The following is a 72,089-nucleotide window of genomic DNA, read 5'->3' as shown; positions in this document are numbered from 1 at the left end:
AAGAACTACAATGCTGATGCCAAGCACCAGATGCAGATCGCCCATGATGATTTGTTTTAGTTTGCATTTTGTTTATTAAGTTTCAATAAATATTACTTTAGACAATTTGTCTTTTACTTATGTAATCATGCCACTTTCTTGATAAACTCAAACCCATCGCACACCCTCCTGCCATCGAAAAAGAGAAAAGGAAAAAAAAAAAAAATACTTGTCGCTGACGGTTGTAACAGAACTGAACTGAATAAGTTTTTATCTAGGGAACTGATTGAAGATTAATATATTTTTGTAAAATACCAAATGATCCCTACATATATAGAGATTACAAACATAATAATAACGGTATTCAAAAATGCTCTCGCACGGAAACTTCAACACATCCAAAAGTGGATTCTCACTGTACAGAAGTAATTCTATTTTTTTAAATGCAGTGCTGCGGTAAATGCTGAAAATAAAAATCTGTAGTTACAAAAGCGGTCTGTGAGACCGCTTTTGTACACTCTGTGAGAAAGTTTTTGTAACACTTTGTGAGAAAGTTTTCTGATTTATCGGGAAAAGCGTAGCAAAAAAGCGACTACTCTGTTGTTGGCTATCTGCGAGTATTATAATAAAAGTGTAACCGTTGAACAAACTCTTGCGCAATTTTATGTTACTTCTCAAGAATTCGGAAGTTTTGCCAAGCTTAAAGCTTGCAATAAATCCACTATGAAATGCACTGACACAAGAACTTTTGCAAACTTTTTAAGGGTTTTACTTAAGAAATGAACATCTCTTGTTAATTGTTTAGTACAAAAATTAAGGCTGCTTGTTTTATCATCTCAATGATCCGCTTATTTAGCAGTTAACTGATCATTTCGCAAAGAGACATGAGAAAGTAAATCTAACAAATAAGCCAGTTGTACATATGGCTTTGCGCAGTGTGATCAATTTCAAAATCGGGAATGAAGCGAAATTATCTACACTTAGTCATAAAAGTAAGTATGCAGAGTGTATGTGATGATGTCCTATGAAAAAAACAGACGTGCAATATTAGAGTTTTCAAATTAACGATTTATTTCGACTACAGCAAAATCGAGCTTAATAAAAAAATGAAAAGTAATTAAAAAATACAAATATTTAATTAGCAAGATGAGCTTAACTTAAAATAGGATGTAATTTACATCATAAAAGTAAGTATGCAAACAAAAATAAAGACATTAATATTGCAAATTTTACAATTTTTCAAAAACAAATTAGTAATTTGTTGGATAGCCTTTGACCTTTATAACACCTCTCAATCTAGATGGCATTGATTTTACTAAATTTTGAGTGACAGAAGATGGTATTTTCTGCCACTCCTCCATAAGAGCTTTTTTTAGATCATTCTTAGTTTTGATCTCTTGCTTTCTAACTTGGCGATCGAGATAATCCCAGAAGTGTTCAATGGGATTAAGATCAGGTGACTGCGGTGGGGTTTTTAGCTGTTTTCGCACGTGATATAGCAGCCATTCCCGAACAACCCGAGCAGTATGTTTGGGATCATTATCTTGTTGGAAAGTGAAGGATCCATCGAGTCCCAATTTAGAAGCACTTTGGCTTAGATTATTCTTTAAAATATTCAAGCAGCTATATTGATTCATTATTCCGTCGATTATAACTAAATTTCCTACTCCAGTTCCTGCCATGCAACCCCAAACCATAATCGAACCACCACCGTGTTTTACAGTTCCTCTCATGTTCTTTGGTTCTAGAGCTGCATTTGCTTTCCTCCAAACTTTTTGGTGTCCATCTGACCCGTGGATATTGAATTTACTTTCATCCGAAAAAATCACGGAATTCCAAAAATTTGTGTCCTGCTTTACATCTTCTTTTGCAAAATCTATTCTCTTTTTGCGATTCACTTTGCTAACAAATGGTTTTCTTCGCATATTTCGACCATGGTATCCTGCCTTCCGTAACACACGGCGAATTGTTTCAGGATTGCATGACTTCGAAAAATTGTTTTTCACATCAGTTGTCAATTTTGGTGCGCTAATCGTCGGATTTTTTTTCACATTTCCAACAATAATTCGCCTTTCTCGATCCGTCAAAATGGGCGGTCATTCTGTTCTTGGCTTGTTTAGAGTATTTCCCTCAGCCTGGAACTTTTCAATGATTTTTTGCACTGTTGCAGGACTTTTGCCTATGATTTGTCTTTGGGACTTGTTTTCCTTATAGAGCTTTGTTATTGCATCCTTTAGATCTTTTGATAATTCTTTTCCGCGTGGAGCCATTGGTGAATTGTTGATGTACTTAAAGCTCAAACTTACAAGCTTTGTAGCAGAACTTCTAAACTTATCACTGAAATACGAAAAATCACTCGAGAAGTTTCATTCAGCCTATTTAAAAGTCAAAAATTCAGACTGCATATATACTTTTCTGATTTAAATTTCTACTGGTAGTTAACAAATTACTCTTAAAAGTTTTTAAAATATAATGATTTGGTTTATTTCTCATTACTTTATGACTTGAATCAGAAGCTATGAACAACACTCTCCAAAATAATATTTTTCTTATATTTATTGGAGAACTAGAGCTTTTTTCACTTAAGGTATGAGTTGCATACTTACTTTTGTGACTAAGTGCACATTTATATTCAATACCTATGACAAACGAAAAAAACCGAAATGTATTCTGATAGTCTGATGTAAAATGAGAACTTCCCGTATGTCTGATGCTGGAACTCGGAATAAGCAGAAATAATAATAAAAGTTATACTCTGATATTCCGTTAACGACGAGGCCGCCAGCTGCCGCCCGGTAAAGTCGCTGAGCACTGGTAGTTCGGTCCGGGGTTCGAGTGGCGACGAACTGGCTTCCATAATTTGAATCCAGGAGCACGGGCTTGGCTGCATGGTAATTTTCGTGCTTTTACCTATGTGTAACGTGTATACGAGCCAGTTTCCCTAAGAAAGTCCTCCACGAAGGCAACCCTCCTTTCAGGCAGATAGCCTTTGAGTGCTTTGTCATAATCAAATAAATCAAACCATTAACGACATGACGTCAACATAAGAAAGGTTGAGAACCTCTCTAATCTAATTTCTAATCTTTTAATCTTTCTTGACGACAAATGATACTATTTTGCAGAAAAGAAGATATTTTCAAAAATATTTCATTTTATATTAAGATCTAAAAATCGTCGTAAAAAAATGTCACAGAGTTAATAGTCGAACATCCTCAAAAGAGCCTTGGAATGCAGAGAGTCAATACAGGTATAAAAGAAGTAAAAGCAATCTTTTTTATGTCATCTTTCATCATTTCGTCCCATTAACCACACCCAATCTCTCGAACTAGAGAACTTGGCACTACGCCGGCGGCACGTATTATGTTAACTCACTCATTTCATCATTGGTTCTCTAAGTGATATAGTCGCATTATTAACTTTAATAAAAGCTTTACAAATCAAAATTTTTAAATATAGCTATAACTCTGCTTTGTGTAAATCAAGCATTTCCAGAGACTAATGAATTGAAAATCTTTCTGTTCCTAAATTTGAACAGATTGTTATGATAAAATCAGAAAAGTTGTAATTTGTGTTTGATATGTGGTTATGCAGTGTTGTTAATTTAAAAAGCTCTGCATAATTGCTGCAAAAATGTAAAAGTAATTGCTTTGTTCTGAATCAAATATGATTTATCAGGGTGCACATAATTTAATCACTTTATGAGAGTCCATGAGAGTCCCTCCTATGTCTAATCTACAATTGTCATAAAACAAAATTATTCTATAACTGCATGCATAATAGCAGAACTCTGTATAATTACTTTATTATACGTTATACATATTTGCATTATTTTTTATTTTAGTAAATTTTATTGCTTATTTTCTTTGAAATTACATGTACCACTTTTTCAGTGTTAATGTACGAATTATCTACATTATATTTTACATTTCATTAATACTTTAGAACATAATTTCTGAAACTGTGGGTTGCCAAACTTTTAGCTGTTTTGAAATTTCTTTAACTTGTTATAATAATTTTACAATTACCAAATATTTTTACACAATACATCTGAAAATTGATAAAGATAAGACAATACAGACAAAGAAGAAAACGAAAACGTTTCGACGCATTCTTTTCATAATATAAACGTTCAGTTTCTTTGCTTTGCACGTGACGCTGTCATTTCGTCTGTTACTTATTTAAAATTTTCACATTGTTCTATGTCTTAAAATTAGAAATTAAAGTTAATGACCTAAAACTGCAATAGTATATTACAGTACAAGGGAAAATTTTGACAGTTTCGCTTCCATGTGTGTCGGATTTGCACTATGCTTATGGGGGTCCCACAAAATTTTCGTAAATAGTTTGGTTCCGGGGGTCGCAAAAAAAGCTCAGTGATAAAAAGGGTTCGCGAATGAAAAAAGTTTAAGAAGCCCTGCTTTAGAAGATCGTCCCCACCAGTGACCGAGTAGTTGAAATCGTTGAATGCTGGTATTTCTGCTCGGTTTTGGATCAGGCTGTCTGTACAGTTGGTTTTCGTGATTTTCCCCATGTTTAACGTGAGTACAAGCCAGTTTCAATAAGAGATTTCTTCAGAAGGCATCCTTTCATTTAAATAGATACCTTTCGTGTGCTTTGCCATTTTAAACTGAACTAACTTTTGGAAGATCTGGATACATTGGGACTCAATATTCTGTGCTATTATCTGCAAACTTTCGATTTATAACGCAGCATTGCCAAATTTAATAACTTTTTCGAAGTTTCAGTACCTCTTAGCATTACTTGGTGAATGAGGACAGAAATACGCGAAATTTTGAAAACTTCCTCTACCTTATCAGTTTTTAATAAAGGAAACTTAGTATTAGTTAATGCTTAGTTAGTTAAGTTTGGGGTTAAGTTTCTGCTTTAATGAGTATACGGTTATTTTATAGGGGGAGGAGAGCTACTTCATTCCTGAGGTGATTTTAGTGTTACTTTTTTCGAAGAAAGCTGGCTAATTTTCAATCTGTATTTTTGAACGCCTTCGTGGTCCGAATTCTTTACATAAACAGAATATATTTTATAAAAGAAGTTAGAATTTCTTGGTCTTTTAATAAAATTTTTTCCGGGATATCAATATTTAACAATACAGGATTGTTATCTATTAAGCACATCATTTCTACTTACAATTATTCTATTATTTTCCTTTGACTGTCTATCGTTTTAAAGCTATAAATAAAAGTATCTGCATTTCGTGCAACTCAATAACATTTACAAAATGTATGGAAATTATATATCTTTTATACACTATCTCATCATGTTAGAAATTTTTGTCATCATTTTATTCTATTTTTTTCATAAATTTCTATGCATGTTGCTGTCTAATTATGGAAATCTATATGGACAAAACTAACTTCTTTTCAAAGAAAAATATCATTCTTTTAGGAAGTTAAAATGTAATTTCTGCATTGCTTTATTTTTATGAGATTGACTTTCGTATATTTTCGGCTCTAAGGCAATATTCGGAATAATAAGTAGAAATGAAGTGCTTTCAGTTATAAGCGCCTTAGATACACAATCGTTATAGATGTAACACGGATATCCCAGAAGGACTTCATACAATAACGCTATTCTAAAATTATCAGTTCAGACACGTAAGAAAAGAAATTAATGCAATCATGATAAATTCCATAGCATACGAATGAAAAGCAGAGGAAGACAATGCAAAAGGAATGGTACATTTAATCTAATAAGAACTGGAATTTGCAAATATATTGCTTTTGAGGCTTAAAGCGTTAAACGCCGCATCGATCCCTAGGAACTGTCCTTAGAATGAACAAAATAGGCTTCGCGTTTAAGGTGCTAAAAGATAGGCTGACTTTTAACAGTGCAGTTACCTATGTTCAAATTTTTAACTTTACACAAGAATAAAAAGAACTGAAGTGCAGCTTGTGCCGTATTACATTTAGATTACAAAAAGATTACATTTATTTATATTACACGAAAAGTTAAATCAAATAGCTTTATACAATTTTTAATATTAGAATTGTCTTTTAGGTGCCGAATAAAACAATGCTGTTAAGCCTGATCGTAACAGCTATATTACAGTTTTATTAAGAATTAAAAATACTAAGAAGAAAAGTTTTAATAAATATTGCTGTAAAATACTGATCAGAAAACAAACAGAATCGTAAAAGAGATTCTTTAATTTAGCTTACTTTAGAAGAAATGCAAAATATCGATTTTAATATCGATTTCAGAGATTAAAAATAATCATCATCGCACTTTGCTATCTTTCTTTCAATACAGCGTGAAAGAAATGTCGATCGATAGTAAAGAATTGCCAAAGTTCATGTTTGTAGTTCATGAAACTGTTTAAAGAAATAAGAAGTTTTAAATATTCTATAGCTTTATGATTTTGTCGCCAAATTCCTGTTTTTCAGAAATTATATAAATTTTAAATTGAAAAGTTTAGAGAAATCTAATATCGTTTAATAAATTACTGAGGTGGAACTCTACGCAAGGAACAATCCTATTTAATCTTTATTAACATAGGTAAATTATATTCTGTTCTTAGAATCTATGAAGTAAGAGTATTGAAAGAGTAATTAATTTATTATAAATAAAATTAAAATAAAAAGGACATGATATTACTGTTCGTAAGAACAGTAACAGCTACTTAGGAGTTCGAACAATTTCCGAATAATATATCAGCCAGTATAGAAATGTTGTCCAAAGAAAAATTTAATAGCAGTTCTAAGCGATAACAAATCTATGAAACTGTTCACAAAAAATGTTATACTATATTTTAGATTGAACTTATAAAAGGAGAAATATCATAATGCACTAAAACACATATTTAAAATGAAATTCATAGTTTTACTAGATAAAGACGTTTTAGTTTTTTTAATTAGTAGATTTTCCCTGTTCTCATGGTAAAAACAGGATGGAATGGTCATCATTTTTAATTAAAGGCGCTAATCCTTTGAAATATTTCGGTCTAAAATAACTGGAGTTTAGTGACATTTATCCCAATTTCATAATAACATAAAAATAAAAATGTAAAATTTGAATTCAATTAATAATTGAAATCTTAATGAGAAATGGTATCAAAGCGAAGGGTTATCCCTCTAGAAAGAAATTTGAGAATTCAGTTGGATTTCTATAGAGACCTTTCTTTTTCTTTTCTGATACTTTCTTAAGTGATGAATGGCCGCCTTTTTCGTAAATTGTTAATATCTAATTTGATGTCTTATTACGTAGCACCCAGCTGGTGTAGTGGTTAGTGATGCTGACTGCTGTACCGATCATGGAGGTAGGAAAGGGAGGAGGGGCCAACCCGCGCTAAAAGTGAAGCACTGCTTTGAAGCTTGGGTCACCAGATGGGGTGTTCTTTGTTTACATTCAGAAGCTCGCTTGACAAGATTCTGATAGTATTTCGACACACGACAGTTCCATAGAAATCGAAAAAGGGACACTTTCGCATGAAAGAAACATTCATAGTGTGATGGATAATAGCAATGTGTATAGTTTAGTGACATTTACGTAAAATTCACATCTTGGTTATTTTTCGATAACTAACAACAGCGATTTTGATTATGAATTTGTTTTATAAAATTATAAGCTGTTGCACTACAAAAATATAGATTTTAAGAAAAATGTTATGCTTAAAGAATGAAAAATACCTTAAGGTACATTTAAAATTGTATACGTCTTTCGATACCCTTGATAGAGTATTCGCTACTTTTATTTTATTTTCCAAAATGGACTTCCATTATGGGACTTCCCTCCAAACCCGTGTATAATGGCTTTGTCGCCATCCGTCATTATCAATTCCTTTCCTTCTTTGCGAAGCATTTTAGGAATACAGATAAATTTTATTTTTAATTCAGGGTATACAAATTTTAAGCGACAATCATACAGAAGACAATCAATCGAGATATATTAAGCTTGCTTTAATATTTATTTATTTTTATTTTATTTATTTATTTTACAAATGTCAAACAGTATCGTTTAAGCCATTAGTTCACAGGCTCTCCAGTACTTTTTAACAATGTCCTCATAACTTTCTTCAATATTAAAGAAAGCAAACTGCCAATAATTTCAAAATATTGAGTGCAGTTTCTAAATCCAACCTCGTACCCTGAATTGAAGATTAAATAATACTACTGGTATTTTTGAGTGAATTTTAAGAATATTAACAATAGTTTCATTTCTATAGATGATTACAATTACGAAAATTTATGAAGATCGTTTATTTCTCTAAGCAAGCCTAGGTTCACAACCACCATAATTTTGATTTTAAATTTAGCTGTCTGAAAGTTCATCTCAAAGTTCTCAACACGTAAGTGGGGAAATAATTCCATTATAGTTTAGATTTCTTTTCAGTAGTACCCCAATTTTTTTCTTGTGCTAGTCATGGGCATTACAAAATAATAGCTGTTATTTAATAATAAAATAAATAATCTCAGGAAATAAATCTCAGGCTCGGGCTCCTTAGAATCATCTCATTCATCTTATGGCGCATCTTATAAGCAAAAAGACTAGATATTTTTTCGTCTCTTACATTTCGGAATGACTGACGGATCGTAATTTCAAATATTTCTGATTTCATTATGAAATGAGACATCGTTTCTAGCAAGAAACTATGTGTTTTCTTCAAAATGAGGTTATCGACCGATTCTATTTTAATATCACCAGTATAGATTTGTAAATTTCTCAAAAACCACGGCATTTCCTTGATACTTGTGGAATTACTTTCCTTAATACTTTATACTTGTATTAAATTGCAACCATTAAAAGTATCCAAAAAAGATTATATCCCATAATCTTTTTTTGGATACTTCGATATTCAAAAAAAAAAAAAAAAAAATTATATCCTTAAAATCCGATTTTCTAAAACCTACAATTTCTTTCGAAGAGTTCCCTCTGTCTTTGCCTATGTAGGTGTTGCATATATTACATTTGGACTTACAGCAAATGAAGAAATCATTTTGCTTCAATACAGATATTAAATTGTTAGATTATCTCCTCATGTTAATCCTCATTTTCCTTATCATGTCAGAGTGTAAATACTCATAAAAGCTTGTAGAGACATTAGGTTATTTTAAAGCAGGAAATGTGAAAAATTAGCAGTGCCCTCGCCGGGACTCGAACCACGGACCTCTCGAATACGCGCCGAGCGTGCTAACTACTACATCACGAAGGCATGCTCACGCTCGTATAACGTCTGACTTTTTATACAAAATTTCAAAGCAAATTTCAAGATGCAGAATATAAAGGGTCATTCGATCTTGAAGTTCGATAATTTATAACCCCAGAAAGCCCCCAAAAAAATTCTCGATAGATTAAACATGATTTGAGAAGAGAAAAAAAAATTAATGAAAGTACCAGTTATTGAATACTTTAGAGGTCATATTCTAAATTCTTTCATACTACACATCTCCGTTATCTAGTTGTTTTTCTTCATAATGGGTAAAAATCACGTGTAATCAGCAATAATTTTAACAGTTATTTTTAAACACGTTATTCGAAAATGATTTTACTATTTATATTATTATGCACACACACAAACACGTGCGTGAAATGCACAGAAACTGAAGCACTAGATATCTTTGTGAGGAGATTATACAAGTCAATATTGCTCTAAATTATTGTAAATCTGTGAGTTAATTTGATTGCAATGTTGTTTTTGCGTATTATATTAATGTCATGCTTCGTTTATGTTTACTTATTTGTTCGTTTGTTTTAGTTTAGATAATAATTTTAGAGTATATTTCTGTGTAACTGAACTTAAGGCTATGTATTTTGTATATATAATTGCCTATTTATAGTGTAGAATTGTAGATCTTGTAGAGCTAAAAATTCCTTTTTATAATAAAACTAAATGGAATTTCTTTCTGATCTTGAAGCATAACCCCTCCCTCCTCTTTGCAAAAATAATTATGTACGAAATAAAAAGTAGATTCTAATTAATCGAATATAAGTAAATTATTGTAATTATGAAAACAAAATAAATCTTAATAGTATGAAGTATATCAACTTCAGTAGTATTTTTTTATGTGGCAATGCTCAGTGGCTGATTTGCTCAGTGAGATGAGATCTCACCTTCCTGGATGTTTTATTTACTAACAGAAACGTGTGCTACTCATCTGGTGGGATACGGAATTGAGATTCGTGCACATAAAGCTATTTATCCGAATAATTTTCCCAAAGCATAAGAGTAGTAACACTACTTATATTTTTTAATTATTTAATGTGCTATTAATGCTCCGGAAATGAATGATTTTTACTACCACAAACCCTTGAAATACTACATTGTAATGATAATATAAAAACTGCATTTCTTCCTTTTTTAGTAGCGTATCTGAAGTTAATTAACTAGTTATTATGATTTTTATCTTTACTATATCTTCTCTTTTCGGTATTCCTCTCCGGAACGCAAAATAGCTTTGCATTTGAGCTGAGGGTTTTGAATCTTTCAGAGAGAGCTTCTGGTAGTCGCATCTTGCTGTAAATATTCCTTGCCAGCTCTGCTTTAAAGTGATTTTCCGAATTTAACATCCTCGCTAGCTGAAGAGTTAAACTGCGCACCTGTAATATACATCTTGAATTAGTTTATCGTCTATGTCATCAACTTTTAATAGTCAGTGATTATTAAGTTAAAACACAAATGATAGTTTCGTCTCTACCACAAGATATTCAATTTAAGAGTAAAATGCGGGAAAAAGGGGGTTATTTTGAAACTTTTTCAGTACTTTGTGAGTATTTAAGACGTAATGATAATTCACTGTCTAATAGGGTCTTCGAGACTTTAGTTTGCAGTTACAATAGCAACCCTACAACTTATGCTTTGCGGTTATAGCTTTAATGTTAAAACCCTTTATTTTTATAATACGAGAAATAGAAGGTATATATAACTAAAACTGCATGTTGTATTAATATCCTGTTCCATATAGTGATCTCCATTATGCACAGTAAGTTTTGGAACTTTTTACCTTTGGATAGGGTGGCATTACTGTATGTTGAAACTTCACGCTCAGCAACATATAGTGTTCATAATTGAGGGTTTTTGAATTCTCAGATAGCCTTAAGAAATTAAAATGAGTTTTAAATGTGTACAGCTGATTAAAGTTGATCCATTGAACAATTCATATCATCTGTTTGTTTGTTCTAAGTCTATTTGTGATAATGTAGCACCTTTCCTTTATACTCATAAGACACGCCCTTTCTCTGTCACATTCACACCCACGAACTTTATGAAAGAACAGTTCATCTGATCAGCAAGATAGTTGCTTAGCGACAGACAGTAAAAAGTATTTCGACTTTTATGGAAGGTAAATGAATGTGCACTGAGAGGAAATACTCATATAGGTCTATTAACTCAAAATTAGATTTATTGACTTTATTCACTTAATAGGTTTTATTAAGTCAAAATTTTGAATGCGTTCAGAATTATTTTAGAAAGCCACCATAATGAGTTCTCTATTGTTATTCTTATTTATCTTGAAATAGCAAAGCATTCCGTAATGGTAAAATAATAATTATGTGCAATAATCACATTTTGTAGTCAATGTCTTGAATTAATTTACAAGATTACATCATCTCTCATCTTATAAAAGTTTGTCTATTTCCTCACATTAGAAAATATAAGCATTCTATTAAAAAAAAAGCAACCAATCCGTCGTTAAAGCCCTACAAAGGTCGAAGAATTAACATCGAGTCATTGCTATTTTGCGCAGAGTTTTACTCCATGTCTTTAACGAGATGGTTGCGTGATATTTTCGTGGTTTATCTCATGCATAGCGTCACTATGGACCAGTTTTTCAAGTCTTCCAAAAAAGTGATATAAGGGAAAAAGCAAAATATTTTTCCTAGGTATACTTCTCCACAAGCAGATAATCCTCATCGTGCTTTGCCAAAATTCAGTAATCCAACCCAATCAAGCTCGTCTTGATTATATATAATAACGTTACTCACATCAAATAGGTATTTTACTTAATAATTTTAATTTCTACGAACTTTATGATCAGATTGGTACATCAAAATGTTAACATTTTTGAAATTCTTTTTCACAGCCTTACAGAAAAATCAGAACTTTAAAAGAACTTAGAACATTAAACAACGTTCTTATCTTATCTATAAATGAAAGAATCTAAATGAACATTTTATTTAGTTAAGTTTTTGAGCTAAATGAATAAAAGAGTTAACCGATGAATATTTCATAAAAAGTTTATTGATATAAATTTGCTACCTTGAAAATGGTGAGAACCTCATATTGATTGACTATTTAAAAAAATAAAACACACTTATGCACATTCATTTCAGTTAAAAAACAGTAAAAAAATTCACACATTCACTGAAAAATCAGTAACAAAATATTACCTAAATATCTGGTATAACAGGCAGCAGAAATTTTGTGAATCACGAAATAATTATGCTTTTTGGAACATTCCCTCCTCGGTTTTTATTTCTCTTATAAGTCTCTATGCTTCACTTCAAATTCTTATTATTGTCACTCTTTTTGTGGAAGAACAAAAGAAATTCCAGTTATTCAAGCTTCACTTAAAATTGATGTTATTGCTATTGCTTTCGTTGGGAGAACAAAAGAAATTCTTCCAAAATCATTTTGGAAAGTAAGCACAGTTTTAACCACTGCTATTTTCAGAAAATTGCAGTTTTGTGTTTTTAACGGATAAACAATTGCAAAAATGACGTTCTTGATGCTTCTGCGAAAAAAAAAAAGTTGATGCTGTCAAAGTATGCTTAGAAAATTTATTAATAAAAAATACAGCAAAAGTTTCCTAAGAACACTCGTGGTTGTGAAATATTTTGGCTTTCTGAGAGATGGTCATACAAAACATGAATACCACTGATGTTTAATAGTAAATTATTACAAGATCGTAGCTTCTCAAATGCTGGCAGTGATCTGACAGAGATGTGTTTTGGAGAGAAAGAGAAATGTTAATCCATTAAATGAGAATTTGGTTCTCAAAGAAAAATACGAATTCTGAAGTTTCCGTTTAATAACAAAGTTACATTTATCTAAATGCAATAAATGATTCATTAATTCTTGCAATTACAAGCTTCCGGAGATCTCACCAGGCGACATATGCCCAAGAGAATGCATGTTTTTGTTAGTATATTTAGTATACAGGTTTTTCAAACTTGCGCATATTAAACATGTAACATTAGTTTACTGAAATATGTAACATACATGGATAATCGAAAGTGATTAACCTGAAGGGTAAGTAATAAATATTTCCAAAATGTGCAATGTATTAACAGCAATATTGAAATAAAATTACTTGGGCCCATGAGCACTACAATTAACATTTACACCGCTGGCCATTAAAATTGCAACACCATGAAGGAAAGCAAATACAAAAAAGATATTTATTGCACGTAAACAATATGGCATGAAGACAAAATGATTAAATTCGGAAGCATTTTGGAAGTTTACAGTGATGCGAAATTAGTGGAAACAGCTGCCACCTTTGGAAGCTAAAACGGATCTTACCCCATTAGGCATGGAGTCAAACTGGGCTTGGATGACAGAAATAGGCAACTCATTCCGAGCTGCTTCAAGTCTATGTCACAATTCATCAACCGTATTAGTTGAAGACGAGTGGCGGGCCAGTCTCTCACCAACCTATAACCAGGTGTTTTCAATGTGTGACAGATCTGGAGACCATGCAGGCCAGGGCAGCAAGCGAATACCCTGTGTATCGAGGAAGGTCAGAATACGACGTGCAATATGTGGTCTTGCATTATCTTGTTGGAACATGGTGTTTGGGGGCCTCGAAGATAAGGCACAACCACTGGCCAAGTGAAAACCAAAAATTACGTTATTTTAAATTCCTTATGCACAAGTGTTAAAAAATGCTAATCAAGAGGAAATTAGGCGTATTTTTCTTGAATGTATTGTAATAACATCCAAGTTAAGATATTAGGCCCACCAGAGGACGAGCAGTAAAAGCCGTTTAGCACTGATAGTTCGGGCCGGGTTTCGAGTCCCGGCGAACGGACTGGCTGCGTGAGCGTTTTCATTGTTTTCCTCGTGTGGAACGTGGATGCGAGCCAATGTCCCTTAAGAAGTCCTCGCTTTCCGCGTAGTGCCAAATGGCGGAGCACGTAACAAATAAAAAAAACTTTCAAATAATTGTATCTAATATTATAGCATAAAACTATTAAAGCCCTGTGGGTTTCTCACTTGCTAATGAAATGTAGATCCATCGAAAAAACTGAATAAACTTTAATACAGTGATACCTTGGTATACAGTCGCTTTGAAATATGCCCAACTTGGTATACGTTCTGTTTGGACATGAAAATATTTGCTTGGTACACTGCGTAGGGAAAAAAAAAAAAAAAAAAGAGTGCAGTTCTAGTATATCTCCCGTTTTACTGGGCCGATTGATGAAATTCAACTTGCGTTTTTCATGTCTCGAAAGCGCGACTTAGAATATGTATTAGATTTATATTTAGAATTGTTCTAATATAGTTATTTTGACACAAAATCGGACTTTTTCTGAAATAACATACCAATTTTTTTTCCATGTTTCAATTCTATGATTCAAATTACGCCAAACTACCTTTTTTTGTAAAAAGCGCACAAGTAGTTTTTAAAAAATTAGCTCTCAAAATATTAGCTCCTCAATGTTAATTCAATTTGGTATATATTTATTAATATTACTTTTTTTTTGTTAAATTTATTTGATTCTTCCTTTCACATTTCGAAATTTAGATTATAAAGTTCGCCCATTTTTTATGATTTATTTTAAAAATTTGTATTTTAAAGTAATTTTATAAATTTTATGAAAAAAATTTAAATTCTAATCTATAACATTTTTACCATCATCTTAAAGTAGACATACCTGCACTAACCTAAGCAAACCTGCAAAAATTACAATTTTTTATTCAAAATTTCCGAAGATATATCTGAATTTATATATTGACACGTTTTGAAATTTGGCATATTTGTTGAAAGCGATAATAGCATCAAATGTAGTTTAGGCACTTTGTTAAAATTATTTGAAAGGAGGAACGATGTGATTTTTTTCCACTCATGCACAATGTAAAAAGATAGGCACGAGGTGCCTTTTTTTCCGTTCTAGCATAATGGAAGGGAAAGGAAAACTGATTGCCATTAATTAAGAAGTTCGCCAATTGAATTATTCTTGGCGCAAACTGAAAAAATTCTGCCAGGATAGATTTCTGAATTTTTCCATAAATTTCTCACCAGATTGTACAAATTTAATAGTTAGGCATAATTTGAGTCACAGAATCGAACTATGGGAAAAAAAAAAAAAAAAATGGAATGTTATTTCAGAAAAAGTCTGATTCTGTGTAAAAATACCTATGTTAGAGCAATGCTATACATAAATCTAATACTTATCCTAAGTCGCGCTTTCGAGACATAAAAAACGCAATTTGAATTTTGTCAGGCGGCGCCCAGTAGAACGGGAGATATAGAACCGCCCCCCGCCTTTTTTTTTTGGCACAGTGTACATGATAGTTGTTTAGAATACAACTCGAGTTCGATGAGTCATAACTGCAGGCGCTACACTTACAGTGGGTAAAAAAGCTATAGGCAATGGCCTATAATTGATTATATTAGCTAACAAAGGAACTGCTTGACAATTTTAGCTGGACATAACGAAGACAAGAGGTAATTAACGCACAAATCTAACGAAACTTTCATTATAATATGCCATTTACACAAATATACAACGAAAACATAAATTTGCATGTGAAAAAAGTATTGACAAAGTTCTAACTGCTATGAAAATTGTGTTATGTTGAGGTCACGTGTTTAGACTGATAAGAAATCCTGTTATAAAGTCTACAGTGCTCTTTTAATACGTTATTTTGCTAATACTTTTTTTTTTACTTTTACACTGCTAAGGAGGACTACTGACCGGGAACAAGCCCTTGCAGTATGATATCCGCCCTGCAGACATTTATTAAGTCTAAATTTAAAAAAAAAAAAAAAAAAAAAAAAAGATTACAGAGTCACATCTAGATAGGGTGTAACGTTGCGCGCCTCCAACTTGCACGCAACCAAGGGGTGACTGTGAAAACTGTATAAAAGATAGAGTCTTGTGAAGGGTTTAAGTCACTTTTTATTCAACGTAATAAATTATAATTGCGTGCTCTTGACGCTCACAGACTGTGCCAACTCGGCAGTCAAATAAAAATAATAACCTGAAAAGAAACTCAAGACAAGACTCTAACTACGAGGCTCTCTAAAATAACTAACTCACCGCGTTTTACAATACCGCTGCTAATTCAGCGGACTTGAAGCTCACTTGAACGATTAACACTATTTCCCGCCAAGCACATAGGCCGAAACGCGGGGTTCTTCAATTTCTCGCTAACTACCTCCGCACTCGTGAAGTAAGAATAACACACACCGAACTTGTTTCCTTTCTATTTAACTCAAAATACTTCCGCTGATAATTTGAATCCTTGCGCATTCTACTAAAATTTACATATTCTGGCATTGGCAGTTCCAGGGGAAAGTAAGGCTTGACAGGAAAGATAGTTTAAACTTAAAATAAATGTTAGTTAAAATAAATATAAACCCTACATTTGCCGCTGCCAGAATTTGGAAACCTTGGAAGCAGGTCCTACAACGACCTGTTCTAAGTTTCTCTAATTCTGAACTAACTGGCGAGAACCTCGTTTACACAAAAAAATCTTATGTAACAATTTGTATACTAAAATTCTGTTGATCGTTATAAAGCTCTCTTCTTACAGCAACTTTTCCTGGACTTCATCAATCAATCTTGGTCTTTCCTTCCAGCATCTGGAAGGAATAAGTATCAGTATCTTTCTACATACATTATAATTTACACTTTCTTGACCCAATAAATTTTTGTTTTTAAACGATTCGTTTTTCTTAGTTATTGCTTACTTCACATTCATTCAATTTTTCAAGCATTAATTTAACTTTACCCTGGCTCTCCACCGTGTGTGGTGTCAAACGGGAATATTCGTGTTTTAGTCTTGCAACACTTCCCCTAACCACCATGATTTGTTAGAATTCAACGACCAAATAGACACACCTTACTCGAAATTCTACAACTCAATGAGCTACTTTAATATTCTTAAAAATTCAAATGGAGGTGGAGAACCCTACAAAACACATTCATTCTAACTTCCCCCTCATTCATCTTTAAACATGCAGGCTTTCGCTCTAAAGCATGACTTTACAGTTTAATACTTAAATTTTGACTTCATTGCTTTTAAGCATTCACTTTTAGCATCTATAATTTTATGCTTCTAGACTAAATTCTACTTTTACATAACATTCAAGTATTTACGTACATTTACAAAATTTTAATACATATGATTTTTACAATTTACCATAAAATGAATAAGAGAAAATACATTTTTACTTTACTCATTCTTCGCCAAGCTGGCGGCACTGAAACTAAAATTCTTATTAGTACAAGAATACGAAGTTATTTTTATCTTCGGCCAAATTTTGGCTTTAACATAACAGAATTAGTCTTTCGACCAACAGAAAATGCTTGTTTTTAGCTTTTACACTTAAAGAAAATAATACTTTTGCCTTAGCTAAATAAAGTAAAACAAAACTAAGTCTCAACCGAGACATATTGACTTTCGTCAAAACATAGAACTTCGTACTTATGCATAACATTTCGGAACAAAAGAGAAAAAAAATTTATAGAAGGTTTTAACTTATCTTTGAGTTTTCGATGCTTGAAACTCCGTCATTCGTTTTTGGCAGAATTGGTCCCAAGTTAGAGGTTTCATGGATGTCAATCTTCTCCTTATTGCCCTCCGAGTATCGTCCACACTTTTTCTTTTGCGTCCTCTACATGCTGGCCTCTTGGCGGAGTAATCGTCTGGTTGTTGGCATTTCCGTTTTTCCCTGGGACGGCTGGTCTTGACGTCCTCCGGTCTGGAGTCCTTCTTGAATTTCTTCTGTTCCTCGTATTTTTGTGCCTCCTGTTGGCGTTTCAGTTTCCGGAACGGCGGCCTTGCTGGCACCTGACTCTGTGGCCGTGTGCGCGTTCTACTTGATGTGAAATTTCTCCTGCCATCCTTTGTAGGTGGTGTTTTTCTCTTTACCACGGTTTCTTTACCCGGTGCATCTGTATTTTTGTTTTTCTTAAACGCTGGAGTTTGAAAATTATTTTTTCTTTTTGATACCGACGTCCGGGTTGTAGAAGGGCTAGGTCTCTCTTCAGTTCTCTGTTTCTTGGGTGGTGGAATAGTTATTGTTGTCGCTGGACCTTCTACTTCGTTTAGACTTGAGTCCTGCAAGAAACTTTTAAGGATTTCAAAATCATTTGGATTATAGTATTTTTTCACCTGGTCGGGACTTGCTTTACAGATTTCCCCTCTCTCGTTCTTAAGATATAAGACTACTCCTTTGATTTCCTGAATTACATAGGGGCCTTCAAACTTTGGAGCTAGCTTTGCCGTAAAATTGTCTGGGGCACTTGATAAAGAAAATTTCCGCTTCAATACTTTATCCCCAACTTTAAAATCTGCTTCACGGCGTTTTCTATCATAATATATTTTCTGCCTATTTCGTGCCGTATCCGAGGTTTTAAGCACCTGATCAATCAACTTTTGCACATCTTTTTGTTTAAACTCCTGCTCTCTTTGTTGCACAAAGAATAATTTATCTAAAGGCGTAATTAATTTTCGGCCTAAGAATAATTCTGCTGGAGTTTTTCCCGTAGTATCATGATGTGCCGTTCTCAAAGCATAAGCTAATTCATTTATGTAGCCATCCCAGCGCTTGTGATGTGTGCTCACGTAACTGCGAATTATTTTTACTATGTTTTTATTAACTCTTTCTGCTATGTTAGCCTGTGGTCTATACGGAACCATTTTGATATGGCGTATGCCAAGTCCATTGCATATGTTTTCAAATATTTGACTAATGAATTGTTTTCCGTTATCGCTAATGACTTTTATCGGTGCACCGTATTTTAAAATGTATCTGTGTAAGAATGCATCTGCGACTGTTTTGGCTGACGCGCGTTTAAGTGGAACAATTTCTGTCCATTTTGAAAAATGATCTACTATCACTAAAAGAAAACGATTTTTATTTAACTCGCTCTGGGGGAAGGGACCAAGAAGATCTACGCCTAAAATTTCATTCGGAAATGTAGCGCGAATGCTATTTAAGTACCCGGCCGGGCTGTAATTAATATCATTTATTAACTGACATTGATTGCAGGACCTGACATACGCCGTTACTATTTTGTATAATTGCGGGAAATATACCGCCTCGCGTACCATTTTTAAAGTCTTTCTGACACCTAGGTGGCCCGCTGTTTTTGCTTCGTGCAACTCCTTCAAAATGCTTAATCGAAGCGAGGCTGGGATGACTGGCTTATACTCAAGATTTTCGTTTGTTGTTTTCGTATAGAATAATAAATTATCTATTATTTCATAGTTTTTTGCTCTATTTTATCGCATCGATATCTGTATGCTCAAAGCTTTCGGGATCTTTCAAATAAGCATAGATATTTCCAAATTCAGGATCAGCTTTCAGTTCAGTAATAACCGTATCTCTAGAATCTAAAATTTTTGAAGTCAACACAGCGCATTTAAGTTCATTTCCTTCATCGTCCAGTTTTATACGAGAAAGTGCGTCAGCTACATTGTTTTCCTTACCCGGTTTATATTTTATTGTGATATTATATTCTTGGAGTTTTAAAGCCCATCTTATTAACCTGGGCGTTAGGTTTTTCCCCGAGTAAAGTCTACCAACAGCCGCATGATCCGAAAAGACTGTTACTGGCGATTTGCCGAAATAAACTCGAAATTTGTGTACAGCCATTAATACGGCTAATGTTTCTCTTTCTGTAGCTGTATAATTCCTTTGTGTCTGATTCAACGTTTTACTAAAAAATGCCAGCGGATGGTTATTTTGCATAAGAACCGCCCCACCGCATAGTCTGACGCATCTGCTGCAATTTCCAGGTTTTCGTCCCCCTCCGGGAATTTTAAAACAGGGGCATTAATAAGCGCTTCTTTTAATCTTTCAAAAGCTGTGTTAGCTTCCGCTGTCCACGTAAATTTAGCCCTTTTTCTTTTGATTACTAAGAGTGGTTCAACAATATTAGCGAAATCTTTTATGAAAGATCGATAGTAAGAACATAATCCAAGGAAAGAAGAAAGTTTCTTGGCGGTGTTGGGCGGTGGGAAATTCTTAATAGCTTTTATTTTTGAATCTTGCGTTTCTATACCCTTTTGCGAAATTTTATAACCGAGATATTTAAGTTCTTTAGTTGCGAACTTGCATTTTGAGGCGTTAATTGTAAGACCGGCCTCTTTTAATAATTTTAAAACTTTTTTTAGATCATTAATGTGTTGTTCCAACGTACTACTCGTTATAATTATATCATCTAGATAAATTAAAGTTGATTTTCCTAGGACAGGCTTTAGAACAATGTCCATAGCTCTCTGGAATGTTGATGGGGCCCCACACAACCCAAAAGGCATGCGTAAAAATGCATAAGTGCCCGATTTTGTTATAAATGCAGTTTTATGTATATCTTCGGGTCTAATAGCTATTTGATAGTAGCCAGACGTTAAGTCCAAAGTAGACATATATCTTGTCGATTTGATCTGTCTAATGATCTCGTCTATAACCGGCAAAGGGTAAACTGGAAATTTGGTAATACTATTTAGTTTTCTGTAATCAATAGCAAACCTCCAAGCCCTTTTATCCGAAGGAGGAAACTCGTTCTTTTTCCTACATAGTACGACTGGACTCGCGTACTCACTATTTATGGGCGTTATTATTTTATTCTTTAACATCTCCTGAATATGTTCTTCGATGATTAAGTCTTTTTGTTTGTCATAACGGTATGGCTTAGTCCTACAAGGTTTTTCGGCATTTAATTGAATCTTGTGCGTCACTATTTGGCAGTTTCCTGGTTTTTCTGAAAACAAATGAGAAAAATTACTCACCACTTGCTGTATTGCTTTCCTTTCATGGTCATTCAGATGGCTAAGGTTAATTGCGGTGTCTCCACAGGTTCCACCACCCTCTGGTCCATCTCCAACACCACGGAACTATCTTGAAAATTTAATTTGGCCCTTGCGGCCCTTAAAAACTCCATACCTAAAATAAGAGAATGTTGCAGATCTTTCACCACAAAAATTAATACTTTGAGACTTTCCTCTTTTACCTGTAAGTTTAATGATAATTTCCCGATGCAGTGACATGTTTTTCCTTGCGCCGCTCTAATTTCCGTATTTTTGGTTTTAAATAATCGTACCCTATAAAAATTCTTTTTGAAGAAATTTTCACTCATAAAATTTCCTTCTGCTCCTGTATCGATGAGGGCTTCTACTGGTACATCGCCAACCAGGACTTGTATAATTGGTAGCTGTGAGTTTTTTACGATGACCGTATTTAAATGTCTATTTGAGGCTTTTTTTAAAACTTCCGGGGTCTGGACCCTCCCTTTCACAGGCCCCTCTACTCGTTTAAAGCTTTCCTTTCAATCTGTGTCTTCTGGGTACGCGGATGTTTATTTTCAAATTTTCTTTTTGGGCCTTGACCTTCGAGTTTCGATGCGTTAGCTTGATAGCTTTTTCCCCCATAAGAGCGATTTCCATTTCTGGTTTCCTCCTTTGAAGATTTCCTTCGGGTACTTTGAGAATATGTTTCCCCTCTCGCTTTTTCCGCTATTCTGCGATTTTGAAACTTCACCGCCAATTCGAAGAGTTCCTGCAATGTGCTTGGGTTTCTAATTTCAACGTAGTCTTGAACAGCGGGTAACAATCTTGGTAATATTATTTCAATTATCTCCGCATCGGGTTTCTTTCCATACAGCATATCCGTTAGCTTGATTTTTCGTAGAATAAAGTCCGTCAATTCTGCTGTATCCCGTTGATAGAAACTATATAGCTCGGCTTCCAGCCGTGCGCGATCTTTCACTATTGGGAAGGCCTTTACTAACGATTTTTTGAAATTTTCAAATGTATATGTCTGGCTTCCAAATTCCCCTAATAAAAATTTCCCTATGTTTTTCCACCATAGCGCGGCCTGTCCTCTTAGTGCTGATGTGGCGATGGCAACTTTTTGTCTTTCGGGAACAGGGTAGAGCTGAAAGTTGTTTTCTAGACCTTCTAGAAATACCGCCACCGAATTTTTTCCGTCGAAATGGACATTTGGCTTGATTGACGCTCTCAAAGTCTGGACCAGGTATCCAAATCCTTCCAACTGACTTGTCATTTCTTGATGTTGCCCAGCGGCTTCCATCCAATTTTCGGCCATTTCAGTTCGATAAGTGTTCGGGCGCCAATGTAACGTTGCGCGCCTCCAACTTGCACGCAACCAAGAGGTGACTGTGAAAACTGTATAAAAGATAGAGTCTTGTGAAGGGTTTAAGTCCCTTTTTATTCAACGTAATAAATTACAATTGCGTGCTCTTGACGCTCACAGACTGTGCCAACTCGGCAGTCAAATAAAAATAATAACCTGAAAAGAAACTAAAGACAAGACTCTAACTATGAGGCTCTCTAAAATAACTAACTCACCGCGTTTTACAATACCGCTGCTAATTCAGCAGACTTGAAGCTCACTTGAACGATTAACACTACTTCCCGCCAAGCACATAGGCCGAAACGCGGGGTTCTTCAATTTCTCGCTAACTACCTCCGCGCTCGTGAAGTAAGAATAACACACACCGAACTTGTTTCCTTTCTATTTAACTCAAAATACTTCCGCTGATAATTTTAATCCTTGCGCGTTCTACTAAAATTTACATATTCTGGCATTGGCAGTTCCAGGGGAAAGTAAGGCTTGACAGGAAAGATAGTTTAAACTTAAAATAAATGTTAGTTAAAATAAATATAAACCCTACAAGGGAATACAAAGGACTACCTTAAATACATATGACATTCCTGATAGCATATATTAAAAAAAAATACTTAGAAGTACAAAGCTGCATTGATACAAAACTGGTAAAAGTAAAACAAAAACAGTAAAATTTAAGACTATTTATATATATATATATATATATATATATTATGCAATATATTACTATAATACTGGACAACACACTAACATAGTAAAACTGATACTACAAATAAAACACAACATATACACTGCTCGTATCAGAAAAGTAGAGAATTCTGTACATGATGCTGTACTGTAACGCTAAAACTAATCAAAAGAACACTAAACAATAACCTTTGAAAACAGTCACAGTGAAATTACGAATATAATATATTAAAGCAGAGTTAGAATACGATTCATTTCAAAACATTAAATCCAGCAAAATATTTCAATACATATTTACAAAGTTCTACAACCAAGAAAGTCTGGTTCAATACTACTATTATACATCACACTTACTTATCATTATACGACCCTAAACTTATACTCCACATCAATAGAAAAAAATTATACAAGATACTTAATGGAATACTGTACATACAGTGAAACAAAATGGCGAATACTACAAAATAACAATCAATATACAATGTGCTCATCAGAAAGTTGGTTCTGCGGCCACGAATATTTGTTAGAAACTGTTGCATTTTGCACAATACTAGAAACTGTTACAAAACATTTGCACACAATATTTTATGGTACTAGCCGAGAGCCCTATATATGTATTTACTATTATACCGCAAACTTAATTTGAAAACATAACACAACGCACTTACTACTTAACAGGTCAATACACTAAGACAATATGTAAATTGAAATACACAGAATACAATACAAAAATTAAGTAAACACAATAAAATTTAAAGATTAATAATGGATAGGAGCGACACTGAAGTACAAATAGACAGACATTGATTGTGGTAATCTGCATCTAGGAGGTAACATGTTCCAGCAAAGTTATTCATGTACTGCACTAAACATGGCTGTCATGCATATACGTAACATAGGTACAATGGCATGCCATTAGTCTCTGAAATTGTCCTAATTTCAGTATTTGAATATTATCGTATATAGTAAGATACCATATTTGTAAGGTAAGAATTATGAAAGTTGTTGGTATAGAATTGCCTGCTGTAGCTGCTGTTGACATCGCTTCTGTTCAACAGAATTCACGAGCACAAATGTCCATTACTCGATGAATCTAATTAAATGCAAGGTTACTTCTCTTGAGGGTGTCTGACCACCCAGACCAGTGTGCTTCAGAGGGTTTTTTTTAAATGAAATGGTATCGTGAGAGAGCATTCGAAAGCAAAGTGATCCGGATCACCTAGTGTTCCACATCTACAACTGTCTGAAGTAGCTAATCTGAAGCGCCGTAAATAGCTTGGAAATGGTCCGTGTCCAGTAAAGAAATGTGTAAGATGAGCACTACTAGTGACCAGATTCAGACCAACTTTGGGGAAGAAACGAAAGGTTCTGCGACCTGTGGTGGAGTTGTTCCATCTCTGTTGCCAAATTTCTAACATTTTTAGTTCGGTAATCTTTTTTTAAATAGGAAACTGGTGCTTTTAGGGGTATTACAGGCATATTCAAGTCGTTAGCTGCTAGCTTAGCAAGCCTATCGGCCTCTTCGTTTCCAGCAATGCCTACATGCGCTGGAACCCAGCTCAAGTACGGTCGTTGGGACTCGGGAATCTGAAGTAGAGCATCCCTAATAATGTGGACAGAATCCGCTTTGCTGTTGAGTTCTTTAATGGCCAGTAGGCTCGATGCTGAATCACTCAGTATTCTGACTGGTCCTGTTAGATTTTGATAATATAATCTAATGCTGCCTTAATTGCTAGAAGTTCCGCCTATTGTAATCTGATGCCTCTGTAACTATTGTAATCTGACAGCCTCTGTGACCAAGTGTAGCAGATAGTATTGCCTCGCATGACGCAGAAGCCGCTACCTGTGCCAAGCTCCGTTTTGGAACCATCCGTATAAAGACAAATTTCGTGCCTAGCCGGAATTAAAGGCTCCATGGTGACTTTGTCATCATAATTTATGTCCGCCGGATGTCCCAGAGAACGAGGGGAATGTTCCTCGTAATCACGAGCGCGGTAATGGGTACCCCACAAGATAAAATCTTCCTTTATGCGTAGGATCCGTGCTTGTCCAGCCTCCCTCTCCACGACGAGATCCAATGGTGGTAACCCAGCGAGCACCTGCAATGAATCTGTCGAAGTGGTCCTATAAGCTTTAGTAATCATGAGGAGTTGGAGACGCTGAATAGAATTGAGTTTCCTCCTCAGGTTTCCATTGAGATGAATACCCCATGCTGAAGACCCGTACAAAATCACCCTCGCTGTTATTGTGCGATACCAGATCTTCAACATGTCTGGTCTAATGCCCCGATACATGCCAGTAGTTCGTCTCATGTTATCGGTAAGAGATACTACTTTCTGGTGTATATGATGCAAATGTGGAATCCAGTTGAGGCGGTTGTCTATGATGACACCTAGATATTTCAACTGGGAAACAGTCCTAACTGGATGACCTAACTGGATTTGCTAATACTGTGGTAATGACTTTGAAGTCGAAGGAGTTGGATGTAAATGTTAAAAATATGATTATTCGGCTCCAGAAATGAGAGTTTAACTTATGCTGTAGGAGTAAAACTGAATATAAGTTTAATTACTGTCAGAAGAGCAAGTGTTGTAGAAAAGTTCAACGAGACAGAATGAACGGAAAATAAGATTAGAAGTGGACGGCTGCGAATATTTTCTGCAAGGAAAAACGTAGCATTATCAAAGAGGTTAAGAAAAACCGTAAGTAAGTGCAACCCCAGTTATCCAAAGATGTTGCTGATACTTCGCATAAAACTTCTAATGTAGAGACTATATGGAATATTTTACATAAAGGAAGCTATTATGGAAGGGCAGCTAGGAGGAAAAATAAAAATTCATTTCAAAAACAATCAGGAGAAAGAGATCAGATTTTGCAAAATCTCATGTTAATTTATCAGACGAATTTTGGAACACAATTATTTTCTCCCACGAATCCAAATTAAGATTTTCGGAAGTGTTGGGCGACAATATGTGGGGAAAAAAACCAACCAAACACCTAACTGGAAAGACAGCATTTAACACCGACTGTGAAACATGTTCGAGAGAGTGTCATGGTTTGGGGCTGTATGGCAGCCCCCTCACACATACACCACACACACCAAACGGTACTGGTAACCTGTGCTTCATTGATGGTATTATGGCAGTACGTACGTACATTGACATATTGCGCCATAACTTGAAATTCAGTGCCCAAAATCTTAGTTTAGAAACATCATTCGTGTTTCAACAGGGCAATGACCCTAATCAACTCCTGGGTGGTTAGGTACAGCGAGCCTCAGCTAGGAGTGGTTACTCTATAAGGCTCCTCGCCAGTTTAAGACACCGCCTAAATTGTCTGACATAAATTCAATTGAAAATTTATGTTACAAATTGAACCTAGAAGTCAAAAAATATATAATTTATTATATAGATAAATTAAAGCTTACACTCCTGCAAGAATGGCACAAAATTCCCAATAGTACAACCAAGACTTCTCTATGAAAAACAGATTACAGGTTTTCTCTATGAAAAACAGATTACAAGGTGTTATAAATATAAAAAAGTATGAATACGAAGTATTAAATTTTGTTATCACATTTTGCTGTATGATCTTCCCAATACTTTTTTGACATGCAAATTTAAGCTTTTGATGTATATTTTATGTAAAAGGCATGTTTAAATGAAAGTTTCATTAGATTTGTATGTTTATTATCTCCTGCTTTCATTATGTATAGCTAAAATCGTCAAGCATTTCCTTTGTTAGCTAATATGATCAATTATAGACAATTACCAATACTATTTTGACCCACTGTATTTACTTCTTTCAAGATAATGCCACAACTTACCAAACAATAGTACGCCTGCTGTTATTATTTAGTAAAGAACTCGTGTGTATCTCTAAATTTTCAAGTTATTTATTTATTTATTTATTTATTTGGGGGGTGTAGAAACTGTATTGCACCAGATGGCGCTGTGTGCGCTTGAATTCTTCGGACTAGTTCAGAACCTTGACGATTGTGAAAGATGTAACACCAACGCGAAACATTAACCAAAGTTTATATGTGCTTCTCTTTGTTGTAAATGTATTTAATTGTGTCGTCAATGAAATATAGAGAAAATGATAAAAAAGGTGAATGCGTCTAACAAGTAAGTGAGATTTCTTTATATATTGAATTGAATTGAGTTTTAGCGACAAAGAATGTATATGCATATTTACAGGGGGTAAAACTTTTGTAAATTAATTCTTTAACAATACATTTTAGGAAATTTAATGAGAAGAGTCAAGCAGAGAAAAAATTTAATAGGATCACCATGGAGGATTGTTGAAAAATATGAAAATGACATGCATAGCATATCCGGGACTTGGCTACATCATATCTTATGCCAAGTACGATGGCGTTTACGTTTTTGAGAAACCAAGACATTGTTAAATCGGCTAACGCTGCAAAGGAAGGGAAATCAATTACCAAACAAAGATAGAGCATGTTAAGAAATTTCTTTTCATCTGAATAGCGGAAAAAATTTACGCACAGTATCATTTGCAGTACTTCATTTACATACAGTATATATTTCCCTCACTGCATTTGTTTTTAGTATTAAACAGGGTAATTATAATAACATTTGGGTTTTTTTTTAGAAGAAAGGATTAATTATTTTTCCTTTATTTCTTATTGGTAAAGTTTGTTTGATGGCAGTCAAAGATCTGGAACGTACGACGTATAACGAGGTACAATTGTATATTAGACGGGAATAGTTAAAGTAATTATGTTACACGGTAATAAAAGTAAAATATGGACATCACTCAGACTTATTGGCCTGAACCACATTGGATAAAATTATGAGTGTCTCATTCAATAAGTTTTGTAAGCGATAACTAGAAACAATAACAATACAATTATTTTTCAGTCATTATTTTTGCATTGTTCGAAAGAATACTGTTTGAAGAAGATACAGTGAAAACTCGGTTTATGAATTTAATTCGTTCCTGGATTTTCGTCAATTAAAACAATTTTTCCCATGGTAATTAATAGAAAAAGGGATTAATTCGTTTTTGAACCACAGATAATTGCTTATTTAAATTTTGCACCAGTACTTTCTGTACAAATTCATAGTGGAAAATCTCTAAAAATCATTATATATAAAACAAAAAAGATAAACGCACTATTAAACAGATAAAATAGACGAAAACTTAATTTAATTTTACTGTACCTGTACGAAGGAGAGGAGATGGCATAAATGGAAAATGACGAGAATCGTGTTATTGTTTGAATGTAAAAATGCCTTCCACAAAAATACCAGGCAACTAACTGGCTTTAGAAACACCTTTATGTTTTCTTTGTTTCTAACCGCCATTCAACTTTGCTTGAGACTCACTGGGCCTCTATTGCACTATTTTGCTCAGTGCGACTTGTTGTTGCCTACGTTTTAAAATGTTTCGTGGCATCGTTTAGTAAAAAAATTCTTATGTTGCATCTTGCTACTTTTTTTATGAGGATTATATACTTGCATGAAAGCTTTACATCATCCCATTTTGCGCAAATTTCGAGGATCAAAAATCTAGGACCACATTTTTTGTATTCTTCTTCTGAAGAAATTTCTCCCATAATCGTATTTTGTTGTTGCTTCTAAAGTTGTTGCAATTCTCTCTTGTTAAGGTAATTTGTATGGTTCTCTAGTAACTTCTCCACATCTTCATTGTTGACTTCCTAGGCCACTTTTATAGATTAAAAAAAAAAAAAAATCCTAAGTGTCAAAGCGCTTAAAATCTCTGCCTGCAGTCAAATCTGAGCATAATTTTTTCCAGGCCGAATTCGTTTTCCTGCAAATCTCTTGTTACCAGACTTTTGTTAATGAGAGTTATGCAATTGTTCGTGATCCGAGGTTTCTCTGCATATTGAATTGAACAGATGTGTTAAAATTAGCAATGATTCAAATTAGTTTTTATTCCGCTATTACTACTTAAATGGAATGAAAAGCAATTCTTAGTCCGACTTCGTACAGTACTTTCAAGTTGTACTGATCGAGTTGCATCGTTTAGTAAAAAATGCCACTGAGAAAATTATGCATTTTCTTTTAATCTCTGCTCTTCTAAAACATCGGATTTAAATTTACTCATTACTACAACGTGTTACAGTATTTAAATTAAAACATTGTTAAAATGTTTTTCAAAGACTGGAGGATTTGGAGCAGCATAAGCGGCATTATTATATCCCTTACAACGTTCTCTTGAAAACGCAAAGATTCTCATGGCCCAGTATATACATTAATCTAATTCAAACTCAGAAGCTTGCAGCTTATAATTCAAACAGTACTAATTAATAGTGTCAATATTTTTAATTTCTACTTTCAATACTACACTAGTTTTCTAATAGCTTGAATTTCTTCATTTTTACTTATGAATGAAAAATCAAAAAAAGGGAGCTGCAGAGAATCTTCCTTTTTTTTTCTAATTACAAAATATTTTACATCCGAAGCAACATTTCAAAAATAAAAATCTCATAACAGACGACATCTATGTATTTAATGTGAAAATTCTAAAAATACCGTAACTCAAGTATAATTCTAATTCTTTGCCTGTGCTTTCTGTTGCTCAACGTCATGTCGGATTATGAGGCCTATGAATACAGTCATAGGTGGGCCAGAAGATGTCAAGCCTTAACTGTCAGAGAAAAAATTCAATTCAACAGCAATATCACAAAATAATTTAAAAAGAGCATATCTTTAAAATTTCCGATACACGGTCTCGCACGCTGGAGATACCTTTTCCCTCCTACAGTGTTGCCATTGCTGGCTTTGAAATCGTTGAGTTTCTTTATCAAAAACTCATAAATGCTTCACAAAATATGAAATAAATAATAAAACAAATTCTTAATTCCAAATTTGAGCTTTCGGATGCCCATATTCGGGTGGAGACGTACTTTATTCAAAATAGGATGGCTCTAGGTACCGTTGTTTTATTACAATGCGAGAAACGTACATACATTTACGCAGATTCTTCATTATTTAATTTCTTTACATATAATACAGGGCGATAATATTTGGTGGCAAGAATTTGAAAAATGAAGCGCCGTTTATAGAGAAACGCCACAAATTGCCAAAACGAAATTAATAGTCCATCTGAGCTAAAACGTTTGGTTATATAATTTCGGCCATTAAAAAATATTCGTTGCAGTTCATCAGGAAATACCGAGTACAACTCGAGGAAACAAAAATAGCCTTGTGACAAAAGGAAACAAAATGCTTTTTCCTTTAATGTTTTTATCACTAAGGTATGCAAATTTATGAAATGAAACAGAAAGAATAGAATGAACGAAAAAATAAAATGACTGCAGTGACGCAAGCTGACCTTTCCGATGTTTTTTTAAGTTTCTGCCTGGTTCGCCTGCAACCTCGAACTTATACGAATGTAGAAACTCATGCATTTGTGTTCTTTTTCAGAATGAACCGGTTCTCTTCAGAAAGCGAAAGTTCCTGCTCGAGGGTTCCTTATGCGCTCGACGGCCACATAAACTTTCGTAACCCTCGTACATAACCTTGAAATACAGATACGGACGCTTGCGCATATATTGAGTTTGGTAAAAAGAAGAGCAGATTCTGAATTGAGAACTACTCTTAAAATAAGAACATCGCTTGATTTATTACCCGTTTTAAAGTATGATAACTAAAATGCCAGTAAACTTTGAGCTTCGTAAACAAAATCTTTTGAACTTCTGTTTTTGCCTTTATTTTTTCTGTCTGTTATCCTTCACTTCGAGTAAACAGAATGTGTAGAACTTCACTTTTTGCCCTTGTTAGCGTCTTTCTTAAAACACTCAGAACTTTGTTTATATCAAGTGTAACACTTTAAAATAACAAATCAGGATCTACAGTTTCACAATTTTTATACAAAATGTGCATGCACGTACGCTTTCGGCTACCGAGAGACTCAGCTCTCAACATTGCAGAGAAAAGTTCCAATGATTTAGCCTCAGTAAATTAACGAAAGAAAATAACTCGCTTTCTAGTTATAGCAGTCGCTTCGATCTTCCTAAAAGGATTCAGAAGAAAAAAAAAAAAAAAAAAAGTTGCAAACCATGCTTAAACTACAATCTTTAAAGAATAATGAATTCAAGTGGCAAAAGCAACTCTGTTTGTATCCTCTTAAAATAATCAATAACCCACTACAAATAACTGCTTTGCAGTCATTCCGATCTTTATACGAATACTATTGGAGAAAGTCTTAGACTCAAACAATACCTAAACTTTTCAATATATACTTTGAAGAAAAGTCCTTATTTATTAGTTATTATTTATTTACAAATGTCAGAAATACGTTGGATGCTCTATGAATGCTTGGGCAGGGTTAAAATAATGCTGATTCTAGGGAAGTCATTCCTTTAAAGAAAGAAGAGTGCATTTTAGGAATTTCTGAGAATCTTGTCATGAGAACCCAGGAGACAGATGAAAATTTCAAACTGACTAGCTGTAGAGGTTTCAGAACTACATATTTAGGTTCATGAAATTGACAAGAATTATATTGACCTGATCTTGGGACACCGAAATCTTAAGATCAAGCCAACATACAAAGAAACTTGCGAAAATTAGGAAACAGCTACGTTTGGTACTCCGTAAATTCTAATTTTTCTTCTCTTCTTTTACATTTTTTCCCCTTTTTTCATTTTGTAAAAGATAAGTGTGCATGTTTCTAAAAAATTCAATGCACAAAATGTGTAAATACTTATAGAACTTAACTATCTCTTGAACTTATGATCTCATTTTAAGAAATTTTCGAATAACTTTTTAAACTACCATAACGACAGTTTTTGTCATATGACAATAATGATATTTTCAAAAGTCTGTTTGGAGTCGAAACAATTATATTAGCTCCGTAGAAAAGGAAAACTGCGAAAGGTAAAGAGAAAAAAAAAATTCATAGCTGAAGTAGTGCACTAAATACATTCCTTTCTTATACATCAAAATTACCTACGATAACATTCAAATTTCGGGGGCATGTTAACATTCAAAATTCGGGGGCATTGCAGCTAAATACAGCAGTAAATAAATTACAATAGTAAATAAAACTACGAATAATGAATAATTAAAATGAAATAAAAGAGTTAAATATAAATATCAAAATAATAAATTATAATTCAAATTTTGATGGCTCTAGGTACCATTGTTTTATCAAAATGAGAGAAACATATATACATTCATGCAGATTTTTCATTATTTAATTTCTTTAAATATAATACAGGGCGATAATATTTGGCGGCAAGAATTTGAAAGGTAAATCGCCGTTTAGAGTTTTCAACGCAAAATGCCAAAACGAAATTAATAGTACTTCAGGGCAAATTGACCCTTTTGGAATAATAATAAATAAAACCACATATAATGTGTAGTTAAAATTAAATAAATGTAAGGCGTTAAATAAAATAATAAGTTAATGGTAAGAGATAAGCATTAAAACAGCATAAAAATTAAGTAAACTAATTAATGAAAAATGAATAAATAAATAAATTTAAACTGTATCATCAGCAGTGCTTAAATTGCGCCGGAGCCCACTAAATTGCAATTTTAGCCGGAGCGCACCGGAGCTTTAAATAAGATGAGCTCCGGTACTTCTTTTTATGAAACTGAACCACAATTTAAAGAGAAAAAAATTTAGAATTCCCAACGTTTTAGTTTAACAATAAGCAGACCTTGCAATACTCTGTTTCCCTAGAAATATGAACTCATGAGAACATGAGACGTTCAAGTAAAGTCCCCTCACTCACATGCGGAAACCTTTCCCTTTAAAAGAAAGACAATAAATTTGGGGGAGTTTGTTTAGGAACGCGTAAATTTCTCTCCATGCCATCATATCTAGTGTATTGTAATCGATGGTTAGTTACCCTCGCAGGAAGGAAAATTTGTGTTCTTAAATGTGCGTTAAGTGACAGCGAGTACAATAAGAGTGAAATACTGAGATAAACTGCTCAAGCACGTCCTATACATCGCCTTTCCCACAGTATCCACCAATGTGGGGGAAAGCGTAAACAGCAACTTTACATTCATCCTTAGGAGTCAGATTCAGGACTCATTTTACCCCTGACACACATCTGCTTGATGGCTATAATTATATCAGCAGAGAGCCGCGGTCAAAGAGAACGTTCTCTCTCCCCAAGATTTCCCTCATTTTTTGTTTCCACCCACTCATACCCTCATTCTGTTTCGCCCTGTAATTTTCATCAGCTATTCTTTAAGTATATTTAATTTTTGTGATGATAAAAGAACTTTTTAGCCCCCTACGATCAGAGCTTAAAATGGGTCGGAGCCCATCGGATATCGGCTCCGGTGCTTCTTAGTTTTTGTAATAAATCATAACTCTAGCCGGAACGCACCGGAGCCCTGAATAAGAAGGCTGCGGCACTTCTTTTATGTAACTGAATAACAATTTCAGTAGAAATTTTATCTCAAAAATTTTATTTTAACAATAAAATTATATTAAAAATCGCTTATTAAATTCAATTTATCTCTTTCCATTTTATTTAAATTTAATTATTTAATTACTTCAATCTTTAATTATTTCAATAAAAAATAATTAATTACCTTATAATTATGAATTAAATTATAATTAATTATATAATAATTATTGGTTAAATAACAATTTATAAACATTAATTAATTTGATAACAATTAACTATTGAATTTTAAAATTATTAATGAGTTTAATAGTCATTTTATTATTTACCCTTGTTCCTCTTTGCTGACGGTCTCTCAGAGGGCTCTGGCACTTCTAATCTTAGAAATTAAGCCCTGATCATCAGAATCAAAATGTAATTATGGAACAAATGTAAGATATATAAATTAACAGTAACAAGGCATGCTACTGAGGATAAAATGGAAAATAAATATTGTTACGAAATGTACAGGCGTGTTAAGATGGCTTCCCCGCAAAGCAGTTTTAGGGGTACCATAAAATAGCAGGGAAGGCAGGGAAGGCAGGGTTGCCACATTTAGCTAGAAATAGCCCATTTGGCGACAAAATTGGCGCTATACATGGACGGTTGGAGAACCTTCTGGAACGAATTCTTACCGGTTTAGCCCAGAATGTTCTCGAACACAAGCCGAAAGCTATATAAATTCTGCTGGTCCGCAGTCAGTTAGAGTGTGCCTCATCTAGTTAGTCCGTGCGGAGACGATCAAGTTGAAAACCGGTCAGCGAGTGCCAAGTGGGTCGTCGAGTGCACTGAAAGAGTCTCGTAGAATATCGCTGTTAGTGCATCGTCGAGAGAGCGTGTTGAGCTCCGGAAACGACTGAACCGAAGAGTCAGGAGCTGTGCTCTGCATGTTGTCGAGTGCATTGCGAGTTGTGACGTGGAGAGTCTCGAGAGTACGTGGAGTTTCGAGAATTCCACGTACTGTCACCACGCTCGTCATCTTGACAACAAAGTACGTGGAGTTCGAGAACTCCACGTACTTTGTTGTCAAGATGACGAGCAGAGTCGGAAGCTGTACTCTGGTGCTTTGTAGTGAAGCTGTCTCCACCGTGATAGCCTGATAACCTCGAGGTTGTGTCGCTGGTCGTGTCAGCGTGTTAATAGTAGATCTTCGACGACTGTAAAAGTGTTTTGGAGCTGTCCTGATTAATATTGACTAAATAAAGTGTGTTTCGATACTTCATCAAGTGTCGTCGTTATTCACTCCAAATCCACACGAACCCCGTACGAACGTGAAGGAAGAAAATAAGTAACAACAGGTGTCAGAAAAAAAAATGCAACAATATTTTTAACAGCATTCTTCTCCGTCAGATAAAATCCCTACCTTATTTTGGCTTTTAATCTATTGAAAGCCTTCTTTCACCAGATGAGTATAATCCATAAAATTCATTCTGCCTGTTAAAATTTTCTCGCACTTCCTACGGAAAATGAGACATATATTCATTATGTATTAAACAATTTTATTTTTATTAGCCATCAGTAAACACTCTTTTTAGTCCAAAGGGGCTTTGTCCCTGAAGGACTTTTGTTTTCGTTTCGCGATTTTGCGTTGAATCACTATAAATGTCAGTTTCACTTTTCAAGCTGTTGCCAGCAAATGTTAGAGTCCTGCATTATATTATTTGAAGAAATTAAATAATGACACATCTGCGTAAATGTATGTATATTTCTCGAATTGTGATAAAATAACGGTACATAGAGCCATCGAATTTTAAATGACGTAATCCTACTGCGAATATGGGCGTGTGGAAGCCGAAATTTGGAATTTGTTTTATTATCTATATCATGTTTTGTAAAACTTTAGCGAATTTTTTATTAACAAACTCAAGAATTTCAAAGCGAGCAATGGCAGCGTTGTACAGAAGAAACATTTTTATCTCCAGCGCGCGAGTCTTTGTATCAGAAATTCTAAAGATATGCTCATTTTAAAACTATTTTGCGATATTGCTGTTGAACTGAATTTTATGGTTTAATTGCGAAGAACGTGATACTTAATAAATAAATGTAATACATGAATGTTAAAAAAACGCCCCTTTGGACGTAATTTAAAATCTGAAACCTTTTAGATTTTTTATTTGTTTATTATTTTACTTAAACATGAAGAACAGATAATATCGCCTAGAAGTATACTTTCTGAAATGAAAATGCTTTTAGGCATTAATTCATAAGTACTTTTATAAGTTATTTATAAAAAAGATGGTGGTATATAAAATATATTAGAACTGAGGTAAGGAACTATATTTTACCTGAAAGAAATCTGTTGTAGGAAACAAAAAGCTGCCTTTTATCAGAAAAGACGAACTATTTGTCATCGAAGCAATTACTAGGTATGGTAATTACCATTGTGATTTTACACAAGCTTTCAACATAGCATCCCTATAATTAATCCACTGTACATAAAAACAAAGGTAGCTTATATTAAAATACAAATAATAAGGTTAAAAATATTGGAAGATGAATGTTTGCTCCACCTATTTGTCTTCTTTTTTACCATTACTTTATTTAAGCTTCCATGATCTATAAAATTAGGAACACATTCATGTTCATTCATGTTCCTCTTGGTAATGTTTTTCTTTTGTGCAAAGATGGAATGGTTGCTCAAGATTGATGCTCTTCTTGGTGTGTAATGTCAAATACGTCGACGAGCTTGCTTTTGTGTTTTTTCGAATATTTATAGTTTCGAATTGTGTTATTTCGAATTTTTCGAATGTTAATACAAGGTACCATGATAAAACGTATACTGCAATTTCGTGCGCAAATTATCTTTCAGGCAAAGAGTGTCTTGGTTTTGGTTTTCTGATAAAAATCGAGGTATTTTGCAATAGTTTTAAACCTTTTTCTAACTGTGCGTAGTTAGCGTAATAAGAACGAGAGATGCGTTTATTAGTGATAGCGTTTAATTACTTATTCTTAAAAAGAAAACAAACAGTTATTACAGAGAGTACATTTTGTAAGGAAGAATTCTTCGAGTCCTGGAATATACCAATTGCCAATTATCAAAAATTTAAACTTTTACATTATTTTCATTTTGACAAATTTTACATCTAACAGATATAAACATGTAGAGTAATTAGGATTTTTTTGGAAGTAGGAAAGATGAAAAATGAGCAATGCCCTCGCCGGAAATCCAACCACGGACCTCTCGAATACGCGTCGAGCGTGCTGACCACTACACCACGAAGGCATAATAAGAAAGCGGGAGAAATACCTTATATACTCCTCCTTTTAAATGAGGACTGGTCATTAGGGGACCCAATCGCCAAATCCTAGTGTTGGAGAATTATTATCCGCCACCCTTTTAGTTAGGGTGCCACTGTAAAGACATTAGGTTATTTCGAGACAGGAAAGATAAAAATGAGCAATGCCCTCGCGGGACTCAAACCACGGACCTCTCGAATACGCGCTGAGCGTGCCGCCCATTGCACTACGAAGGCATGCTAAGAAGGCGGGAGAAATACCTTATAAACATAGTAAATCCATAACAACAAACAGGGGCGTAGCTAGAGGGGGGGCATCTGTCCCCGGGCGCAGAATCCAAGGGGCGCCAAACTGATGTTACGACATTTTAGAATTAAATGTTTTCCATCCTTGGCAAGCAGTAGGGGGCGCGAAATCTTCAGTTGTCCCTGGGCGCTGAAAACCCTAGCTACGACTCTGAAAACAAAATGCGACGGGAAAAAGCTCCGTCGGCCAAAAATGTGGGTAAGAATAATGAATTCTTGAATTTCTGTAATGCAAAAGTGTTGTGTTTGTTAAACGCTTTAAACATAATCCGCATTCGAAATCTTGCTTCAGTACCTTGTGTTCTCTTTGTATTATCTACATAACAGATTTTTCTGTTAATATTGTGATTCAAATGATTCTACATTAACTCAAATATTTTTTATTAGAAAAATAATATCTTGTTCCAAAGTTTCGATTACTAGAGCTTCAAATTTGAAGCATTTAGCCTACACTGTATATAGTGAAAATGAATAATGATATTTTTTAATTCGTTTATTAAATGAATATAAAAATCTGTAGTGAAAGTATTTAAGTCTGTCACAACTTATTTGTTGTCAAGATGACTTGAATTTAAAAATGAATGTTCTGTAACATTCATTACTTTTCTTAATTGATTATTAAACTGTGAATTTTAAAATTATTCTTGAATTGAATGTTTTAGTTATTAAATAGTAAAGAAAAAATATTGTTAAGTATGCCTTAAAAATAATAATAATTTAGTAATAAATAATTTATAAAGTAAATAATATATAAGTGATAAAATAAAATCATATAATTTTTCAAAATATGAATAATTATAAATAAATATTAATATCAATTAAAAAAGTATTAAACGGTGACACCGCTTATGCGTCATCTATCGTTTACCCTGTTCTTAGGTTTAGGATTTTTTTCTCTTCCCCGTGTTTGGTTTATGATTATAATTTTCATTTATCAAAGTGCTACAGTTTCCATCGCCACAAAATGAGTAATCGCTTGTTAAAAAAATTATTTTAAACTGCAACTGTTTTCAAGTCACTAAGCATATATGCTTATAATATACGCACTATAACTCCGTGATTTATACGTTTGACCGAGCGGAAAGTTTGCCTGATAAAATGTAGGTCTAATAAAAGTTTTCACAAATTCCTGTAGATGGCACCACAAGCTATTTTAAGCAATCACGTTAGCTCACAAAACATATGAAGGCCTTAACATAAAGTATCCTAATCCAGAACATTAAAGAAAGTTCTAAATTATTTTATTCTTCTTAATATTTATTGAAAGTTTCGTAATATGGACCGTGGGCAGTTTCTTATGCGATGATCTATATTCGAGATACTTTTTCATTCGTTTTTAATCTCAGGAAATGAAGTGAAGAAGCGAAATTTACTCTTGTTTGTTTATATAATTTGTAAGGCGGTCTTTATAAAGGTAATGTAACCATTGTGCGACGATGAAAATAGCAACCTGGAATATCAATGGAATTAGATCATTGAAGAAAAGCATAGCTTGTGTACTCAATGATTTATCCAGTGATGTAGTGTGTTTCCAAGAAACGAAAGTATCTCGTAAGATCGTTGGAAATATTTTCACTTTATTTTAGATATTTATAGCTTCTTCGGCAGCATTAATGCATTCTTAGTTTAATTATTTCGTAAAAATTTAATTTAACTATATATATATATTGCTGCGCATATAAATAATTTAACAAGTGTAATGGTATTTCTGCCTTTCTTTTAAAACTTCCTTAATTTAAGGCAAAAGTGCTGCAAATTATTGTTAAAATCTGATGTACATTCTGACTTTTTCTGATAAATTCTTCTATTTTCAGGAGGTCAGTTACAAGAAAACACTGCTCTCATAAACGGCTATACATCTTATTTCAGTTATCCTAGAAAGCAGAGTGGCTACTCAGGAGTGGCCACATATTGCAGTGATAGTTTTACCCCTGAAGATGCTCAAGAAGGGTTGTCTGGGGTTCTTGCATCTGGAAACTGTGATTGTTTGCAGAGCTTCTCGTCTGATTTTGAACCTTCTTTGAGTGATCTGACAGAGTTAGAGTCTGAGGGAAGAGTAATTATCACTTATCATCTTATTAAGTAAGATTTATTGCATTGTTAATTTGTACATCAGAAAATGTATGGATATTTTGTTTTTTATCATTATGTGTGCAAAGACAATGAATTTAATGTCAAAGTATGGCAGCAAATGTTAAGCTTTTTATTTGTTACTGCTGCTCAGGGTTTAATCCTAGTATCCTGTGCACACAGGATTTGGGGACTTTATTAAAACAAGATTATTTGGACAGGTGACAAGTTAATTAAACTATCATAAAAATTTGCTAAAGGTATCATTTAAAAATATAGCCAAAATGGTATTAAACCCCTAACAAGAATATATTAAGAACAAGAATCTTGCATGAACTCTTCCCCTGCCTAAACTTGAAATTTAATGTATGCTATTATAATATATCTCAGTTTTACAGGGAAAATGTTTATGAAACTGAAATGTTCATGAATGAATTTGCAATTAAAAAAGTTTGGTTTGGTTTATTTAATTATGGCAAAACACACTAGGGCTATCTGCCTAAGGGGAGGGATGCCTTTGTGGAGGACTTTCTAAGGGAAACTGGCTTGTATACACGTGCAATTAAAAAGGCTATAAACTTTTGAGAACTAGTGTCATAGTCTGAAAAAAAGTGTATAGCTTCTAAAAAAGAGAGACCATTGTAAATTGAATCAGTATTAACATCTTGCTTTAACCCTTTGATGCGCGGTGGTCGTGCCTTGAAACCACCAATTTTCGAATTTTTTTCTCCTCTTCTTTCCGAAATTTTTGAGTGAATATCAATTGATTACTGATCTTTTACCTCTAAAAAACACAGAATAACTGCAGAATCATACATGTTTTAGGTGTTAGTACTTCGTGTTTTAGTTGTTAGTACTAAATCAGATGCCTTTTAAAATTCGTTTTCAATAAGACAAAATAAATTCCTTTTATTAATATAAACAACTTTAAATTTCAAAAGTTATTCATCACACATCATGATTTCTATCATAAACAATAAAAAATAACTAATTAAACTGCATATATAAATAAAACCTCTATATGCATGGCATTTGCTTTGTGGTTTCAGGGCACCACCACTGCCCCACTAGAGCATTGTGTCACAATGCTCTAGAGGCTTTGTGGTTGCTCCTTGAAATCACTGCTCTTCACAATGGCATTTGCTTGCTTATCAAACAGGAATGTTTATTTTTACCTGAATATAGATAAGGGGTTTTGAGTTATTTTATTACTAAACAATACATGCACCTGCCCAGTGAAAAGGTCTTTCTTTTCTAAAGACTTTTCTCTGAGCTCAACACACTTGCTCCCCAAGCTAGTATTGTGATTTTTATAAATTATTTCCTGTGGTTTAAATTTAATGAAAATATACTTAAAAACAAAAATTAAAATTAAAATTATGTAATTAAAAATAGAAATTGCATAATGTTTTAATTAAATTAAAAATATTTTCTGAATATTTTGGGATGAATTACGAATAAAATACGTATGAATGGGAAACAAACGATCCATACCAAGGCCAAAAAGACCAACCTCCCCCCCATTAACATAAAAAACCACAAATTTCATGTGCCAGATGAAAAAAAAACTAAATAACGCTGGACATATATCAGTGAAATTTAGATCCAGGCATTGTACATTTTGTAGCATAAGAAAGAAACCTCATAGAAGATTCATGTGTGAAACATGCGATGTGGGTCTATGCATGTACCAAAAAGACAAAACATGCTTTGAACAAACAGTGTCACAAAAAAAATTTTTTCTTTTAAATTGAAAAAAAAAAAAAAAAAACACCAAGTCTTTTTTTATTCTTATTTTTCTGAGTTTTTAAATCCATTTAGACAAACGTCCTTATTATGTAGGTACTTATATTTTCACTGCTATAGAAAAATTACATAAATGCTTACTTTTTATTTTTTTTTCTGATGATTTACTTTGTAAAATAATGTAAAAAAAAATTATATATAATGCAATTCTTACATACATTTTTTAAAAAATTCGTAAATTTTGTCATTTATTGGAAACACGCACGGAGAAAGGTAAGTTTTTTTTTCCCCCCTACTACCTCAATAAGTTGGGGAGGTAATGTTACCCACGTCTGTGATTATCCTTAAGTCACAAGTGCCCCCCTGGGTGGTGCTAAGTGGGTAACTGCCACAAAGTCCTGTGGCATACCGGGGTTTAGCGGGATTAGGTTCGGTCTGATGATGAATAATCTTATAACGACCCAACAGACCGCTCCTCCCTGGGAAAACCGGTGATTGTAAGGAGGAGGATCTGAAATTCTGAGGACCTTTGATCTGAAGAGGAGGGATCTTGGAGAAAGCAGCCACGTAGAGGATACAGGAGAAAAACTGAGTTTTGCGTCTCAGGCCGTCAGATAGTACAGGAGCCCGGGACAACCTAACCAGCATGTTCTGACTGCTCTGTCAGCTGGTGTATAATCTCACCTGCCTTGTAGTTCCAGGTGGTGCCTGGGTGGGGTCCTGCTTGGCAGAGGGGGAGGGCTCTTCCGAGGTCACTGCTGGCTGCTGAATCCGGGGCTAGCCTCTCCAAACTGGCTGTTATAAAATCAGAAGGAATTTTTCTCCCCTTTTCTTCAATCAAATACCAAAATGGATGTTAGGAATATAGAATCAGATAAAAACACATCCTCTGAAACCTCCACTTTAACCATTGTAGCTCCTTCTGAGGGAGTGAATGCGCTCTTGGGTGCGGACGCTCTTCTCTTTAAGAATACAAAAACCAGAACTGCTGGTGAAGGGGTGAATGTGCCTTTGGACATGGACGCTTGAACCCGGTGGGGATGGATACCAACTCCTCTTTCAGAACTGCTATGGTAGATGCGCAAGCAGATAACCAGTCACCAATGACGGAGGTTGTAAATAAAAGAAAAGAAAAGAGAAAACGCCAGAAGGAGCAGAGAGGGCCATGGAAGGGAGCGAGGGAGAAAACAGATAAACCTTGGACCTCTGGAGCAACCTCCAAACTGCTAAAGGAGAGCCTTCCAAGCAATGAAGATTCTCCTAAAAGAGAATGCATTGCTGGTGACACCCCGGAAATGGCCTTCAAGAAACCACGGCTTTATAGTCAAGCTAAGAGGAAGGCAATTACTCTGCGGGTCGTCTGCAAGGATGACTCCAGAGACATGACATCAGTGGATTCAGATTTCATCACTTCTGTGATTGATGACCAAAATATCGACGGCTCCATAACCACCTGTAGGGTTCACAAGACAGTCCTGCAGCCGAATGGACTCAACATTGCGTGTGAGGACCAGGAGACTGTGGTTGTCCTAAAGACCCTAATCAATGATCTGGCCCTGAAGAAAACCATCCCAGTTATCACAGCATGGCTCCTGGGGACAGACCCCCGATGAAGAGGTTTTTCACTTGGTTTCCTGGTAACAGGTCACCAAAAGATAACATCAAGGTCCTTGATGCCTGTAACAAGGGCCTGGATGTTAAGAAGATCACCATCAAGGCAGTCATCCCTGGAAACGGAGGTAACACACTGCTGGGAGTGAAACCTGAACTCATGGATTACCTGGAGGCTCAGAATTTCAAACTTGTTTTGTGGCGCCATGGCTCTATACTACTAAAGGAACCGAGACAGCAGGGGAAGATCGGAAAGGAGTCAGAACCAGAGCCTTCTTTGGAGGCTCTGGGGAAGACCTCTGAATAAGTTTCCCCTGTCATGACTTCTAGAGAAGTCATGGGTTAAGGAGGCGACTTTTAGTCTTTCCTAAAATCCTTCAGGGTAAGTTCTTATTTCTCATTTAACCTGTTTTTTAATGGTTAAGGTTAGTCAGCTAAACCTGCAACATAGCAGAGCAGCTTCATACAATTTAGCTGCTCAATTAGGTAAACAATGCACTTTTGTTGCCTTAATTCAAGAAACAAGGGTAAAATCTTTGGTAGGCCCATGAACGCACACTTCTTTTTGTCAGAAGGGATCTAATAAAAGACCTAGAACTAGCATTTACATTTCTAAAAATATAAAGGCTATGAAATTATCTCAATTTACATCAGAGGACGTGAGTGCTATTTTAATCTAGGACATAAACAGTTTATTAAGAGAAAACATTTGTTTCTGCTCGGTTTACATGGCTTAAGACCTTAACATTCCACAAGAATTTATAGATCTTGTGAGTTTCTGTGAAATAAACAATATTCCTATGGTTATTGGTGGTGATGTTAACGCTCACCACCTATCATGGGGCAGTTCTGATATTAATCCTAGAGAAGAAAAACTCATGGAACTTATAATGAATACCAACCTAACTTGGGTAAACAGGGGAAATTGTCTCACCTTTGTCAACTGAAGAAGAGGTCATTGACCTCACACTAACGTCTGATATTTATAACCTTATTGAGAATTGTCATGTAAGTGACAATCCCTCACTTTCAGACCATCGCCTTATACAATTTTGTAGTTTAGAGATGAAATTCCAGCTGAATTTTTCAGAAACATTAAAAACACAAGTTGGGACCTTTATAAGGACTCCCTGGTTTCTAATGTCATTAACCTTCAGGTTTTAGACAATAATTGTTTATTCGAGGAGCTTGCTACTCAAGCAAACAACCTGACAAATATCATTATTGAATCTTATCCTGCATCTTGTCATCTCAAACAAAGGAAGTACTCTTCTAGCAAGAGAGTCTGGTGGACCAATGAGCTTGAAAGCCTCCGCCTAGAGGTTCGGAGAGCTCACAGAAAAGCAGTCAGAAATAAATCTGAAGTTAACTGGTCTAACTTTAAAATCCTACAAAGGAAATTTAAAAGTGAAATCAGGAAAACTAAATACAACTCATGGAGATCCTTCTCCACAGATATTCTGTCCTACCATGAGACTGCCAGAGTACTTAAAATTCTCAAGAGGTCTCAGGAATCTCAACTCTCATCGGTTATGCGACCAGATGGCAGTTTTATTATAAACTTTTTGGATATGTTTTTGACCATGTTGAATTTTCATCTGGGGGATATAAGTGTAACCTCTGACCCCCGAAAAAACCTATCAGAACTTCTTCATAGTCCATTAGATTTGGATTTTGCTAAAACAATAGTGAACTTTGAAAAGGCTAAAGTGGCCCGAGATGCATTTCTTCCCTTTAAATCTCCAGGGAACGATGGCATTTTCCCAATTCTGCTTCAGAAAGGCTGGGACATTTTTGGTCACATTCTCATGGACATAGTCGAATCCAGCTTGGTTTTAGGACATGTTCCTAAGGTGTGGAGAACTTCACGAGGTGTGTTTCTCCCCAAACCAGGAAAAGATACATATGAGAAACCAAACTCATTTAGAATGATTACGCTAACATCCTTCCAGCTTAAGCTGTTGGCGCGATTGATTTTCAGGCACCTCTAGTCAGATAATAATCTGAACCATACTTTTGGCTTAGACCAACACGGTTTTAGGCCTGGTTTCTCCTCTGGTGTGGGGAATAGAAAAAACAAATATAGACAGACATTTTGCCATTGGGATTCTACTGGATATTGTAGGAGCCTTTGATAACATCGGCTTCGAGAAAATACATAAAGCCCTTATTGGAAGTCATATTCACCCTATGATAACTAGATGGGTCACCTTTATGATTAAAAACAGGAATATCTGCATTAGTCTCACTAAGCTGAAATAAAGAGAGATATTACTAAAGGTTGTCCATGGGGGGGGGGGTATTCTTTCTCCGTTCCTGTGGAACCTGGTATTCGAAGTACTTCTACGGGAGGAACCTGGCATGTCACAGGCTTATGTGGATGACCTTATTGCATTACTAAAGGGTTTCGATATTGGAACCTTACACAATCAAACTCGGCAAATTTTGAATAAAGTATCACAGTGGAGTGAAACAAATGGCCCATCTTTCTCTGCTGAAAAATCAGAGGTCATAGTTTTCACGTGAAAAAGGAAATGGAAACTGGCAGATTTGTATCTGGGTAACCAGATTATCAGATTTAAGGAATGCATTAAATACCTAGGATGTTACCTGGACAGTAAACTCACATGGATCACCCATATAAAAGAAAAGGCACAAACCACCACAAATGTACTAGTACTTTGCAGGCGAATCATTGGTAAACAATGGGGCCTTAACCCAAAATCTACTCTATGGATTTATACTGCTATAGTCCGGCCAATGCTTTCTTATGGATGCATGGTGTGGATCAATGTTATTCACAAAAGCACATATTTAAACATTTTACAAAAAGTGCAAAGACTTGCTTGCCTATGCATTAGTGGGGCTTTAAACAGTACCCCTACTGCTGCATTAGAATTTTTATTGCAAATTCCACCCTTGAAATTATTTAGCGGAGAAACAATTAAAGCCATGTATAACGTGAATAAAAAGGGCACATGGTGCCAAAGGACAGGTTTTGGTCATAAAAGCCACATTGAGATATGCCTGGACTTAAGCAATGCGATCCCTATAATCTATATGCTCACAGATTCAGTTACTAAAACAATAGTTCCAGATAAACTATTCTCAACTTATATACCAAAAAGGAATGAGATAGAATCTCTAATTGACCTAATTCCAACAGGATCAGTTGAATGCTACACAGATGGACCAAAATCCAACTTCAGAGCTGGAGCTATTATAAGAACCAAGGGATCTGGAGAAGATTTCATCAATACCTTGCTAAACTAACAACTGTTTTCCAAGCCAAGGTTCTGGCGATCAATATGGTCACCAGGGAACTCTTAGCTAAAAATACGGTTGATAAGAATATATATATATTCTCTCTGACAGCCAATCAGCCATCCTTGCCCTGGCTAATCATGTCAAGTTACAAAACTGTGTTTTGAACTGTACTCAAGATCTCAGTTCTCTGGCTCAGGCCCATAAAACCATTAGTTTAGTTTGGTTCCCAGGTCATTGTGATTTTGCTGGAAATGAACTAGCTGATAAAGTAGTTAAAGATACTTCGCAACTACCCATGTCTGAGCCAGAACCATTTTACCCAGTTTCATATCAAACTGTTAAAAAAGAAGTAAGAAGCTGGATAAAGAACAAACATGATGATATATGGTCTAAACTACTGTCTGCAGTCTAGAAGACTGTGCTCATTCTAAATTGGTACTTAGTACACTTAACTTATCAGGTAAACGCATACACCTCAGTAGAACTAACTTACGCCAGGTAATTCAAATTGTTACTGGACATGCTTATCTGGCCAAGCATCTCAACAAATATGGTCTTGTCGAATATCCTCTCTGCCCAGCTTGTAGAGAAGAGGAGGAAACACTTTTTCACTTCCTGGTATGATGTCCAGTGTTTTCTGTCCCTAGAAACAAATTCCTTGGGTTTCCCTATATCAGCTTTGATCAGGCCCTTCTATACAAAGGGCTGTCTGGCATAATAGGGTTCCTAATGTATACTAAAACCTACAGGTAAGGTATACAAAGGGCTGTCTGGCATAATAGGGTTCCTGATGTGTACTAAATACCTACAGGTAAGGTGAATTTGAAACCACAAGAAATAAGGATTGAGGTGCCTTGTGAGTTCTTTTTTTTTTTTTTTTTTAATATATATAAAAGAAAATATGCAGGGATCTCCCTCTCATAGCTGTGTTTTGGAACATAATTTGGAAATAAATATTAAATCTTTATACACCACCTGGCCACTTGGCTTAAGAAAGTACCTCTGCCCTCCTTATTTCATTTTTTATTTTTTTTTTTTTTTTCAGACTTGCCATCGCATCCTTGTTTGGTCAAGAGTTTGCGTTTGGTGGTTTCGGAGGGATTGAATTGGCTCTTGATCCTATTGGGAAGTTTTTAACGATTTAACCGACACCGTGAATTTAGAAATAGGATTTTTTGCTGATACTATATATTTGGTGTCAATTTGGGATCTTATCTACTTATTTATTATTTACCTTTCACTGGAATTACCAATTAAAATTTTTGTCTTAAATGATCAAATGGCGGAAGAGCAATGGGCAACATTGCCTAAGCTCTTTTCCTTCTTTTCATAAGAAGGAAGCGCCACTAATGTTATGTTACGTTACCTCAGTAAGTTTCAAAGTCCTAGATGTGCGGTGGTTTCACACAGCAACCACCACCCACAGAACAATGGGCAAGAGTAGATTTTTTTTTTAAATTCATATATTATTTGTCTCTAGGATCATAATATTCAATTTCTAGAGTTTTTATTAAAAAAATTATAAAAATAATATTGTGCATCAAAGGGTTAACAAATATTCAAATTAATTTTAATAAAAATTTCAATTTATGTGCTAACCATCCACTGGGAGACAGCTGATCTTTAAAGTTTTTCAAAATGGATTTATGTTTTAAATCTGTAATGTGATTAATACATAATGACCTTATGTCTTAGCTATGTATTTGGGGATGGTTAGTGCACAAAGCAATTTTTTGTTAGATGTGGATTATGTCAGCCATTCAGTAGAGCAGCAGTGGCCAACCTTGTGCTCCTGAGCACAAGTGTGCTCACCGTTCGTTTTGTATATGCAAAACATATTTGTATATGCATCCCGATTAGGTACTATGAACAAAAAATATTTTTTAAATAACCATTCATTTATATTTCTTAATCTATCTTAATCAGGGAATCTTACGGCTTCATTCCGATGTTAGATGGCTCAGCAGGGAAAAAATACTTCAACAATTTGTAGAACTTTTTTGCCAATAAATCAGTTTTTGGAATCTGGAAACGAAAGTTATAAAGAATTGGATGATAATAATTGGTTATCTGATCTGTATTTTATCATGGATATGACAACTAAACAAACTGAACGAAGATCTCCTGGAAAAAGGAAAAAAACCTTTTTCAATTGACTGGGACTGTAACTGCTTTTCAAGTAAAGTTAAATTTGTGGATAAATCAGATGAAAGAAAAAAAAAAAAAAAATTTACCCATTTCCAGAATTTATCAAGCCATATTAATAACCACAAGGCAATTGAAGCTGAGAAATACTCAGAAAACCTAAATGCACTGAAAAATAATTTTGAACTTTGCTTCTCTGATTTCCATAAAGTTCAACCAATATTATTATTTGTCCAAACCCATTTTCCAAAATTAATATTTCAGATGTATCACATAGGACTGAAAATATGTTTAACAAAAATGTTGCTGTTTTGGAAATGTGCTCGCGAGAGGCGACTGCAATAGAGGGTTTATGTACTGAATGCAAACCTAGTTTATTTCGCTTTTAAATATAATCATATATGAAAACTTTCATAATGAGATAAACATAGCATCATAATTATGTATTATGCAGAATGATTTCTTATTTAGTGTATAGGAATACATGTTGCAATGAAATTTGTTGTAAGTTTTTTAAAATTACACTTGATTTATACTAGAGGTGAGACCAATCCTAAATTTTCTCAAATCCAAACCCTTAAAAAGTTCTTAAATCTCTTGAATATTTTTAATCTTTCATATAATAATAAATCCTTAATAATAAAAGTTTTTAATTAAAACAAAATTTGAAATCTTGTTTAATGAAAAACAAATTTTAAGAATATATGTATTAAAATAGACTTATTAAGATATGAATGAAATTTAGTAAATAATGTACACAACTAAACAATTTTTTCTCAACATATTTTGAAAATAAATAAATAAATAAAGTAATAGCTCAGATCTTACAGCTTTTCATATTCTTTTTAAATCAAAGTATAGGTAGAAGGGAAATTATTTCAATTCTTAACATAGTTAAGCATTAAGTATAAAATGCTTCTAATTCTTTCCAAAAATTTTTTAAAAATCAGAAACTTGTTTATTTTAAAAGTTAATTGCATTCTTGCAGCCGCCAGGAGATGATATTGGTGGTTCATATACCACTGAAATTGCCACAGTAGCATCCTTTCTCTCCCCCCCTTTTTTTTAATGATTGGGTCTATCAGACAACACAGGAAAACAGATTTTTCTGAAGTTTTTAATTGAATTATTTAAAGTTTTTTAAGTAAAGCTTCAATAGTTTTGAATGTGGGAAAAATACAGATTCAGGCTCAAAACTGTTTTCAGGAATCAAGGATTTTAATATTCCATCCCTTTTTTATACAAATGTTTGTTTCCATAATGGTTTGAATTTAAAATATAAATTATATTTTGTACTTGTTTGATTGACTTTTTTCATACTTGAGTAATTATTATTTTCTCTATAAACATTGTAATTATATAAGAATAATTATTTAAGATGCCATTTTACTATTTTTCACCAATATCTTTAATTAATATATTCCTTACAAATCTAAAATGGTGATACCTGATTTAAAATTGAGTAAGATAATAAATGTAGATTTAATTTTAGTTTTTTTCATCTATAAGTGTAGTTAATATATATTGAAGGCACTAGTACAAGGATAAAACATTAATGATTCTGATAGCATGTTTTTCAAGAATATTATTATTTATACAGGTGGAAGACAAAATAATGCGAACACCTGTGAAAAAGTATGACGTATTTCACACCTGCAATACAGTCGCACTACCTACAACAGAAGTCTGCTACCTACAACAGAAGTCTGCTTGTGGGTTGTGCAAGGCGTACAGTATCAGCCGTTATGACAGTGTACACGAAAGAGAGTAAGACAACGTCTTCAAAGTACAATAGTGGCCGAAAGTTCAAAGCTGGCTGATATGGATAGACGGGTTTTGAAGCGCATAGTAGCCTGAAAGCACAAGCAGTCGTTATCCCAGATAACATCGGAAATGAACAGTCATCTCCAGGACCCTGTTTCAACAAATACTGTCCAAAGGGAACTTCATGCTGCGAACATTTATGGCAGAGTGGCAATTCGTAAACCCTTGGTGACGGCAACTAATGCTTTCAAGCGATGGCAATGGTGCAGAAATCACAAAGGCTGGTCTTCACAGCAGTGGCAACAGGTAATATGGTCAGATGAATTGTCATTCACCTTATTTCAGTCGATCGGACGCATTTATGTCTGGAGAATGCCCAAAGAAGTGTTTCATCCTGACTACCTCCTGCTGACTGTGAAGCATGGAGGTGGTGCCATTATGGTCTGGGGTGCGATATCTTAGCATGGTCTTGGGCCACTTGTTATTCTGCATGAAAGGATCACATCCAATCACTGTCTAAGCATTCTAGGGGATCATGTCCATCCTTTTGTCAAGACTGTATTCCCTGGGGAGCGACCGCTTTTTTAAGACAACAATGCCCCTTTCCACACTGTTAGGTATATTCAAGAATGGTTCGAAGAGCATGACGATGCAGTTGAACATCTCGCTTGGCCCCCCTCAGTCTCCAGACGGGAATATTATTGAACATTTATGGGTATATTTGGAGTCCAAACTTTGTTCCCGATTTCCACCTCTATCTGGACTTTCGGTATTAGAGACCGCTCTGCAGGAGGAATGGCTTAATATTCCTTTAAATATTATCCATGACCTTTATGCATCTATCCCATGTCGCATTCAATCTGTACTTCAGTCAAAGGGTGGTCCACCCCCTATTAATAAAAATTTTTTCATTTATTATTAATAAAATTTTCTATTATTTTTTCTTCCATCTGTAACTAGCCTATGTTACAAGTCTATTTATAAAACAACATGATTACTGCAATGCTAAAATATAGGAAAAATATTTTTAAATTTCGGTATATAAAGCAAGTATTATTTAAATGTACAATGTTCAATATATAAAATCATACTGATATTATAATGTCAAGTTTCCAAAATTTTATTTTTAATATATAATGAGATTAATATGATTGTATTTAGTGCACATTTTACTAATTTAAGTTCTTTTTCTAATAATTTAAATATCAAATAAAAGTAAACTCTGTTCCTTGCACTATTTTTTTATGTATGTGTATATATAAATTATGTGCATGTAAGGTATATGTGTTACTTCACTTTAGAATGCATACATAATACATAGATGGTATGTAATATAGTATGCTTTTTGACAATCAAACTACATTTGTCATTTGATGATTTTGAGTTCTTGACTATGTTTTCGTTATGATGTTGCTAAATAAACAGCAAACACATGTATATTCAATTTTTTAATATCTGCTTCTGTTCAAAGGAAAAAAGTGAGTTAACAAATTTTAGGAATTAAAACCAAATAGAATCCAGTATTTTTTAGTTACCAAACTGAAATGATTTTTCTTCTATTTTAATTAGAATTTATTAAGCTGTAATAATAAACCATAACCATAAGCATGTTGTTTTCTTTGTATGTAGGTTCAATGATGAAATTAGACGATTAGCCATCATCAATGTCTATTGCCCTAGAGTGGATCCTGATAAGCCTGAGAGGCATCTGTATAAAATGCAGTTTTGTTTTCTGCTTGAAGCAAAGACAAAAGAACTTTGTAGTAATGGCTGGTAACAAATTCATGTCATTCTTTATCTAATAATAATTTTTCTTATACATTAAAGGATTTAAAAATTCATTTTTTTTTTAAATATGTGAATTATCAAATCAATGGAAGCTGTCCAATAATTTAACTTATTTATTTGCATGTTATGATTTAAAAATTTTGTTCAATAGCTATCTTATCAATAGTATTTCATTTATGATCATAATGGTTCTTCAGTATTGGTTTGACTTGAGATTTGATTTCAAGGTTAAAATATGAATACTTATAGTTAGCAAGGCTGTGAAGTCTGTAAGGAAAATGACCGACTCTGACCCCAACTCCTGGAATTTTAAGGACTCCAACTTCGACTCCCTCATATATATATACAGGGTGTTCGGGATAAATTTGACAGTTTCGTAAGGAAAAAGAAAATCTGTTTGTATGAGTTGTAGCAAATGTCTTCGTTGAGTACAAGCTTCATAGTAGAGGCTGCAACATTCATTTCACGTGACAAAGCCTGAATTCCAATGCCAGGGTTCTTCAACACCTGTTCCTGCAGATTTGTGAGGAATTCTGCTGTACGAACGCAATCAGCTTGTCTGCTAGGGATCTTTCTTCTTGCTACATCCTCGTAGTCACCATTGCAAGTCCCTAGTTCATGCTTGATTGTTTTTACTGTGTTCAGGGAGCATTGGGCAGCAGTCATAATATCCTTATTTTGATAGCCGGCACGAATCATCATGATGCAAGTTATTCTCTTCCATGATTCAGGTGGGTTCCAGTCATCCATCCTTTCTGACATCTTGTATATGAATGAAGAAGGGTCCAAACTTTTAAATGATGAGTAGTGTGTGTCAATACCTCCAACCTATGGAAAAATATAATCAATTATAAATATGTCAAATTTATCCCGAACATTCTGTATATGTGTGAAAACATATACACATGGGTTATGGCTTATTTTTTTAATATAAAAGAAGTAATAGATGCTATGAAAAAAATTGATGGCATAGCAAATTATTTATATTAGTTAGCATTTATTATGAAATGGAAAAACTGGCATTAGTTATTTCTAAAAAATAATATAGCTTTGACAAGATCTTTGTTGGAGGACTATAGATCCGATTTGATAAACTTCAGAGCTGAGAAGAGCCTTTCCACACTGAATTGAGTAGGAAAAAGACAGCTGTTACTGTTAGGGCTACTTTTTTCTGTCTTGCAAGAGCAATCATATTTCTGTATTTCTTCAGAAATCTTGGTTGTATTTTTTCATTTTCATATCTAAAGGCTCTTGGTTCTTTATTTTCATTCGCTTTGCCTTAGCCTTTTCAATATTATCCAAAAATAATTCTCAAAATCTAATTCATCACTGAAAGAGGATGATAGAGACTCAGTTGCAATGTCTGCAGTTTGACTATCCTGATTTGAATATTCAAATTGTTCTGAAAACAATTTCATTCTTATTAAAAGTTCATATATGGCTTTCTTTGCCTTCTTAATTTGTTCGTCATCCAACAAAATTCGGTGTTTTGGATCTACATATATTGAACCCAGCAAGATCTCATTGTCTAGCAAACTAGTTTCGTTTTTCTTCATTGAAGAAATGATGCTTTCTGTAATTAACGCTCCATATCAGAAAGAACAAACATCACATTCTTTCATTCTCGTCTCCTGTTAATACTTCAGATGGTAGTTTTTTTGTGGCTATATACAGTGTAGAAAGAAGAGTTTCCAATTCTGAAAGATCATTCCACAGTCTTTCTGTTAGAAAAATATTAGTGTTCATCTTCTAAAAAAGTTAATTCTAACAAGCTCTATATTATCAAATATGTACTTCCTCATCACTTTGCTTGATCAATAATTGCTCCTTTTCCTGCTCGCTTCCTAAGAATGGCATCAATTTTGGGAGTTCTTCTTGCTGTTGCTGCTTACCTAAATTTCCCAGTCAGATTTGTAACTAAATGAAGTAACTATATAAATCAGTTTAATTACTAATGGTAAATATCACATCCATCCTCCCCCCTTATATTTATTTATTAATATGTCAATAAAATAGAAAATAACTATTTATTAATGTATATAGTTTATAAATAAAAACAATAACTCAGTTTGTCATTATTTTTTTTTTTCAATTCACTTTAATTTCATTTCAAATCCAAACTGTCTGACAAAAACTGGAGTTGCAGTCGACCTGTTTTTAGCGACTCCAGCTCCGACTCCTTTTATCCCAAAATCTGCACAACTCCGATTCCAACTCCATGACTCTGACTCCACAGCCCTGATAGTTAGGCAAATATTTGAATTTTATATTAATAAATAAGTTGTTTTAAGATCTATAGTAAAGCATACTTGTAAATTTTTATTCATTGCATTTTTAATTAATTCTAAAACATTATTTAACATAATCATATTAGTCGAACAACTTGTTGGATGGAGGCTTACTCACCTGACTGAGTGATAAAATTCTCTAGAGGATTATTGATGTATATTTATGCCTGTATATTTTTATTTATGGATTTTCACAAAATCTTTCAAAATGTGATTGCAAAGCTTGGGACCAGAGGTTGCGCAGATTTTAGGATTTCGCGGATTTCAGGACAGAAAAGATAAAGCACAATTTTCGGACTAAAAGTGCAAAATAAATAAGGCATATTAGATACATTTAATTAAATTATTATGTACATTATTGCAATAATTTATTATATGCATTAAATTATTATTACATATATAAATTGATTATATTATTCATTGTATATGTACACATCATTGAGGTTTGCCGATTTCGCCTCATGCAAAGATTTCCGGTTTTGGATTCCGGTGTTAGAATCACTGTTGCTGTAAAATTTCAACAGCTTTTCTTTATTTTTCCGTATATCATACACAATCGTGTCGCAATTCCATACCATTCTGCTATAAATCAAAGAGTAGCACCTGCTTCCATCTTTTGCAGAATTTGCACTTTTTGCGTTACTGTCAATGCAACGTGTTTACATTTTTCAATGTTGTAAGCAGTAAAATCATGAGTGCATTTATCTGTCATTGTATTAAAAAGGGCTGAAATTTAAAATATTCTTAATTTATCCACAAAATATCAGGATTAAAAAAAAAAAAAGCAGTGTTAAACAATCTCGTGAAATAACAAAGCTCAGAAAATACAACAACATGAATCATGAACTTGAACGAAGAGCTGAGTGAATCATCTGCTTTTTTACCTCAATGCAGAGATTAGAGGGAAAAAACGTTTATCTTATTTTTTTTTAACTTTTTTTATGTCAATAATTTGGTATTTCCATTAAACTCATTATTATTTGGTAATTATGACGTCATTATTTGGTAAGTATTTTTTCTTCGATATTTCGTACTCAATGTTGCAGTTTCCGGAACCTATAAGCTGAATGTTTATATTTTGAGGCAATGCGGATTTCAGGAGTTTGCGGATAACAGGTCGGTGGATTTTCGGTATTTAACTGTACTGATATTTTATAACATATTGGATGGATTTTATAACATAATTAATGGATAACAGTTCCTGCTATCCTCACATGAATTGTATTTCACAAATCATAGAGATACATATTATTAGGGGGGAGAAAAAGAAGAAACTCATTATCTTGATTGAACTAATAATGAGTAGCAACAGAATGCAAGAGAAAAGATGGCTGCCATTGAAAATATGAAATATTATAATATATTTTGATTGATGATTATGTACTGATCGTAACAGTTATTTTCACTTCAGTGTTGCATACTGGCTATTTGATAGGAAATCTGTTCTTTACCAAAAATACAATAATAATTAAGATATTTATTTATTTATTATTATTTTTGCATCAATAGTAAGAATTACTGTCTGTTAAGTTGATAAGTATCATATATTGTAATAAAGAATTTTTTATTGTTCTAAAAAGCATTATTAGTGCAACAGAAATATGTCAATACAGGGTGTCGATGGAATATCATAGCTGACAAGTCTTCCAGTTTTATGTTACAACTCTGAATCTCTCAGTAGATCATTGCATCTTCTGGTTTTTAATTTTTAACTAAGGAAAGTGTTTTTCCGCAGTAAATGAAATTTATTGAACATTAATTGGGCAAATTTTATTTCCCCATCATAGTGACTTTCATTGTAATATTTCTTGCTAAATTTTGTTTAATATGAGTTATCTTAATCTGCATGGACATTTTTAGAACTTTATATGAAGATTCAAAGAATGTAGAGTCAGTTAATATTTGCCTTTAATTTTATTTTAACATTAACAAGGGTACATTAACAAGGGTTATTGAGTTTATCCACATAATAGTACTATATGCATTTTATTTTCATTATGTTTAAAATTACTTTGAGAAAGTAAAACTTTCCTTTCCTGCTCAGAATTTTTTAGCATACCCATTCAATGTTGAAACATCCAGGAAACAGGAGTTTTTAGCTGGAAAACCTCCCAGTTTTTCATATTTCAAAGTTGGCAGCTATGGAGTATAATGCTACAACAGGGCCATTTTTATATCATTAACTATCAGAGAACATAAGCACAGTGTAATAAGAAACCCATTCTGATACTAGGGATGAAGGTTTCTTAACATTTATAAACATATAACTTGTATTCTAGGCCTGCAAAATGAATTCAACTAACTGCAGCCTGCCAAAGAGTGTTTCAGTCTGATGCCATATTCTCCAAAAGCATGCAGATAATTTCATGATTGGATGTAGGAACATGGTCCTTATTTTGTGTTCTGGGAAATCCAGGTTCAGTTTGCACAGTGATTCACACCATGCCTTCAACTGGAGAGTACCTAAGTCTTCACTATCCTGGAAAGGCATCATTTTGATGTCAGTGTTGTATTGTGTGCTAATCTAGTGTTGAGGCATGTAAGTCTGTACTAGCTCAGAGGTACCATATGATGGTATTCTGCAACTACGTGTTCAAATATTTAGAAGGAGGAATTTTAATCTGTCTCTGCGTATAACTATGTGTCACTTCATCTACTCTAGTGGAGAAACTAATGTTTAAAAAATAAGGATATCATCTACATATTGCAGCCAGCCTTCTTATTTGATTTAAACTCCACTGAGCATACATGAAGGATATATACCCGTTGCAAGATATTATCTGTTTTCTAAAAATCTTTTCTGAGCTTATGGATAGTTCTAGTATAAGTGTGGATCTCTACATTTTAAGAGTAGTTTGATAATCTTATGTTGAATGCACCCAAATGTTGTATTATGCATATTGGTATGGCAAATTATTATAAGCAATTTTAAATTTCTACTCTTGTTTTAAAAATTTCTATTTGCCCCTTCTTCATGCCAAATCATGTCATTCTGCTTAAAAAAAGGGTAGCTTAACTTCATTATGCTGTTTGCTTTTCACATTTTTTCTTTCATAAAAATTCAGTTACTTAAGTAATCTTTTGGTAATTTGCCTGATTTTCTGCCAAAGTTAATGGTATAGTGGTTAGTGATGCTGACTACCATACCATAGTAGGCCCAGATTCAAATCCCAGAGAAGGCATGGATGTTTGTAAACATATAATATGTGTGGCACAGGGGGAGCCAAAAGAGATTGGTGGGGTAAAGGGGGAGACCTTCAGACTGTCCGTGAGGTTTTCTCCCTTCAAATTGGAGCCAAATCACATAGTTAGTGCAATGGGGCTATTGCTGGTGAAATTCTGGTGTCTCACCCACTTATACCTGTACATGCCACAGTCACTGATAAAAACTCTTTAAAAAATTCTCATGCTATCATCATGAAGACATTAGTCTGTTTGTAACAGTCATGATAATCTTGTTATTCTGTGTCCCCCTTCTCTCAGTTGCAAAAATTGCTCAAATTTTGCACAATTCAAGTAATGTTTTTCACCTATCAATGAAGTTATTTATTCATTTCTTGTTATAAAACCCTATTTCTAATTTTATTCTTAGTAAATTTGTAACATTTCTTGTTGTTGTGTTGCATCAGCCGAATTAAGATAGCATTAAAATTTCCCATTAAGGGATATCAATACTGTGTCATGAATGGTAAAATAAATAAAGCTTTAATAGGTAATTATAATTAGTCTCTTGATTAGAATTTTGATTTAAATTCCACTAAAACTATCTAAGAAACCTCTTTGATTAGTGAATTATATTTCTTTGATATTTAAATTAATAATATTAGTTCCAATCTGGTTTTCCAAAGCATTCAAAATTTTAGTATCTTAGATTTGATTTTTCCCTTTTTGCTATTTTTATTTCATATTTGACTCTGCCTATTCATTTGGCCTCACTTATTTGGCTCTTTGCTGTGCCTTTCCCCTTCCATGGTCATATTTTGTTTTGTTCTTGAAAGACAGGGATCAATGATGCTTGAAATCAGTAAACATTTTATATGAAAATACCTACTTATCCAAAGTTGTTGTTTTTTTATTTGATTGTATAAATACTTTTTTATCACAAAATATTTTTATCCTGCATAGGATATATATATGCACTGCTATTGAGCATATGTTTTCTTTAATTTAGTCCCTATGGCAGAACTACATAATGCTTCTTTCCACCTGAATTATCATTTAATTGAATGAGCTTTACATACAAAACAGTCCTGCCATAATCTTGTGGATTACAGTTGAAAATTGTAATGTTTTATTTATTTTTTTTTAAATGCCATGATATGTGAAGTCAGATATTTTAGATTAAAACTGACAGTGATTTAAGAAATATTAAGGTAAAAAGTTATTAAACATCTAGGGACAATAGTAATTCTTGAATTAAAAATTATTGCACAGTCAGCATCAATATAATATGTATGTAGTGTGTTTTTAAAGTAAGGGCCATTTTGCTGTATACACTAATATATGTCACGCGGGCGGCAACGAGTACCTGCGTCATGTATTAGCATCTCTTGGAAACAACTGTTTCTCAGTTGCAGCTATGTAGGTAACTTGTATGGTCTGTTCTATGTCTAATATGTTTAATATTATCAAATCGCCCGGCCCGTGCAAGGTACAGTCAGTGATATGTTATTTGTCAGCAAGAAACTTGTCTATTGCAGACATTCACTGGCAGATTTGTGAAGCTTACGAAGCTACTGCCATGAGTGATGACAAAGTGCATAATTTCATCAGAAACATGAACGTCCATTATGAGTCCCGCTGTGGTCACCCATCTATGATCACAGACAATATGGTGGCTTCAAATGAAGTGAAAGTTGTTGAGAACAGAAGCTTCACCATAATCACTCTTTGAAATGAATTTCCTGAAATGTCTAGTCTAGGACGTCAAAATGGCCATGACCTCTTGATTATCGGAGCAGGCAGCAAGTTTCTATGAAGAGAGTGTTCAAAATCGAGTCCTAAGGTATGACCAGTGTTTAAACAAACTTGGCAACTATATTGAAAAATAGGGAAATGTATATTGAATCTGAAAATAAATTTGGTATTTGAAAATTTTCTTTCATTTTGTTTTTATTTTCAAATGGCCTTTACTTAAAAAATGCCCCTCATATAAACTTTGCAATGATTTTTGTAACAATGTTTACATGCCATTTTTTGTTCAATTATTATCATAAGAGTTTAGTCATTAAACATTTTCCTTTCTGCAGTTTTGTAGTAATTGTTGGTGACATGAATATTGCTTGCTGTCCTATTGATCATTGTGATCCTGGAGATGAAAAGGTAATTATTCATACTGTAAATATTAATTGGGATTATTTCTTTTCATTTGTATGTACATTTTTAATACTTAGAAATTTTCTTTTATCTATAATTATTACTCAATTTTCCTTTTTTGATCCACTGGTGACATTTTCCAAAATATTTTGCTGGCTGTTGCTAAAAACATCAGGTTAAAAATGAATAATGCAGTATTATATCATTAAATGAAATCTGATGTGCAATATGGTATGGCAGTTGAGAATTCTTTTTCTTTTGAGAGATACCTTCATGGAGGGCTTTCACAGTAAAAAAAAAATTGTCTTTTATTTCTATTACATGTGGTGAAAGCAATGAAAATTCGTTTAGTACCAAATGTCACACTAATTATGCTATATATATTTTTTAAAGAAAGATTCCTTAACTATTGATATTTATTGTATGTAAGTTGGTAAACATTATCAACATATGAAAAGAAACATACTGCCAATTTAAAGTGTAAATTTGAATTATTAAACAAGTATAATGGAATGCATTAAAAAATAAAGTACTTACATTCTTCTTCAAATCTTTCTGTAATTTTGTTGTGTTATTTTTCTCTTGAAGTACACAGCAATCTGTTTTTGCTTAAAAAAATCACACAATTGCAGAGACTTGGATTCGTGCAGACTTGGCAAGAGTGGTTATCTAGGAAACACATTTTCCTTCAGAAAATTTTCAGCAAAATTCTGTACTCCTGCAGAAATTTTACCACATTTTTTTCTTTACAAATGTCTAATTTCACAAAGTCGCATTTTAAAACTAAATTTAATCATAATTTAAAACAAAGTTCAAGGCAAAAAATACCATAATTTATATATAAAAATTGTTTTAACTTGGAATACAATGAAAAATAACACATAAAAAATGGTGGCATTGTTTCATTGAGATGATTATTATGGGCATTAAAATGATTATTATGCGGGAAGAATGGTTATGTGCATGGTTGCAAGAGTTTAGCTGTTATTTTGCTTAGGTATGCCAAATTTCTGGAAATAAAACAGCAACTATCAGTTTATGTTTGGTGTTTTATTATGCTGCATGTTAATAAAGTTTAACTGCATTAAAACTATAGTTGCATTATGAAATTTTGTATTAACATATCCAAATATAATTAAGACACAATAACACGCCAAATAAATACTGATTCGACAAAAATCAGCGTTAATTCACAAAATTTTCACAGGACTAGTTTCGATGGTTTTACCGAACCATCATCTTCAGCTGCAAAACCGCAAATGAACAAGATAGGAAATAATGTTTAGATAAGATAAGAAAGCCTGGACAAGAATAAGCTAGTGGCGCCATCTGTTGGCGAAACCAGAACTAAAACATAATTTCTCTAAAAGCCGAAGGCAAATTTGGATTGGAATTAGGATCGTTAACTAGAACAGAAAGATTTTTATGAATGTGAAATGCCTCTAGAAAATCCAGTTCTCCAATGGAAGATGTTTTTTGAATAATTTTGGCAGCAGAAAAATTGAAAGTGTGATTTTCGGACCAACAATGTTGAGCAACAGAAGACTTCTGTGTTTCCTTTTTTCTAACATATGCCTCATGTTCTTTGACGCGAAATTTTAAGGCTCTCTTAGTTTGGCCAATGTAAATTAAACCGCACTGGCAAGGAATCCTATAAATACCCCAGGAATTCATATCCGGAATGGGGTCCTTGAGTATAGAAGTTGGAATTTTATTGATGGGAGAGTAAACAACCCGAAAGTTAAATTTCTGCAAAATATGTGCAACTTTATAGCTAATTGATGGAAAGAAGGAAATGACAACAGAATTTTTATAATCTCCTAAATCTCCTTTTTGTTGTTTGACTTCTGAATCAATATCCAAATATATTAATAAAAGTCATTTTCCAATTTGCCCCTCTTGCTTTTTTGTGAATACAGGTATAATAATACTAGGCTACCAACCATAGCTGAATTTTTTCGACATCTTCCTTTCTGCTATACGCTATCTGCTTTCTGTAAATATGAAATTAATTAGTGACAGCAGTTTATTGACACACAGTAAGTGGAATGCTTTCTAACTGCTCTATTCTTTTCACATGGTTAAGCAATTGTATTATATAAGTACCAATATGTAACTTGAAAAAGAAGAAGTGAGATTATGAATATGTATTTACCATGTATAAAATATGATTTAGCATTTGGCATACATAATCTGTGTTATGTAATATTCTTTTCCACTAGATAAGTAATCAACGCTGACAGCTCACAGCAGAGCAGTTGTCTGTCTTCTGGTTTACTTAACTGTAATTTACTGTTACATCTATCTTTGCCTTTTTCTTCCCTTATTGTGTGAGCGAGTGTTTCTTCAGAGGTGAGTGATATCTTAGTGATTTGGATGCTTACTTTATCATGTGCTCTAGTGTTTCCTGGTGATGAAACTACCTATATTTTTATGCATCGAACCCACATTTGTAAAGAAGATTCTTACTAGTATTATTGCTGTGACTTATCTCACTTGTAACATCAAATCAAGTTTCTAAATTTATTATGGCCAAGTGTGCACCAGTCGTTGGATTATGCTTTTTACAGCTTAGAGAAGATCCTATAATCCAGTTATCAAAATAGTCATGACGTATTTGGTCATTTTCCAATTTGCCCCTCTTGCTTTTTTGTGAATACAGATATAATAATACTAGGCTACCAACCATAGCTGAATTTTTTTGACATCTTCCTTTCTGCTATATGCTATCTGCTTTCTGTAAATATGAAATTAATTAGTGACAGCAATTTATTGACACACAGTAAGTGGAATGCCTTATGTGTTTTCTAACTGTTGTATTCTTTTCACATGGTTAAACAATTGTATTATATAAGTACCAATGTGTAACTTGAAAAAGAAGAAGTGAGATTATGAATATGTTTTGTATTTCATGATACAAAGAATATATTTCAGTCAATGATATATTGCTCATTTAGCTCAATAACCGTGTGCCATCTTTCAGCAAACTTTAGAATTCTTTGTTCATAGAAGGACCTATCTATGTGTAAAAAAACTGAAGAAGGTGCTGATTTACAGCCTTATCTGAATTGAATGTTATGCCATGCAAGTACTGTTGAAGAGAGTGAAACAAGGGGACATCTGACAGTGCAAGGTCAAGCAAATATGGTGGGTGTGGCAATATATCCCATTCAAACTTCAAAAGTTTTTGATTGAGTGAACATTACTTGTGTGTGGTTTTATGTTGTTGTGATAGAATATGACCTCTAGTGAGTTCTGGCCATTTCTGGATGAATGCTTCGTTCTAACTGTTTATTTGCTGACAATACACTTGCTTGGAAATGATTGTTTGGTTCCTATGTAGAAGACCAAGAAAACACTATTAAAATTTCACAATACTGAGAACATAATATTTCTTTGATGAATTTCTGCTTTCGATGTTGTTTGAGGCGTCTCACCCCTTTTGGGACTACAAATGTTTTCACACCACATTGTTGCACATAATCCACTTCTCATCACTAGTTATCAGTTGCTTCAATAAAGGATCATTAATGAGCATGTCGCATAAGTTTATCTGTTCTTCAAATGAACTTTGAGTTCATGATTAACCCAAACATTGAACTTGCTTATATATCCCAGTTTCTTCAGATATTTGGGAACAGTTGAATAATGGATCTTCAATGTTTCTGCAATCTCTTGTGTTGTGTAATAATGATTTGCTAATTAATGCCTTTGTTTGGTCATCATCAACCTTGGTTAGCTTTCCTGACCGAGGGGTGTTGTTGAAATCAAACTCGCCAGCACAGAATTTTGTGAACCAGCATTGGCATTTATGTTCATGTAATGCATTGTCACTGTAAACTTTATGCAATTTTTCACATACTTATTGCACATTCTTCCCTTTCCTGAAGTAAAACAATAAAATATGGCAGAAATGCAGCTTTTGGTCTTCAATCTTCCATATGTTATCAAATCTATAAAAATGAGAAATATAGATCAGTATGACATGACAATCAACAACATATGACACTCAACCTCTCAGCTATTCATGACATAGCAACTGCATGAATATGAATAACTCTTGTACCTCCACAAATCATCACTTGCCATTTTTTACCAAAATATATCATGGCTTTTCTGACAACCCGATATTTGTTGGAAGGAACATTTTCCCTAATTGCTTGCTTTGGCTTCTGCTTCAGAAAAAGACGTGATATTTACCAGTTCCAGGTCAGTTATTTAGTTTTCTGTGCCGCCATGTGTGTCCTGTATTTGAGAACACTTCATTGAGTTCCATGTAAATGAACCATTTCTGACTAATCAAAGGAATCTGTATTCTCTTGTTAGGCTCAATGTTGAGTGGGATAAACAGATCCCAGTAGTTTTTCTGCCACCAGTATGAATTCTAAAAGCTCTAACAGAGATTTTAAGAACTGCATTAAACCCCTCTAAAGAGTGTTTCAAATGTTAATTTTGTAATAAGTTTATATTTCTGAAATTTCTCATATTAATTCTGCAGGAATTTAATGCTTCTGAAGCAAGACAGTGGCTGAAATATTTTTTGTCAAATCCTGTTAATTCCATTGATGGTGAGTATCGTAAAGAAAATTCTGTGTTCTTATTGTTGAGAATTTATTTTGTTCCTTAATTATGTACATTATGAACTAAGACTAAAATATTATAACTTAATGATTTATGAATTCAGTACTTACTTCAACATAACTTATGAAAATTAATCCGGACATCCATAATCCGGAATGATCTATAATCCGGACCTCAAAGCTACAAATTTCTGCGCATGCGTAAATGCATTATGCGTTTACGCATGCGCATAATATGTTTATGCATGTACGTTTGATGTATAACGGAAGGTATAAGCTAGGCTAAAATTATCTAATTATCTATTTCAGTTAATGTTGCAGATTGCGTTGTTCCTTAATCTTCTAATTGGATCCGGCTTATTATTTTTTGCAGACTGTTAGAGCAATTTAATAAAAAGTAAGCTTGAACTTTCGATTATGCCAAAAAGAGTTTCCGATTCTGGAGCTGCCAAAGGATCTACAAAGCGAAAGCATGTTTCGATGTCCATTAAGCAAAAAGTGGAATTGCTGCAAAATATGAATAAAAGGCATGAAGAAAGTGACAGAGAGGTTAGTGAAAACGGAAAAATTACGATTGACAAGTTCAGAACTTGAACAGTGGAACTTTGTAACTGAACAAGAAATTATGTCTGTTTATAGAATTAAAGAGAAAGTATTAGCACATAAACAACTTACATTGAAAGAAATGTTTAATAAAGTAAACAAATATTGAGCTTTTTTTTTTTTTTTTTTTTTTTTTTTTTTTTTTTTTTTTTTTTGTAAATTTTGATACCCTTTAGATCATAATTGCTCTTTATTTCATAAATTATGGTTTCATATTTTTAATTTTATAATTTCTGCATGCCATCTTACCAGATTTAAATTGATGAACTATAATCCGGAAAAAACCCTAATCTGGAATCGCCGAAGTCCCGACGAGTCCAGATTAAAGACTTTGTACTGTAATTACTTTTAAACACGTGATAAAATCTTTTTATAAAATATCAAAATTAAAGCTACAAATAAGTTCAGGGTTCTATTTTATTCTTAGGATGGTATTACAAAAGTGAAATTCAGGCATAGGTAATATCTTTAACTGAATTTATTAAGCTCCCATTTGCTTGATAGGTCCATAATTTCTTTTGTTTGTTTATTAATGGTCCTTAAAAGTTCTTAATTTCTGTATGTAGAAATGTGTACAGACCATGTAAATTCTATAAATTTAAAATTTTGTCAGATATCTGGGCCTATTAGTAACTGAGTGAATAAGACTCTTGAACACTGGTAGTTTGACCTACCAAATGGGCTACTGCATAAATATGTTTGAAATTTTTCCTGTGGGTAATGGGAATCTAAGCCAGTTTTCCTTAGAAAATTCTTTGTGGAGGTTTTCCTTCCATCAGACAGGTAGCCGTAGTGTTCTTTGCTGTAGTTAAATAATCCATTCCAATTCTTATGTGGTATCTGAGGAGAATTAACCTACTTTCTCTTTACACATTTGTGCCAATTGTATGCTTCACAACTTAAATTTAAGCTTTGATTTTATTTTAATTTGTGATTTTCTCCATAAACTTTAATTTTACTATTAACAGAATATTTTGAGTGATATTTATTAATTAAATAAACCAGTTGGAATATATGTAATTTATATTTTGCATTTAAAAAAATTGCAGATTTAAGTGGCAACAAATTTAAATTTAAGGAAAGTACAGCCTTCTTATTTTATGCTATTCAGGTTCAAATAAACCTATGAATCAGCATTAAAGTTGTATCTTTATCAATATCTTAGCAGTGAGTTCACTATGCTGAACATCTTGAGTTCTTTCATAAGATCTTAAGCTTTTTGTATTCTTCAAATGCCAGTATAAGATCGTTTTGAAGCAATGATGTAAGATTATCCCCAGACACTGGGCCGTTCTCGGGCCATTGGCTGCCCATGTGCTTTTCTAAGATTACCGTCCCTAAATTTTAAAAAATGCTCAATGATTAATAAAATTTTAATTTCATACTCAATAAGTACTTATATATGACAAACTGCATAAAATGTACTTGCATATGACAAGTAATTACTATGAATTTAATGAATTTAAAATAGTTAAGCGTGGTATCACAAGAGTCTGGCTGCCCCCGATTTCGCCGCCCGCATACTTTTATGCATTGCACCCCTGCTTGGAATGGCCCTGCCCAGACATAAATAAAAGTACAAAAAGTTGTAATGAAGTAAGTTGTAATTGTAAAAAAGTAAAAAAAATAGTTGTGTTGTAAAAAGAAAAGTGAAAAAGAAACTGTTTGCATTTAATTTTGATGTAAAACTGTATTTCTTAGGTTAACAGTTAGGATTTTTTTCTAAATTTTGACATTTCTTTCAAAGAAATTCAGAAGTATTTAAAATCTTTCCTGTATTCAAGGTATAAAATAATTTTTTCCATTTTTTTTAACGTCATCTTGTTAAAAACTATTGTTTACATTAACAAATAGCTTATTATAAATTTAAATTTTCAAACTGAACTATTTTAATTACAGTCAAAAGTCGTTAATTCGGACACCCATAATCCGGAATGATCTATAATCCGGACCTCAAAGCTAAAATCTTTCTGCGCATGCGCCGCGTTGACGCATGCTCATAGGCGTTTTACGCGTGCGCACAAGACATCTACGACTGCGCAAGCGCAGAATACGTTTTCACGTGCGCGTTTAATGTATAACGGATGGTATAAGCTAAAATTATCTAATTATCTATTTCAGTTAATGTTGATGATTGCGTTGTTCCTTAATCTTCGAATTGGATCCAGCTTATTATTTTTTTCAGACTGTAAGAGCAATTTTATAAAAGTAAGCTTGAACTTTCGATTATGTCAAATAGAATTTCCGATGCTGGAGCTCCCAAAGGATCTAGAAAACGAAAGTATGTTTCGATGTCCATCAAACAAAAAACGAATTGCTACAAAAAATGGATAAAGGTATATCCTTTGTTTATCTAACCGTTCCGAAATCTGTTTATCAATTTCACGCTGCTCTGCGCGGGGGGGGGGGCTTCGCGCGCGCAATGAACTGGAAGTTGATCTGTCAGCACTATCGTTATCTTCAGGGCAGATGTTTTTATTTTATTCAGCTTTCATTCCTTACTAAACGTAGTATTTCATCTCAATGTACTCCATCTTTGATATGATTTAAATCAAATTCCTTGTCATTATAAATATCACGAATACACATCAAATAATTTTCTGGTTGCAATTTTCTAATTTCGACTATGCGTGATGTATGCTTTACGCATGCGCGCATTGAAAGAAATGTTTAATAAAGTAAACAAATAAATATTAAGCTTCTTTTTTTGTAAATTTTGATACCCTTTAGATCATAATTGCTCATTATTTTATAAATTATGTTTCAATATTTTTAATTTTATAATTTCTGCATGCCATCTTACCAGATTTAAACTGATGATCTATAATCCGGAATCGCCGAAGTCCCGACGAGTCCGGATTAAAGACTTTTGACTGTATATGAATGTCTTGTGTTTAGTCAGTGAGGATATAAACAATAATATTCAAAAAGGCAAGAACATGAAAAGCATTAAATTCCTTGTTGAAGGATAATGCTATGAGATGATTTAAAAGTAGTAAAATCTGCTGAAGTAAACTTTTGCTTGAACAGGAAGAAGGTTGGATATTAGTAAAGAAATATTATATAAGTGTTAAAAATTGTATTTTTGATAACATCTGTCCATATCTTAATTTTTCTAACCTCTGTCTGTTTTTGTAACATCTGTTTTGTATTTTCTGTAACATCTGTCCTTACTCAAAAATTGTAAATTTTAGTAAGTGCCATCATTAGTAGTCTATTCTTTACTTGTATTTGTATTATACATTTTAGATTTATGTTTTTAGAATTTAAGCTTATCTTATTGAATTCTTGTTCCTTTTATTTTCACATTTAATCTATTATTTGTGTATAAAATCTGTTTATGATTAATTATTAATTTGTTTGTAATTGTTTGTGAATAAATGCATATCTTGTGCATACTTTTGAATTAATTATAAAATATCTTTGATCTGTTCTAAAACTGTTAGTTTGCCCTGGCTTGGATTTGCACCCAGGCAAATGGGCTGACTTCATGGTTGCTTTTCATGGTTTTTCTTATGTGTAATATTATAAGTCAGTTTTCCTCAGAAATTCTTTCATGAAGACATCTCTCCTCTTAGGCAAATAGCCTTTGTGGCTTTGCCATGTTCAAATAATCTAATCTTTTCCATTTAAATAAGTTTGCATTTTCCAAACCTTGAGCTTAAATTTTTGTATAAATTTAGTATTTTATTAGCATAAATATTTACTCTTTGGTTGTGTCTTTACAGGAAACATTTGTATAGTTGATGCTTTTCGTCATTTTTATCCAGATAAAAAAGAAGCTTATACTTGCTGGAATGTGAAAACTGGTGCAAGACTTACTAATTATGGGACTCGAATTGATTATATATTATTGAGTAGTAACCTGTTACCACTTCTGGAGAACTGTGAAATATTATCAGACTATGATGGCTCAGATCATTGCCCTGTGACTGCAGTTTTGAAATGTGACTCAGTTTCTGAAAAATCTGTACAGTTACCATCGATATGTACTCGTTTATGGCCAGAATTTTGTGGTCGTCAACAGACACTTCAGTCCTTTCTTCAAAAGGTGCAGAATACTGCAGACCAGGTTACTAAGTTTAGTGACAGCAAGGTTCAATCATTGCCTTCTAAAAATAAACTTTCACAGAAAAAAAGTGCTCAGAAGTCAATTAAAAATTTCTTTACTATTACAAATAATATTCCAGATCATAATACTATGAATAAAACTGACATATATGAAACAGAAATAGAGCAGTCTGATCAAAAGTTAGATAAAGAAGCTGCATCAAGTGACAGTTTTGAATTAAATTCTTTGGGAACTGAGTATGATAAATTCAGTTCATCTCCTAAGCTTAATCAAGCCATGGAATGGAAATCAGTATTTCGAGGTCCGCCTAAGCCACCTTTGTGTTCTGGCCATAGTAAAGAATGTGTGTTGAGAACAGTTAAAAAGAAAGGACCTAACTGTGGACGTCAGTTTTTTATGTGTGCTCAGCCAGCAGGGCACCCTTCAAATCCTGATGCAAACTGTAATTTTTTTAAATGGGTTTCTGCTCCAAAATTCAATGTTTTGAAAAAGTCTTGATTTTGGCAAAAATTATATATGTATTTTATTTTTTTAGAGTAGATTTTATTTTTATAATATTAGAAAAAAACTTTCATTTAAATTTATTAAAAAATATTTTTAATTAACTGTGAAATGCATATGTATTTGTATATAAACTTTTGTGATAATGAATATTAAAGGATTTCTTTACAAGGGTCAGTTTAAAAGACTTTAGCATTCAGTACAAAAGATTTAACTGTATAGGTTAGCTTTTCTCAACCAGAGATCCCAGACACGCTAGTATTCTCCAACAGACTGTGAGATATTCTGTGAGAAGTAGTCATGAATTGTCTAAATTTATGATAAATCATAAATAACATTTATACAAGGCTTTTTGAAACTTGAATAATATTTAGGTAGGTCCAGAAGTAAAATTTTTGAGGAATTTTGATTTGAAACTAGAGGAATCTTTTAGTTCATAGCCATATAAAGAACCTTTTTGAAGAATTTAGATGTTAGAGACTTTAAATTGACAATTACAAAATAGTATTTCAATCCCTGTGATTTTTTTAAGTTCTTTTCCTAGATATATGTTATTAATTACATAAAAAGTTAAATTTTATGCTTACAGATGCACCTTTCATCTACAGTGTTAAAAACATTTTCATAAAATCTTCTATATTATTTTAAGAAGTTCTTTATAATTGGAAGTATTTGTCTAGGATCAATATTTTAAGGGGGAATGCCACATAACTAACTTTTTTAGAGCACTTTGTATACTGAACAAAAAAATCTAAAAGTATAGAGAAATCTTAAAAGCGGTAGTTGTTTTTTAATGTTTTTTTCTTTCATTATATACATATGTATGTATGCATCATTTAAAAAGTCTTCTTGTATCAAGTTTTAAGGAAGGACCATCTTTTGAATCTAGTGTACATGTATTCAAACACATCTTTTCTGCTGTGTTGAAAGATAATGTGTGTGTAAAAATTTAGAAATTGTTGACATAGAAATATATAAAGAAGAAGCCTGTAATCATATGGTCTGTTTTAAGTTTTCTTTATTTTTGACAGCAAACACTTTTTTAACCAAGGTCAGTTTGAACAATAAACACCTATTTTTTTGAAGAACTACTTCAGTATCTTTTGCATTTTAGAAACACATTTGAAACAACAGCAGGCATTAGCAAGTTGGCAGCAGCCAAGTGAGAGAAGCCTGTGATGTGTTCAAGATGAAATCTTGGTTCAAAATGACTTGTTTTTGAACATGAGGCCCACCAGCGGCCGAGCGGTAAAGACGCTGAACACTGGTAGTTCGGTCCGAGGTTCGAATCCCATGAACGGGCTGGCTGCATGGGCATTTTCGTGGTTTTCGCCATGTGTAACGTGTATACAAGATAGTTTCCCTTAGAAAGTCCTCTATGAAGGCATCCCTCGTGTGCTTTGCCATAATTGAATAATCCGATCCGATCCTTGAACATTATTAAGTTTAGCAGCCAATGATTTATCCCATTGGCTGTTAAAAGTTTCGATTCTGAAATTTGAAATTATTAATTGACTGAAGCATTATGCAGGTCTCTGTGTCATTAGCTTTATGTAAGAATCATATGAAATGGATTAATTTTGAAATGATGCATTTACAGTGATTTATAAGCAGTTACTATTTTAAGGGCACAAAAATAATAACCAAATTGTAATAGGGAGCTCAAGGACTATTTCAAATTTAAAGTTAGAATTTTGATCTTACACACACACATATATATGTATACATATAATGTAGATCTTGAATCCATATGGATGTGGGATCAACTTGATAGATCTGATTGAATGCTTTCTTGATGAGTAATACATTTAATTACATTTTTCTTAATGAACAATAAAAAGACAATTACCGATGTAAATGCAGTTTAAAATAAAATGGCCATATTAAATTATTAAACAGTTCAGATTCAATTCATATCAATTGAAACATCAATTTGGAGCACCTATTTTCTGTCAAGTTCTCAGTTCCTTTGTGATTAATTACTGCATGTCTGCAGGCTGACTGTGGGAGATGTCATTTCTCGTCGCTGTTCAGTGGTCATCAGCCTTGGTTGCATTGAGGTCTAAATAACTGCTGGATAGCAAGTGCAATCTTGCCACTTCCACATATATTTCCAAGAGAAGTTATTGAACATTAATTTGTTTATTCAAGAGTTTATCTATTAAAATTTCAGATTGTTGAAATTGGCTTATCTTTATAGTGCAATGTCTGTATTTAGTATGAACATGGGAGGAGCACTGGCATTCATATTTAACATCTGATAAATATAATTTGAATAGAAGAGATTGAGGTGTTTTGTTTGTATAATTTCTTCTACTTCGTATACTAAAATCCTTAGCACTGACTGATGTACTAAGTAATTAACTGATGATGATATTTAATTATAATGCTAATTGTGATGCTATTAAATATCAAAAGATTCAGGCACTTACAGGCTATTTATCTCATGAGATAACTATTTAATGTCTCTTGATCTTTCATTTATATAGTTCTTCCATGAAAGAAAATTAGATACCCTTAAACAGGCCAGAAATGTATTTGTTTAAGGAATTTTCAACTCTTCCTTGTATATTAGAAATTATAAGTCTGAAATTAACACCAAGGTTTGAAATAATATTACCTATAACAGGGGTGGCCAACCTACGGCTCGGGAGCCGCATGCGGCTCTTTGAAGGGTTATTTGTGGCTCTCGATAAATGTACCCCAGTTCCCTTTTCATTTTTGTGTTATTATATTTTAAAAAATTATTATCGTTCCATATGTGTTTCAAAACGTCTTTTAAATTACAGACAACAAATATGAAAGACTAATTGCAACATTGTAACAAATTTCATTTCCGTCCATCGTCTCTTGATTTTTTTTCTGAATCCATTTGAAATTAACATAATTCAAGGTGAGTTTTCCATTTCCAATATGATTATGACCCAAAAAGCATCTGGAGAATTAGAATTAATAGAGATGCAAGAAGATCAAGCTCTGCAATTAAAATATAAATCGACGCCGATTACTGAATTTTGGAAATTTGTATCAGAATCGAAGAATCCTGAATAAAAAAAGGCTTCTTGTCGAATTATTTTAATATTCGGAACAACGTATTTATGTGAATCATATTATTCCACTTTAAAATTCGTGAAATCCAAACACTGATTAGTATTAACTAACCAACATCTCAAAGAATTACTGAGAACTGCTGTCACCAATTACTCACCAAATTTTAAAGTATCAAGAGAAGTAAAATAAATGTGTTTAATTTTTAATATTTAAATTCAATACACATATTTTGTACTTTTATTTATATGTTTTCAATAAATATAATTTCTGTCAAAAAATTTTAATACCTTTTTTGCATACCTTTTAAATACGTATTTAGTTGCGGCTCATGAAAAATTTAAAATTTTGAAAAATGGCTTGGACTATCAAGGAGCTTGGCCACCCCTGACCTATAACTTCC

At 33.5% G+C, this 72,089-nt stretch overlaps 1 protein-coding gene across 1 annotated transcript; it reads left to right on the top strand.

The window, feature by feature from the left end:
• The first annotated feature begins 38,084 nt into the window (after positions 1-38,084).
• On the top strand, positions 38,085-69,636 carry LOC118189898 (DNA-(apurinic or apyrimidinic site) endonuclease 2-like). Its single transcript, XM_035360602.2, has 6 exons — positions 38,085-38,438; positions 38,702-38,969; positions 51,120-51,263; positions 58,816-58,888; positions 63,381-63,450; positions 67,794-69,636. Exons 1-6 carry the CDS (start codon positions 38,324-38,326, stop codon positions 68,633-68,635), a joined length of 1,512 nt encoding a protein of 503 aa, XP_035216493.1. The 5' UTR covers positions 38,085-38,323; the 3' UTR covers positions 68,636-69,636.
• The last annotated feature ends 2,453 nt before the right edge of the window (positions 69,637-72,089 follow it).

The sequence above is a fragment of the Stegodyphus dumicola genome, chromosome 5 (genome assembly GCF_044657685.1).
Source record: "Stegodyphus dumicola isolate Sdum_Otavi_A_Nest chromosome 5, ASM4465768v1".
Taxonomy (NCBI): domain Eukaryota; kingdom Metazoa; phylum Arthropoda; class Arachnida; order Araneae; family Eresidae; genus Stegodyphus; species Stegodyphus dumicola.
The sequence above is the reverse complement of the archived record's forward strand: the minus strand, read 5'-3'. Positions and strand labels throughout refer to the sequence as shown.

Bases quoted from the DNA above. Each gene is read 5' to 3' on its own strand.
- LOC118189898 (XM_035360602.2), top strand. From the start codon at position 38,324: ATGAAAATAGCAACCTGGAATATCAATGGAATTAGATCATTGAAGAAA. The intron at 38,970-51,119 runs GTAAGATTTATT...CTTTGTATGTAG, and splicing joins ATCACTTATCATCTTATTAA to GTTCAATGATGAAATTAGAC. The intron at 51,264-58,815 runs GTAACAAATTCA...TCCTTTCTGCAG, and splicing joins GAACTTTGTAGTAATGGCTG to TTTTGTAGTAATTGTTGGTG.